The sequence below is a fragment of the Cynocephalus volans genome, chromosome 3, assembly GCF_027409185.1.
Source record: "Cynocephalus volans isolate mCynVol1 chromosome 3, mCynVol1.pri, whole genome shotgun sequence".
NCBI lineage: Eukaryota > Metazoa > Chordata > Mammalia > Dermoptera > Cynocephalidae > Cynocephalus > Cynocephalus volans.
In genome coordinates this window covers 90402535-90474623 of record NC_084462.1, presented here as the reverse complement: position 1 = coordinate 90474623, position 72089 = coordinate 90402535, and the positions used below count along the sequence as shown (strand labels likewise).

Sequence of the window (72089 nt, the reverse complement as noted above, 5' to 3'; positions counted from 1 at the left end):
TGCTAAACCCTCTTATTCATTAAAAAATATTTACGATGCTTGTCTTCTTCTTTCTAACATTTATGACTATATTTCAGTTTCTTGTCTGATTGCATTGGCTAGTACCTTCAAAATCATGCTAAATAGTAGTAGCAATTGACAACTGATATCCATGGCTTTTTTTAAATGAATTTTTATATTTCACCATTGCTGTGGATTGAATGTCCCCCCAAAGCTCACTGAGACTTAATCCCCCTGTGACAGTGTTAACAGGGTGGGAAATCCTATTATGGTCATTGAAAGGTGGGGCCTTGAAGAGGTGATTAGATTGTGAGGACCATGCCCTAGTGAGTAAATTAATCTATTGATGATTTAATGGTGGTCATTGCCATGGTTCTGATGACTTTAAAAGGAGAGCACATGTGAAGCTCTCTCTCTGCTCAGCCATCAACCATGTGACACTATCCATTGCTGTCACCACCCACAAACAAGGCCCTCACCAGATGTGTTCCCTGGACTTTGGACTTCCCAGCCTCCAAAACTGTAAGAAATGAATTTTATTTCTTTGTAAAATACCTAGTTTTAGGTATTTTGTTACAGTCAACAGAAACGGACCAGTAAAACCATTAAGAACTTTGTTGAATTTTGATATGAAAGGTTTATATTTTGATCATGGTAAGAATGATCATATTCTAATTCTGTTTCAAATCTGTAATCAAAATGTATTTAAAGTTTTTTTTTTAAATCTACTGTAGTAATAGGAATACCTTCACTTTCCTAGTAAGCATCTCTGTGTTATCACTCAGACCACCCATTCAATAAATATGTACTTAGCTAGGCATTATCTTAAGCACTAGGGATATAACTAAGGCCCATGTGTTCTAGTGCTCACTGCTGAAGGCAGTTATTTTTACCCATTTTTATTACTCTGAAAAACCTGTGGGACAGGAGACAACAGGGGATCACTAGAGCAATGGTATTGATGGAAGAGAAGAACAGAAAGTACTAAAGGGTCTTGTCATAGTGGGGAAGGAGAAGAGGCAGGTGTGGCACACATAGTTTAATAAAACACCCCCAGCTGATTCTGAAATGGCCACCAAGTTGGATACTGGAGTTTGGTAATATCTAACCTTACTATAGGGTTTTGCAGTTTTATTTTATAAAGCTAACATAATGTTTTGCAAATTTTGTTTACTCCTAACAATAACCTTCATGTATCTAAACATTACAGAAGAGGAAACTGAAAGTCACAATTGATAGGATCCCAAAGCTAAGCAAAAAATCAAAACCCATGCTCTTTGCACATACCATAATAATAATTGAATAACATAATATATGAGAATAGTTTTTATAATTTTTGGCAGAGGGAATCTAGAATTCATGCTTCCCTGATTTTTTTACCCCATTCCTCCTATTTCCTACTTCAGCTAGAGCATTACCTGTTAATCACAGCAGCCCTTTCCATTCAGGGCTTTTCACAGTCCCTCTGAAGTTCAGGGATACCTAACACCAGTACTCCAAGAAGGCCCCATGTTCCTGTTCCCTCAGTGACTTGTACTGATCAAGGGATAAGGGGCAAAGTGCTCAAATCAGGGCCAAAGTCTGTACTACAGTGTGAGGAATGTTGGCTTTCTATGGAGCCCTCAGCCTTACAGCCATTACCAGGGAATCAAAACCTCTGCTGGATAGCCCCACTGCTGTGGCCTTGAACCAGGGGCAACCTGCTCCTTCTCCAGAATGGGACTGACTAATCAACCCCAGTTACAGAGCACATGTAGGAGACTGTTTAGGCAAGGTATGTTGTATTTTTCTGCCTCTCTGTAACTCGAGGAATATGGGAGTGGTAGAGGAAATTCAGGAGGCCAGATTGGCAATTTAATCTCTGCTGAAAACTGTCCCAGATCTCACAGCTAAAGTGGAATCTAAAGAGCTCTCTGACATATTAAATATTCATCAAAAGCCAAATACTACTTTTTAAACATTTGACTGAATAGTAAAAGTGTAAATTTGTCCCATCTCTACTTTTGGATTGCTCAGTTATACATAGTACTAAATTACAGTTCTAATGAAATCAGTTTAAAAGATGAGAAAAGAATCCTTTGTTGTTTATCCCTGCCTTTCATTTCCTCTTAATTTAACCATAAACTAAACGGATTCATAAAATGTTTATAGAGGGTAATAAAGTGATGTTTTTAATACAAAGGTTGCTTATGTAATTAAGCATGCATTCTATGACATTCTGTGTAATTTGAAATGATTTGCATGAAATTAACAAATACTTATATCTATTTTATTTCTCCCTCCTTCCATTAATGACAAATCATAAAACACACAAAAAAAATTTCCTGCCAATGTAAGTACCTACAATTCGGAAATTGAAACTGCAGATGTTGCTAAAGACTTTATCTTTTTCTTGGAAATGTGCCATTATATTTAATTAGATTTCTCATTTGCCTTCTTTTTTCACTCTGTCTCTCTACTTCTCTCTCTTTCTTCTCCCTCCCTCTTTCTCTCTCTCTCTCTCCCCCCTAGATATTAGGAGAACACTATATAAGTTGTTTTTAAATGACCTACGTCATATAAAGGAAGAAACTAATCGCACTAAGAAAAAAGAAAGTGGCTGTTCTTGTAATCCTTTAACTATTATATCATAAATTATCTTGAAAGTACTGCTATTTCAAAGCACCCTGACCATTAAATAATATCATGATGCTCATAATACCCATACTCACTTTTCATAACCTTGGGATAATGACTCATCGGAGGACAAGGACATTATCATTGAGGAAGATGAGGAGGACTCACTACAGGCACATTCCCTAATCCAAACTAAGACCCAGACTGCTAGGGAGCTGGGAGACAATAGAAATGAAATCTCTGCTAGTCAAAAAAAACCCAGCAGTAAGGGAATATTCCTTTTCTGAATTGGTGGAGCTTATCAACAGTTTTAAACAGAAGAACAGAGAAGGGGTAGAGTGTGAGACTGTGAGCCTAACTTACTCCATCTTGAAGCCCTTCACTTGCTAGGTCCTTTATGCGAGCCCTGCCCACAGAACTTATACAATACCTTATGGGTAAGGCAGTTAGAACAATAGGTAGAAACAGCTTCCTGTCTACGAAGAAGGAACTTAATGGTTAAGCACTGTTATAGCATCAGCTTGTCTAGCTACTTGCGTCACGAGACCACCAGAGGTAGCAATCATTGTCATAGCACATTTGGAGTTAGCGATGTTAGCTTGTTCATTAGCTAGCAATTGCTTGTTGGGTTTTTCCACAGCTTTGTGTGAACTGCCTATATGAACTTGGGCTTGACCAAGAGTTGGTGCAAAGAAACTTTGCATATGCTTCTGGGTCACTGCCTGCCAATCCATCACCCTGTAAGTAAATTATCCTTTTAATAAAATTCTTTGTCTTACTGAATGGAAGTGCCTACTTCATTTTTCAGTCTTAAGATACCTTCTCAGTTTGGTGGCATTTTACTTTTGGCCCACTTTCAGACATCAATAAAAAGGAAAACTCTTCTTGAAGAATTGAAATCATGTGCTATTTTTTTCAGAATTTTTTGTAAAGAGAATTGGAAGTGATCTAATGTTTATTGTTATAGCATTTTATCATCTGGCTGTCAAGATGTGATTTCTTACTCCAAAATGATCCACTCTCTGTTATATTTCATGTTAACATTTCAAATCAAGTAAGATGGCAATGTTCATGTTTTCTGAGATAACTGAGAGAAGTCACTGAACTGTATTTACCCAAGTTCATTTAGATTTTCTCAGCAAGTATTGTTGATCAGAGCCAAAGGATGCCTAATTTTACATGGGGTGATAATGGCTAAGTAAATTAATTCGGGGATATTTTTTCCTCATCTCCACCACACTAAGAAGTACCAAAGTTCCCTTAACATTTCTAAAATAATGAATTTCAATAGCTTCATTGAACGTTATGAAATTATCCATCGGCATTTTCTGTAAAAGCGTCAGGCTGAAAAGATGTCACTGAGCAGTCAGCTCAAAAACACAGTAGATAAAATACAATGAATTGCCAGATCTGCTTTTCCTATGTTTATAAGCCATGAAGAAGAAATGAGAGGAACTCCTTAATTCTCCACTGTATGGTTTCCATGCTGGGGGACAGAGTCTAGGAGTGTGAAGGATGAGAGGTTTCTTGCCCAAGCACTTCTGAGCACATGCAACTTCAGAAGGCAGATAAGCTAACCTGTGTAACTAGATGACAGCTGGATTTCCTCTTGCTTTCTCATAGGTGTTTGGCTTATTTAGATTTTGGTATTTCTCTGGAAGATATGTTTCCCCTGTCTACCAACAGTAATTACAATAATAATCTCCAATCTCCTTCTGGGCATCCCCTCATGAACACCAGGCCAACACTTTAGACTCCACTTACGCCAAACCAAACTCAATTATCCCCCCTATGAATTTATTCCACCTCTAGTGCCTCTATCTTTTATAATAATTTAACTTTCTTAAATTTAGCCAAACTAAGAAACTTGGAAAAAATCTCTCACATCCCCCTTCCTGACACTCAGACATTTGTCAACTCTGCTATGTCTTTAGTGTGTATTCCTACTTTTCCATTGATTCCACCTCCACTAAAGTCATCTTTTGTCCTGAGCCCTACCCTAGCGTCCTTACTCTAAAACCTCTTGCTTCTCCAAGTTGTTCCGTCCTCTAGATTGAGTGCTGTCTCCCTCTCTCAAAAGAATTATGATAATATTTTCCTCCAAAATCTGTCTTGTAAACACTTGAGAAAAACATTCAAACTTCAGCACATGTCAATTAAGAAACTCCACATGATCCCATCCTATTTTTTCAGTCACCTCTTCTACTACTTGCTTCCAAGAACACCAATCATGGCCCAGATACACCATGCCCTTTCACCCTCCCCTGTCCCTGCTATCCCCTCAACTACAATATCTCTGTTAGAGTCTCTGTCTTTGGACACTTCAGTGTACTAGACTAGCTCATCGGACCCTATGTCATGAAGCCTTTCACAACACACACTATTATTCATTGTCACTTGTGCTGTGTAGACACAGCACTTGTCCTCTACCTCTCTGGATTTAGTATTTGTAGCATTCTGCCATGTGTGATGTTAGCTCCTTGCACATCTGTCTCTCCGGTTAGGTTGCACACACTTTCACTCATTATTCCATCCATCAAAAGCCCCCAGGGTTCCTGTCCCAGCCACTCTTCTAGACAGTAATGTTACAAAAACCTAGTTCCCTTTCCCAAGGAGCTCAGTCCAGTAAGTGATACAAAACATGTTAATAAAGTTATGTTGCCAGATAAGTGTAATAAGGAAGTCCAAAGGACAGGGAGACAGTGTGATGAGCACCAGACTTAGATTCAGAAGACCCAGGTTCAAGGTCTGGCTGTGCTATGAAACTGGGTTACAATAAGCAAATTTTCTAGTTGCAGTTTTCTCACTTGCAGAAGGAGGATCCCTACTACACAGTGCTCTGTAAGGACCAAAGTAAAATTAAATAGTGAGTTTCCATTTGTTCCACCAGATCCACCCTCAGTTCTTTTTCCTCCCAACTCCATTAGTGGTTGACCTCTAAAGGCTGCATTAATGGGCCCCCTTGCCCTTTGGGCTTCCAGTGAGGTTGAACCAATGAGGAGCACCAGGAGGGGATCAGAGAGAGGGAAAAGAGTGGGTCATGATATTTATTTCCATAATCTCCTCCCCAGAGGTCACCCCAGGCTGACGGAGTCCCTTAGATGAAGGTCACAGCTCCTGCAAGGGGGTCCTCTCCACATGGTCTCCAGGTTCTACTGGAGCAATTAGCTCCCTCCTGTGACTTCTTAGGACCTAGGGGTAGTAAGGCCCCAGGGTAGTTGGCCCTTGTGGTCTCCCTGCACCCTACCCACACCTTATAAACAGCTCCCTATATAGCCTTCTCAAATTACCCAAGTCAAGTGTGCCATCTGTTCCCTGCCAGGATTCTGAATGATAAAGCTGCTTTTGAAATTTTAGGTTGCTGTCTAAATGCAAGGTATTTCTCATTTATCTCTGCACAGTGCTTTACACAAAGCAGGTTGCTGCTATTAATAACAAATAGTGAAATGAGTGGATGCAAGAATGAATGAGTGGATGATCCTTCCCCCAACCACTTTAGTTACAGTCTCATCCTGGGGACATATCCTTGTCACGTTGATTGGATTTTGTAAGGACTTGATTCAATTTGGGAGGTCCCCTGTTCCCTCGGAACTCACTCTCTTTTAGACAATCTGCAGAAATCTGAGCCCTTGTATGTTTCTAGTGGTTTAACTTGAAAGAGTTAATTTTGTATTCAATTTCTAGAAATATCCCCTTCTATAGACTACACACTTTCCTGATATAAAAAAATGGATTGCTTATTTGTTTATTTATGTTTTTTGTTCCTCAACATAAAAGCTGTACTGATTGTTCCCTTCCACGTGGGAACCAAAAGCATAATTAAGGAATCAGTACCCCAGACTGGAGTAGTTTTTTCAAAGCACAATAAATAAATGGGGGCAAATAAGTTCCTCTACTGCCCCCCTTTTGTAGGCAAAAGGCTAGCCAATGAGCAGGCAATCAGATAGCCTAGCCATATGACCTAAACAAAAATAAATCACAGCATTCAGTAGCTTGATGTTTATGAAGGGCTGAAACCATGGCTGATTAGCTTTTATTATTAAATTCATTTGCTTCCAGCAATTATAAACTATGCTTGTTTTTTGAATTCCCACCTATCTCAATGATATGAGATAAGAATTTTACTTTTATTTTAATATGACAGTTACTGAGGTTGATGGTTTACGAATGAGAAACTGACCCATGGGAACTATCTTTAGAAAACATACTTTCGAGTAAACATATTTAGTAATATGCCTTGGTACCGAGTAGGTATTATTCATTAGCAAATAATTGCATAACTGAAATTCTTAATTAAAATTTGTGATGAGAAATGAATCTGTTTATTTTGCAATTATGACCCAGAAATTCAGAACATATTGGGGTAGTTTATGAGTACAATGCCAAAGATTTTAATATAGCAAAAGAACTCATAAAGCCTTTAAAGAGAAACTCTTGGAGGAAAAATTCACACACACACACACACACACGCACGCACGCACAATGTGCACATGGAACCAAGTGCAGTAAGATTTGAAAGTCAACCATTGAATACAACTATAACATGAAAATATTCAAATTTAATAGGTGTTGAGAACTGCTAAACAGTCCTTCTGGGCCTTTCTGGATTGTCCAGCAAAGCTCCCCATTGAAGTATTTTCTTTTAGATTGGTAATTGAAACACAAAGTCAGACAATGGCAGGTTCTGTGAGGCTCCTTTTTTAGGCTTCCCCTAAAAGTATAAGTGTAAAGTGATCTTTCCAGCGTACATCATAATTCAAGCTTCTAGAAGACAGCCACCAAGGAATTCATCCTGGACAACAGTAAAATGAATAGGATAATGCATAAATCGAACTTGGTTGCAGGAGCCAATGTGATAAGAGAGTTTGTTGTAAAAATTGATAGGTCTGAGTTGTTTTTATTTGCTGACTGGCAACTCATGACAGGTTCAAAGGCCAGAAGGATGCGGGGACAAGAACTTGGGCTGAACACTTACTGGAACCAAAGAAGAACTGTAAGTTTCTACTGAGCCTCCTTCTAGGACATAAAGGAAACCCCTATAGCTGGGACTGGCAGAGACAGCATTACTGCTGCCACCTCGTTTGTGTACTTGCTAAATCTGTGACACTGTATATGAGATCCAGATTTAAACACTTGTGAGCCAAACGTATCCCCCCATGCTGCTGTGCCTTGCTACTACATCACAGTTTAATAGGGCATTTGAGATTTTAGACAACCCCTATTATTTCAGCTGAAGGCTAATAGTATTTGCTGTTGATTTTTAGCCCAGAATGTTTACTTCTTCCTGTTCCCCCTACACACAACACCCTTCACTCCTTTACATATTAATAACTCCAATATATTTGATGTTAATAAAATGTTCGTAATAGTAAAACATCCTATCTGAGAAGGCAAACAAGAAAGAAAAATATGTATCCATTGAGATCCTTTATTTGGAAAAATGAAAATTACCCAGCATCCTATTCTCTCTCTTTTTTTAACCAGTAGGTGGCAGTAGTGGCTTCTGGCATTTGTGGTTTCCTCTCTGTACCTCTAGTACACAGAAGTTTTTGTATGTAGAGCATTCAATGATTAAAATTTGGGGGAGAGTGAGAAGGGGTGTGACCATATGGCTCTAACCATTCATTGAAACTTTTGTAGCTTTACCAATGAGGTTTACTTTAACATAAATTTTCATGGTGTTAAATAGGTCTTTTTTCTTATTATTTGCAAGTGAGCAGAGCTGTTATATGGGTAATAGAATGCATATGACGTACAGAGGTTTAAACTGTGCTATGAATCCCATCGCCGAGTTCCTGACACTAGATGTTACGTGACAAGCAAAAACCATCAAAGAATTAGAAGCACACATTGACAGCCTAGCTTTGAGTACCCAATTGTGGATTTTTAAATGTGTTTATTTCCTGTGTTATCCAAGGCATATTTTTAAAAAACTTATGTTCTTTTCTTTTCTCATTGGATGTTATACTAGAAAGAAAATTAGGCTTGAGAGCCAAACAGACCTGAATTAGTATCAAGGCTCTACCATCTACTAGGGCTGAAAACACTGACAAAGACAGTTCACTTACCCAAGCCTGGTTTCTTTGCTCATAAATGATGTCTGCCTCAAAGAGCTGTGGTGGGAATTAAGTGATACCATTGAGTCTGGCCAATATCTGGCATATAATAGCTATCCAGTTAGTTCCTTCTCCCTTTGTTGGTTTGAATTTTAATGGTGGCTGAAACAAAAAATTAGATTAGATAGGGAAGTTTGTTTTTAAAAACAAATTTTAAAGTATATTTTAAAAAACAGATAAAATGTTTTAATTCCCTACCACTTTTGATTATTTTCCTTATCTTTTTCCTTTGTTAAGCCATTCTAACATTTAATAGATATTATTCAGCCTCACTTCTTCAAGGTCAGAGGCTTGGTTACTGTCAATTTGTAGAGAGGAGTCTGTCAGGAATTTGGAGTCTTTTTTTGCTGAGAGATAAAACAGAATTCCTGTATCCTAAGTATTCCTTTCCAAAGTACAGATAAACACAATTAAGCAACTAAACTAAATTAAGTTTATGAAATAAACTTTTTGGAGGAAGGGTCAAATACTGGCTTTTTATATGACCCTTCCTCCAAAAAGTTTGTTTCGTTTCTGTCTGTTCAAAAGATAGTTGATAAAATGGTGATAATATTCCTATCTACTGTCTGTTTTCTGTTTTCAAAAGAGCTTATATTATTAAATACTGTTTGCTGTTCATCTTTCTGTTGGAAAGAACCATATTTTTGTTAAAGAGTCTGATTATTTTTATTTGGCATGAGCACTCAGTGTCCTTCCACACGATGGCACCTGCAGAGTCATTAGCAAAATTAGATAAGTAACTGATTTATTATTTCCATAAATGCACAGAGCATTCTTTTTACTCAGAGTGTACAGCAAAATTTATTCATGCTAAGGTTGAGTAATCAAAATGACTAAAAAAGCACATTTTTACCATTCCAAACATAAGCATAACTATGGTGGCATACTGCCACCATACATAAAAACAGAAATGAATTATGTCAGTAAAATCTTGAGGTTTAAGATTTACCATGATAAATATTTTTCATTAAAGTGAGATATCTTGGCAGAGTCACTTTCATAAACTGTTGACACAAGGAGGCCAGCTGTGCCTATGCAGATGCTGAGATTTGAGTCTATGTTATTAATGATTTATCATATTGTGTAGAGCTTAGATTAGCTTTGAAAGCAATCCCTTGCCACAAAAGCACTTTCTATAATGTGCTAACACAAGGAATATTATATATGCTTCCAAATTAAAGTAATCACAGAAGTTATAGATACCTTTGAAATTTCAATACCTCTATCTTTTTATTTTGAAACATGAAATTCTGCCTCTAAACTATATTATTCATTAAAATTCGTACAAAATATTATTTCATATTAACTGGATAGTGAGTAGGATGTGTATCTGAATTAATAGACATATGCATATAGATAAGGGAATGAAGGAGATGAAAAAATTTATTGTGAAAACTTACTGTGTACAATGTACTTTTGCCCTAAGTCTCACATTTACTGTGTGGTTGGGTTAATCCAGTTTCTAATCCAGTTCTGCAGATTCCAAGATTGCGCTGCCTTTATGAAAGGCATCTATAAAACATTGTGTAGTATCTATTCAGTGCTTGCTGTGTTGCAGGTAGGATGCTAACACTTTACATGCATTATCATATTCAGTCTTCATAAAATCCATTGGACGTATTCTTATCATCACCCCTGTTTTACAGATGAGAAGACTGAAGCTCGGTGTGGTTACATAAACTATCCCAAGTCACAAGTCTATCGAGAGGGGGAGCCTGGATTTGAATCCAAGCTGTGTAATATTCCAAAGACTTTTCTATTAACTACTGCTATTAACTATGACCTCACTATTAACTATAGGTTGAGTATCCCTAATCCAAAAATTGGAAATCCAAAATACTCCAATCAATACATGGGGCATCCAGCTCCTAGCTGAGGCTTCCCAGAATCTGTTACTAAACCCAGGCCCAGCGGTTTGCCCCCAGACAAAAATAAACCCAAAAGTCAAATTGTTGGTGAAAATGAAAGTCACATTTTGTTCAGGAATACCAGTGATTTGAGGAGTGATGTGAGGCTCACCCATCTCTTGGTAAACCTGAAGGAGAATGACCAGACTAAAGCCATCTCATAGACTCAGATTTACAGAGGGGATTTTAAAGAGGGAGGCAAGGGAATGGAAAGTAGAAAATGAAAAGCAGGAGGGAGGAGTCATGCAAGGAGCCAGGTGGAAATTCTTGCCAGGGCTCCATCTGGTTTCTGCTCCTGTCCTTGCTGTTATCTCAGGATCCTGCTGGAGGGTGGAACCAGCATAACATTATTGATGTCTTCTTGATTTCTCAGAGTCTGGATAGTATGTGCCTCCTGGCAAGTTTGCAGCTTCAGGCTGGCTGAAAACAACTTGAAATTTCTGTAAATAATGTCATCTTGCCCCATAACCAAAGTTCAAAATATCAAATAACCATGGGAAAAGAGGGAACTTAGAGAAATGCATACCAAAGAAAAAACTGTCTTTTAAAAATCTTTTAGAGCCCTTGAGGTTTTAGGTCCCAACATGGATTCAGTCCTGCTCACTCTAACACAATGGGCATTTCCTTTGAGCATCATATCAGCACTCAAAAAGTTTCAGATTTTGAAGCATTTGGGATTTTGGATTTTCAAATTGGGGTGCTCAACATGTACTGTTACAACTAAGTAAGAGGTAGAATTCAAATCCTACTTAGTTACTACCTGTGTAACATTAAGCAGGTCACTTAAACTCACTAAGCCTCAGTTTCCTCATCTATAAAATGATGACAATAATAGTACTTACCTCATAGAATTGATGCCTGTTAATATTTGTAAAATACTTAGAACAGAATTTGGCACATAGTAAGCACTAATTTTTTATTTAATAACTGTAATTGTTAGGGAGTTGTACTTTTCTGATGACTGATAAACTTTTATTGACAATTACACAGAGATTTTCTATAAATTCACATAGCTTTTATGCTTAAAACTACATTGTAAATTAAGTAACTACTTATTAATGGGAAATATGAGCATACTTCAAAAAGTTCATGGAAAAATAGAATTAAAAGGTAATATGAATTTTTCCATAAACTTTTTGAAGATCCCTTGTATACTTGTATGTAGATAACCAGGTGAAGAGTTGAGCCCTTTAAATGTTCTTTCTGGGTGTGAAAAGAGCCAAATGTCTTCATTCATTCATTTATTCCTTCATGTAACAAACATTCTCATGCCAGCACCATGCTGAGCCCTAGGGACACAGGGTGAACAAATCCCTGCTCTGGAGGAGCATCCAATCTAGAGATGTCTATACTGTCTGGTTTAGCACATAAGGAGAGTTGTAGGTCCCATTATCAAATCTGTTTAACAAGTATTTAGTTAAATGCCAGGCACTGTGCTAGGCACTGGGTATACCCAGGTAAATGAGACAAGATCCCTGCCATTAAAGAGTGTCCAACAGGGAAGACATCTTAAAACTGATAATTTCCCTTTAATCTGGCAAGTTACATGGGTGAACTTGTTTGGAAAGCAGAGAAGAAAGAGAGGAGGCAGTTAAACCCATCTCAGGGGCTAGTTGGATGAAGGAAATTTTGACACCTAAATTTTTTGTTAAAAGTTTAAAAATACAGAAAGTAAGCTACATGCCAGTATGGGAAAGAGTATCCAGAAAGCTGAGAAAGTACGAAATTGGGCCAGTGGGGAACTACAAGTATCAGGGCAATGCTGGCGCCTAATGCATAAGGTAGGCAGCAGGGACCTTGGGCTGGAGAAGTAAACAGAGCTAAAAGGTTAAAAGTGTGTAAAATCAACTGATAGGACCAAATGCTAATAAACCACAACAGTGGTAGCTGCATAAAGAGTGAGCAGTCTCCTTAGACTTCTTTCCACTAAAATCCGAATAAAGAGAGTTATTTTCCTGACGATCAAGATTCTCAGGAACTGGGAAATGATGAATCCTTAAGTGTAATGTTTTGATCTTGACCAAAGGGTAAGGGATATGATTCTTTTCATGCCAGTGGATTGCTGACTTACCTATCTCTCCTCCTCCAGCAGACCAAATACAGGGATGGACTCTGAGGTCTTCACTGATATTTAGACTGAAAATTTGTCTAATCCATGGCTCAAAATAACACATCAGCATATTTTTTGACAATGTAGAAGTTTTTTATTCCTGTATTTAAAAACTCAGTTTAGGGTACACTGCACTCTCTGGATGGCATTCTGTAAAGTTGGCCATTAAAGAATTTCAACAAAGAATTCAGGAGTCTAGAGAATTGCACTTTTTTTCCCTTTTTTTCCTTTGCTGCTACTGCAGACACAGGACAACTCACAAGCATTCTGTCTCCAGGTGGGTGGTGATTTGAGTACTAATCAAGCCAATGATTGCCCCCTTGCATCTCTGTGCTGTACATAGCGTCCTCTGCCCCCAGTGGGGCTTGCTGTCTTGATGGAGAAAATACAGAATGACTGGACACTGGGAAACAGGCACAGCTTTCTGGGTCAGAAGTTGGCTGGGGAAGGGCCTTGACTGCCAAGTAACTTGCAATGATGTCAGAGCCCAGCACAACCAGAAAACGCCAGCCAGCCAGCCAGCCAACAAAAGATTGAACAACAGAAAAATCACAGAGCTGTATTGGCAAAGCTGTGCTTTCCGCCCCCTACCCTCTTCTAATAGGAAGAACAGCAGGAAGAGAGTTTATATTTTGAAAGACTCCCCCTCGTCTTCTCTTCTTCCTTTTGGTCACAAAGTGTTAACTGGTGAGGAAACAGTTCTCCGGATGCATCCTGCAGCAGTTTCTTGGGGTGTCACTGGAAGTTTCAGAAACAACTCGGAACAGGGTACTTTTCCAAATGAAAACATGTAAGTTTGTGTTCAGAGAAAGCAGGAACCATTGAAGAGAGGAACATCCTTTCTGTGCCCCCCTCTTCTTTCTTTCACAGTAATTAACTATACTCAAATGAAAATTAAAAGTTTTGCAAAAAAGCTCTTTTCTTTCTTTTTCTTTAAACAGGGGCATCATGGTTCATTCCAGCCATTTAGAGTCCTCAGTGATTCATAATTCACTGGAAATTAATAAAACACAGCCCGTTCTTGGAAATGAAGTTTGGATTAAAACCCTCTTGTTCTGGAAATATATGAGTTTTTTTCTTTCATTTGTGACAGTCAATTTTAAATGATGTCACTTCAAGGACGTTTTCATGTCTCCCACAACATATTACACAAAACGCTTGCCTGTAAAACCGGCTCATTAGCCTGCAAAATTATACTGTACTGAATGGCTTTCATTCAAAGAAGAAATGGGATTTTTAGTAGGCAATTTCTGTATTTTACAAAGATAAAGCAATGTTTGATTGCTTCTTCCCAGCTGTTTTGCCAGTGGTTATAAAGAGAAATTGGGGGGAGGGGTAATGAAGGGGCGGGTTTATAAGGATGTGCTTAAAAAAACAAATCTTAGGCGAGAAAACTAAGGCAAGAACTTCGCGGAACAACTGCGCCCGCGCCCCCTCTGGGCGGCAATGATTTGTCCCCCGGATGTCTGGAGGAAAGCTCTGAAAGAAGTGTGGGAGCGACAAAAAGAGGCAGCAAGGGAAGGAAGCGAAAAGGCTTCTTCTTAGGCTGCAGCAGCCACAGCGAGCTGGATGACTGAGGCGCTGGGAGTCGCTGGAAGCTGCAGCTCCTCAGAGGCGGGCAGAGGGAGGGTGCGAAGCCCAGCGCCGGAGAGGAGGGACGCGGAGGCCACCGCGGGGTCAGCGGGGCCGCGGCGCCAGGGTGGGGGCCTCCAGGCGGCGCTGGCCGCCGCGCGCGGGCGAGGGCGAGCGCGCCGGGCTGTCCTCGCCTCCTGCCGTCCGCGCCCGGGGGTGGGACCCGCGTCGGGAGCTGCCGAGTGCTTGGAGGGAACCAGGCTCCCGCTCGCCTGATGGATTGACTCGGAGATGGATCGAATTACACCATTTGCCGTGCATCGGTTTGTTTTGCTCCTGCTCCGTCCCGCGGCTGCTGCTGCTGTTGCTTCTGCTGCTGCTGCTGCTGCTGCTGCTGCAAGCTCTGGTGGTGGCGAGTTTCAGGATTCTATCGAGGAAGCCAAGACCTAAGGAGACAACAGAGAGCTATCTTTTATTTTTTTGCAATTCTATTCTTTATTTTCTTTATTCCTTGCCTGTGATAAGCTTTTTCACCAGCCTCGCCTCATGAGGTAAGACTGTCTTTTAAAAATTTGCTAATGCTCTGGGCGCCCGTTGGGATCGGACCCAGACCCTGAGAGCCTGTATGCAGCCCCCGTGTGTGTGCGTGTGCGTACGCTTGTGTGTGTGCGTGTGTGTGTTGTCACCGGAGAGTTGCTCTCTTTTCCAAGCAGCTCTCTGCCTGCCGTGCAGGGGGCGCGCAGAGGGCTGGAGAGGTTTGGCGGACCCGTCAAAACTGGCAAAGGTGGAGGCTTGGGGGAGGGGCACGTGGACTTGGAGGTCCTTCTCCACCGTGCACCCCTCTAGGGAAAAAGAAAAAAAAAAGCGGAGGGGGAAGCGAGCAAAAGTTTCTTGCCAGGCAGGGTCGGCTCGGCGCTCCCCCGCACATTGTCAGGGGGTGCCGGGGCTGCTTCGGTGCCAGCGGGAGAGAGCCGAGCCAAGGCCGAAGGAGCCGGCTTCGGGCTCCGCCGCCCCCTCCTGCCCGCCGGGCCAGCCGAGTCGGGCAGCGCCGGGCCCGGCCAGGAGCGGGGCCGGGGGAAGGGGCTCAGCGCTGAGACCCGAGCAGCCCCCGCGGGCGCCGGCTCCCTGTCAGCGCGCCTCTGGGTTAGACGGCTCCGGGTCGCGCCTGCGGGCGAGGGGCGGGGGTTGGAGTGACTCGGCCACCTCCTCACCCCTTTCCCCCGCTCCAGCCTCAGCTCCTGCCCCCGAGGACGGCCACTTCCCACCCTCCGTCTCCCCTGGCCGGCCGAGCGCGCCGCGGGCGGTGTCCGGGCCCGGAGGTGCCCACCGCCCACTCCAGCGCCCCCTCCCGCCCCCACCCCGGCGCCCCGGTCTCTCCCCCGGCCACTCTCCCCGGCAACTTTCCGTGCTTTGTTCTCCGGCTGGAAATGCTGCACGGAAGCGTCTTGGACAGCGTCTCCGCCAGGCGGCAAGAGCTCAGCGCTGAGACGTGTTACGTTCTCTTCTGCCCATCAATTATGGATGGAAACAAATAGGGAAGAGTCAATTTTGCATGAGCCCCTTCTCCGGCGGCGGGAGGTGTCCTGCGGCCGGGAGGGAGCCGCCGCTCGCGCTGGCAGCCGCTGGCAGGGGCATGGTGAGGAGCAAGGTAGGGAAACTTTTTTTCCCCGTCTTGACAGCGGTGGTGGTGACCGCTGATCGGTGCAGAAACCGATCCAGCAGTCCGCCTCGGGTCATTTGGAAGGGCTTAAAGCTTCCTCTGGCATGTATAACTCTTAGATGGAAATGAAAGGTCGTAAAGGACTTGGAGGTGTGGACGAGAAGTGGGTTTGAAAAATTTTCCGCTCAATCGACTCTCGGGACTATTGCTGTCAGGTGATTGTTTAAATCCTGAACTTGTAAAAAGCTAAATGTCATGGAGCTGGGGGAAGTTGAAGTAGCAGGGTGAGTTACAGCGTTAGAGGGACTCAATACAGTGCTCCCCTTGCTGAGGTGACTAGTTAGCAACCGCTGTTCCAGCACCCCAACCCATCACCGCTCTTGGCTGGGTGATTTTCACACAGAAGGGGCAGCAGATCATTACTGTAGATATGTAGACTTCGTAAACAGTAATTGGACCTTATGTCTGCCACTTCGGTGGCGGCTGCTTTTCCTTGAAAATAACTGTAGTGTTTCTGATTACTTGGGGGAAAATGTCTAGGGCAATTCCCCCCCCCCCCCAAACTTCTGGCTACTAAGAATTTAAAGTCTGCAGTGAAAAGTAGGGGTGCTTTTTAAGGTTAACCTTCTCTCTACTTGATATTTGAAGCCATAAAAGTGGACTCCTTTGTTTATATCAAGGCTGAAGTTCTAGGGAAAGGTTTCACAATTTTCTAAACTGGTTTGGTCTCTGTTTCTCAGAATAGGAGAAATACTTGTTTGAAGAGATTTTTTAAAGCTTCTTCCTTGTAGTATTGAGAAATCTTATCTCAGACAGCTAGATCAGAGGACGGATTTTACCATCCTTTTGGTGGTTTAAAACAATAGGTTGATGCTGGCTTATTCATGCTGTTAAAAAATAAATTCCCTCACTCTCTTAGGTATCTCACTCAGGAAATTAACTTGTGTGTAGTCATGTTTAATGTAGTGAGTGACAGGCATATTCTGTCAAGCTAGCAGATATTACACAAACATTTACTCTGGTTTAGATAAATAGAAATTGCCAGATAAGCTCTGAAATTTGGGTCTATATTACCATGAACCTAAACATCTTAAGATAAACAAACTATAGCTCAGCCATAGCTGAGTTTTGTTTTTTATGGTTAGTGTCTCTAGAATGTACTCTCAGAAAGACAGTTAAAGAAATAACCCTAAAATTTCCAAAATGTGTTGTTCAGCAGGCCGTTTTCTTCCACTGGCACATTTAGATTAACAACCAGTTACTATATCTTATTGGAGCCTGCAGAATATTGCTACCTGGCCTCATTTCAAATAGGAATGCTACTCAGATAACCTTTTTTTTGAGGAACATTTCTGTGATGCAGGAGAGTGTGCCAGGAATATCGTGATTTACCCATCACCAGACAGCTGGTTAACTTGAGTTTGATTTAGATTTGTGGGCATTCTGCCCTTTTTTTTTTTTTTTTTTTTTTTTTTTGGTGCCCTCTAATAGCACCATCTGGTCATGTCTCCCCTGGTTTGTTGGATTTGAAAGATGGCTGTGACGTAAACCTGTTAGTCCTTACAGTGAGGGCAACCTAGAAATCCAGGGGACTTCAGTTCCCTTGCTTGCTGCCCAGGAAGTCTCTGTCCAGTATCTGTGATTGGGGTAAGTGGACCCCAGCTTCATATGTGGTGGTTTCTGAGCTTGAAAGGCCACAGACAAGTAAGCAGGAATCAGAGCTTTGATTCACAAAGATGACTATTAATTGTTAAGGACTTATTGAAACTGGAGAAGTTCTTCACTTCTTGCTGCTCCATCATAATGAACCTTGCTAATTAGCTTAGTCATTGTTCTTGCATGTGAGTTTCACTAAGATACAAAGAGTGAAAAATGCATCTGAAATAGGGTCATTTTTCACCCTTCTGATGCATTTTATGCAGAGTTAAGAGCCTGGCTGAATGCCTAACTGTCATTAGTGTAACCATAGGAGGTGAACTCCTTCCTTAGTATGTTTCAGGATAAAATATTATCTTTTATTTCAATTAATAGACTTGAAGCCTGCACATTCTAGATTCATTTCTAGAGGAAGTAAAAGGCAGTTGGGGTATGCCAACCAGTCAGTATTTATTGAGTACCCGTCATTTGCAAGGATCTATGCAAGCCACTGTTCCAACACCAGGTGAACCAGACATGTTTCTGTATGTTCAACCTGAGCAAGAATAAAAAGATAAAGAATGGAAAAATGGGTCATTTGGCAAGAAATTTAAATATGCACCTTTCTTTTGAATCATATTATCTTATTTTACAGATTTTAAAGCAAGATTATCCACACCAAATATTTATAGTGGTCCAGCCTTCCTGCCTTTAACACTAATGAATGATTCAGTGTACTACTAATATAATTGACATATTGAATCTGTCATTAGAGCAGGTCATCTCACTTTCCATGGCTCATGTGAATGGAGATACCATTAAAATCTACCAAAGCCAGTGTCTTCGGTTGCCACTTTTTTGGGAACAGCTGCCAACTTCCAGTTGGGAAAAAAGTGTTTTGATTTATTCCCATGGCACATGGAGAGAATAAAAATCTCATAACTTTGTTAAGTATACGGTAACACTTTTCAGTTAAGGTGACTGCTGTCAGACTGAGTTTTCCTGCTCAGACCCTAACAGTGGCAGTGCAGCTGATAACTGAAGCTGATTCCATTTCTCCCAACAAGAAAACTACTAAACCTTCTTATTTTGTAAAAACAATCATTTTTGTAACCAAGGGCGATCAACTCAGTGGTCCACACAGATACCACATGAGATGTACTTATTTCTCAAACTTTTCTTTTCTATTAAGCTTTTGTTAACTCACCCAGATTAGCATTTTAACAACCCCGAAGTGAACTTCTGCCATTCTCTCTACTTGGACACAGTATGTAGATCATCCATCATCCTGTCCTTGGCTACAACAGGCTTCTGGCTCCATCACCATTTGGAGCTACACAGAATCCATCCGACTGTGAACAGCACAGCTGGCTACAGCAATTTTTTCTTCCACACCACTGGCAGCATTGTCTGGCTGTGGTAACTAAAGTTAATGCCGAGGATGGGAAGTTTTCATTGTTTGGCAACCTGGGCTGGGCCCATCGTCCAGTTCTGGGGGCACACCTGCCAAAAGGCCCTGCCGGCTTGCAATGGTATGTTCCACTTAAGAGGGGGCTTGCTCCAACTTTACACGACCACAGGAAAGACTGGAGGCTTTAAACCTAGAATTACAGAATTAGAAGGAGCCGTTCCAACCCCACTCATCCTACACCTTCAGAATTTGATCTATTTGAAAAGGTGAAGAAAGGAATGAAGTAGCCTTTTGCCTGTGATCCTAAATGACTGAAGACAGAAAAAGACCTGTCTGGCTCTTTGGTGAAAGTGGGCATGGTACTGCTTGATCCCATCTCACAAAGAACACGTGATGTACCAAAATATGGGACCCAATGCTTCCTGTTACATTTTGTTTTGTTTTGTTTTCTTCTTTTTACTGAATAAGATGTCCTAAAGCAAAAATAATATGAATTAGGTAGATACGTTCGTTAGGTTATGTTTCCAAGCTTTTTTTGTTTGTTTAAACTTTCGTAATTAGAAATACTACTTTTGGAGTTTGATGTAAAAGGGGAAATTGCCTGTTTTGGTGTGAGTTAGCTAGTATTCTGCCTTTTTTCCCTAACGTTTACTGATGAAATCAGCCACAAAACAGCTGGGAGGTGGGGGAGGGGGATCGTGCTAGTGATGGAAGAAGAGCAGAAAACAGCAGCAAACACAATACTTAACACTTAGTGTAGTCTGCTTACTAAATTCTAGGCACCATACTAAGACCTTCATCTTGATTGTCATGTAACCCTCAAACAACTGCATGAGGTGGCTTCTATAAACATCATTGCTTTGTCAAAGAACAAACTGAGGAACTGAGAAGTTAAGTCAGTTTCCTCACTTCCCATGGTAGGGAGGTGGTAGGGTTGGGATTTGAACTCAGGTCTCCTGACATCTCAGACCACTTTTTCATCATGCACTGAATTGCTTTCAAGAAAACAGGCCACCCTACAATTTCGTGACGCCCCGATATTTCTGACATTTGTTTTTCAATAGGAGTCATGTTTGGAGTGGGGAATTTTATACTGAATGAAATTACATGTACAGTATGGGTATGCTCTTAAATCATAGCCTTTTTTCCTAAACTAAATCATATTGTTAGACTCTTCTTTCATCTTTATTACTGTTGGCCAAATAATTATGACATGCTCTTCTTTTCAAGTGTCCTAGAACAGTATTCTTCTCCCACCATTTTTCTCCAGGTTAGGATTCCCTGTCCAAGATTACAGAGGCATAGGACAAATGGCAATATTCATCACTGTCCACCAAAAAGTGCTTCTGTTTCCCGTGCAATTGACATCCATTTCCCTGATTTTGGCAGGTGAAGATCCATTATGCATCTTTGTCCCATTTCCCAGAAGTATTTATGGGCCCATCAGCAAAGACAGTGCGATGTAGCTGTTTGAGCATTAGTGGGACCAGGAGGGAAAGCATATTACCGAACTGGGTAATATAGTTTGACTGGGTATTATATTGTGCCGTACATTTTTATTACTTATGGTTGCAGCAGAGTCTTTTAACCCATGTAAGTAATCAGACACATTGTTCAGAAATTGTCACACATGCCTCAGCATTTTGTTGTTGTTGTTCCTTTTTATGCAGGATTTCTATGGGATGAAAAAGAAAAAAACATATACACACACATTACTATTACACACAATGTTGAAATTTAAGGTCTTCAACGTATATTTATGGAAAGGAAATATAGGTTTTAAAAGTCCAATATGTTGGTGCATGTATAATAAGGCCTCAGGAAGATCTGCAATTACTTAGCCTATTATTGGAGTCTGTACTTAAAAATAAAGTCAGGAGTTTCTACTCAGCCAAGACACTGGCACATAAGAACCAGAGCAGACGAAGCTCTGAGAAAATAGCACTTCCATTCCGCAGGAGCAGGCTGTCAGCAAACCAGGGACTTCGGCTTCCCCCTACATTGGCCCACGCCTCACTTGTTATTATAAGGGTCTTTGGATGCTTTTCTTGGTCTGCAGAGTTGTCTACATTTATCAGTAAGTCCCTAATCCTCCCCTGGGTAATGGGTGGATCAGACAAAGATATTTTTAAAAGCTACAGAAGAAGAAGGAGAGGCAAAAGAAGGAATAAAAAATGTTGCAGTTGTTTCTGTTTTTGCCATTGCTGTCCCAAACATTTGTTCATTCAGCTAACTTTTACCTAGGGTCTGCTCTATACAAGTAGGTGCCCCGGGGGAGAGGGTTCAAAGAGGAGCAGGAGACAGTTCCAGAGCTCAGAGATCTTACTGAGTACTATAGGAAAGATGAGGTAAACAAATAGCCAACATAAAATGGTGTGTGTTTTAAGTGCCAGAAAAGATATACTCAGACCTATGGAAATTGAGAAGAGTGAGCAGTTATTTCTGGCTATGGTGGACAGAGAAGGCTTTGTGGAGTCACTGATATTTGAGCTGGTCCTTGAACTAGGTAGAATTTAGACAGGTGGACAGTGAGGGGTGGTGGAGGGGATGTTGAGAGGGAGAGCATTCCAGGCATAGAGAACAGCTTAGACAAAGGTCCTGGGGTGGGGTGGGGGTGGAGGTCTAGATCAGTTGTCCACGTTTGGGTTTTTACCTGTGACAGACTTGCATTTCAGGTGTGAAGAGCCAGTTTGCCATGCAATGCACAAATATTTATTGAGTGTCTCTGGTCTACTGTACTTAGCCGTTTAGCAGATGGTCCCACAGCTTAAGCCATCAGAATCAACAGGCTCAATCTTGTAGCCATTCAGTAGATTGCTCTGTGATCAGAACTAAAACCCACACATCAGCTGCCAACTGGTTCAGTGGTACACAAGAGCATTGCACGGGATAATATGAGTTGCCTCAAATTACCCATCCTAGAGTGCCCCTCACAGAGTTGGTTGGCAGAACCATACTACAAGGTTGTTGCTTCATCGACTTTAGATGTAGAGGACTCTAGATGTAGACTCTACAATAAAGAATAAATTGCAGGCATATTTGGGAATTTTTAGTGGGGAGAGACAGAGATGTGAAGATAGAAAGTGGAATAGAGGATAACAGCATAATAAAGCCATGATAATAAGAGGAGTTGGGCTCCAGGTGCTGCTCAGACTGGAGGGTCTTTGAAGCTCTGTTGCCTGTTCACCACTGTAAATTAGCAGAGGCAGTGACACACGGTAGATGTGCAGCAGATATTTTATTAAATGTGTTAATTGAGTTTAGCTTTTTATTACCCTGTAGATACAGCCTATCATTGCTGGTAAACTGTGCAAAATAAGGGGGTTGGAGCTATGACAGTGTTTTCCTAATATAAAGAGAAAAAATGACTTGGAAAGTTATTAATACTTCCTTTTGGAAAACCCCATCTTTAAGGGCCCCTGGGGAATTAGCACCCCTTTCTGCATCTGAGCTTTCAGGATCAACTCATCTGTTATCAGCAGCTCCCCATGACCCCCCTTCCCAATCTCTTCAACTTCTTTCTCTCCCTCCTATACCCAGTCCCCACCCCCCTAAGCTATGCTGCTTGAGCATGGGGGTTTCCCATTAACTCCTTGGTTAACATAAATTATAATCAACCCATGGTTAAGTTTAAAAGTGGAGGTAATAAGCTTCATGGGAGGAAAGACCAGAAGTCCTGTGTAGTAAAAGCATACTTATTAGAACACATAATAAAGGAAAAATAAAATGAAAACAGTTACATTAGGGAATGATCAAGTCAATTGCTTTGCCAAGAATTGCTCCAGTGGTTCAATTTTCCATGGTATATTTAAGTATTTTACAAGTTAATAGTTACATGACAGACAGTCTTAGAGAAGAATTTTAAGTCTGGAGAATCACTGCCAATTGAAGATCAATCAGAAACTATAGAATTGGTCAATAGGGAAAAAGAATTAAGCATATACCAATTCAACATCGGGAACTTTTCAGGAATATTCTGGTGACATAAAGCAGAGAAACTGTTTCGTCTAGTGATTGGTCTGGCTCCCACCCAGTTGCTTGCTGAGGTGAAGGGCAAGTTGCCCCCCCTGCACAGGCGCACAGTTGTCTCCAGACAGGATCTAAAATAAATTGGCCTGGCTCAACTAGCCTAATAATAACAGCTAGCACTTACTCTGTGCTTACCATGCACCATGGCTCTGTGCCTAGCACTTTAAATATGTTATCTAATTTAATCCTCATGCTACCCCTGATCATGTAGGACTAATGGCCAACTCAGAGCCAACATATACTGAGTGCTTACTATATGCCTGATACTATTTTGAGTGCATGTATTAAACCATTTGATCAGCATTCCTTGAGATGGGTGCTATTACTAATAATATTCATCTTGCATAGGAGGAAACTGAGGCATGGGAGATTAAGTAATTTTCCCAGGGTCAAACAGCTAGTGAATAGTGGAACCAGGAGACTCAGATCTATGAGAGACAGTGTTAAGAACATTTAACATGGATTCTTGAGCCAGCCAGTCACGAGGCCTGAGTCCTGCTGTGTGTGACGGATAAGCTGTGTGATCTTAAGCAAATTACTGAACCTCTCTGATCTTCATTTTCACCTTTTAAGAGGTGGAGGGTGATGGTAAAACCTACCTCCTAGGGTTGTTGTGTGACATAAATGAATTAATATTTGAATCGCACTTATAATATTGCTTGGCATGTACCAAATGCTATAAATATAAGTCTGTTAAATAAAAATAAATGTAGTCTGGCTCCAGTGCCTGTCCTTTTAGACCTGTACTATGCTGTCTTTTCACATATGATTTTATCATATCTCTTTAACTGATATATACATACCTTGAAGCCAGTTTCACAACAGCTACCCTCCGCTTTCACCCACTACACTTGCCACAGATTCAGCCAGGCTGGAAAAGGGAAATTGGCAGAAGGGGTCCAATGGTCAGAGATTTACCCCAGACCTTGATGTCTAGTTGAAGATCCTTAACCCATATGTCAGGTATTTCAGAATCATGATGTCAACAATCTGGCTCCCACTGCTGGTTGTGTTGAAGGGAAAATGTGACTAATTGGCATGTGTTCTATGCTGGTGGTTCCTGGGCTGCTAACCTGAATAATGCCATGAATATTCAGGCATACTCTGTTACTGAACCCAAGTCCAGCTGCCTGCTCTAAACAAAAACAAGCAACCCAAAAATCAAATGTTGGTAAAATGGAAGTCAGCTTTTATTCAGGAATACTGGTGGACTGAGGAGAGATGTTACACTAACCCATCTCTCCAGTAAACTGGAATGAGAATGGCCAGACTAAAACCATCTCAAAGACTGAGATAATGAGGGGGGTTTAATGAGGAGATTGAGGGAATGGAATGTGGGAAATGAAAAGCAGGAGGGAGATGGACGTGTAAGGGGCCAGGTGCAAATTCTTGCCAAGGGTTCATCTGGCTTCTGTTCTTGTCCTTGATGTTATCTTAGGGTCCTGCTCCAGGGTGGAGTCAGAATAGCTTTTTGATGTCTTCCTTGGTATCTCTGGGTCTGGATAGTACGTGTCTCATGGCAAGTTTGCAGCTCCAGGCTGACTAGTAAACAACTTTGCAGTTATGTAAGTCATGTCATCTTGCCCTGTGACCAAGGTTCAAAATATCAAATAACCATGGGAACAGAGGGAACTCAGAGAAATGCATGCTAAGAAAGAAAAACTGTGTCTTTTTTTTTTTTTCCTAAAGCCCATACAGTTTTAGTCCCAGCATGGCTTCAGTTCTGCTCACTCCAGCAACTCCAGGGACATCCCTGTCGTCTCCTACATCTTTGATCTCTACCAAGGGACTTCAAACTTTAAAATTTATCAGAATCACATAGAGTTAAAATTCACATTCCTAGAGATTTGACACCAATTGGTCTGTTTTTCTGAGTCTGGAATGGAGCCCAGGAGTCTGCATTTTTAAGAAACATCCTAGGTAACTCATGCCCGTTGTGCCTTTACTGCACTTTGAGAAACGGTGCTCTAGGGCACCCAGAGTTTCTTGAACATCAGTGTGCCTGTATGTTGCCAGGCACCTTGTTAAGATGCAGATTCCTATCCAAGCAAGGTGCTAGACTTCAAGGCCAATGTTTGCAGGCCACTAGGTAGTAGATCTGAGACCCCTTGCCTACAGCACAGGGAGAATGATTGTGAGCTGAAGACATCCCAGCTAGTTCATGAGAGAGTAAAGAAAATAATAAACTCTGCTCAAAGCTAAAGAGACTTTCCTCCCCCAGTTTGCAAAATAACTTCAAAGTGAGTACAAATTATGAGAGAAAAAGGGCACTCACTTATTTCTGCTGACTGGCCTGTATCATTTCATAAATGGAGTCCAGGGCCAGTATTCATAGCAACAGTTTTTGATTTAATGATAAACTGAGATAAGAGTAATCAAACTTCATGCTTCAGGGCATAAGGTGATTGCCTGCTGCGGTCAGGATGGGATTTTTTTCCCTTGTGCTTTGCACAATTGACTAGATGCATTAGAGAGAGTACTCAGGCTGTGCTTGCAAGAGTGGGGGCTGGAGGCCCTGGCAGAAAACTGCACTGGCTGAGATCTTATGGGAAATAGTCTGGTTCGCAATGAACAACCCCATCATCATTTGGCTTTATCATTTTTGTTTCATATTAAGATTCTATATACTGTATGTGTACATTTCTGTAAGCCACACAACGAGGCTGCAGGCATACTGCATTTGGAAGCAGATGCCTTGCACTCCAGTAGTGGCCATGACTGAGCCTCTGAATGAACTAGGGAAAGCACTATCCCCTTGGAGACTCGGTTTCTTCATCTGCAGATGCCCTACTGTCCCTGCACAATTTAACAAGAACCAAGTAAGACAATCTGGGCAAACGTGTTTTGTAAAATCTGGATAAGAGCTGCTCAAATGTAAGGTATTATTATGATACAACGGAATATATGTTATGAAATTACTACTTATTATAATCAGCAATGCATAAATCCATACTCTATATGACAATATTATATACATGACATAAAACTTTTATTGAATTCTTAATCTGTGCCAAGCGCTGAAGTGTTTTATTTACATTCTCTTATATAATGCTCATATTAGCCTTTTAGGGCACCTACTTTTTTATTCCTATTTTACAGATGAGAACACAGATGCTCAAGAAGCATCAGTTAGTTTTCGATCGCTGTTGTAACAAATTACTACAAACTCAGTGGCCTGAAAATGACACAGGTTTATTGCTTTATGGTTCTGGAGGTCAGAAGTCTGAAGAGGGTTTCACTGGGCTAAAATGAAGATGTTGGCTCTAGGGACAATCTGTGTCCTTGCGTTTTCCAGCTTCTCAAGGCAGTCTTCATTTCTTCTTTTGTGGCTCCTTCCTTCATCTTCAAAAACAGCAGTTCCATGAATCTAACTTCTGATTCCATAACCACTTCTTCTTAGACTCTTCAACCTACCTCCTCCATCTTCTTTTAAGGACCCTTGTGATTACGTTGGGCCCACCCTGATAATCTAGGATAATCGCCCTATTTTAAGATCCTTTACTCAATCACATTGCGAAGTCCCTCTTGCCCTGTCAGGTAGAATATTCACAGGTTCCAGAGATTAGGGCATGGGCATATTTAAGGAGTGTGGATGTCATTCTGTCCACCGCAGTTAGGAGCATGCAGTGGCAGAGTCAGAATTCATGCCCATGCTTATGATCTCAACCACTCACTCTAAACCTCCTCAATTTAATCAGTGGAGGAAACAATAAAATCGTAGAACATAAGTGGTGAGAAGAGCCCTGTTGCTTTTAGAATAATCAATTGGGGGCTTTTAAATATAATCATCTCAGTAGTAACAACACAAACATTGACTGTACTACTCTTTATATTCTACTTTGTACTAAGCATACTACGTATAGTCATTCATTCATTTCTTATGAGGGTGAATATTACTTACCTTATAAATTGAATTTACAGGGATCTCTGAATCTATTTGTCTTTCACTGAGTGACTGAATGGACTAGAAGCATTTTGGGGACCAGGGGACCATTCTGGAGGTATATAGGAAAGTGTTTTATTAAGAGCTACCATTTCAGCAAAGGATGGTTGAAAAAAGATGACAGAGGTAACCGGACCATCATTTGCTGGCTCTGGCACTGTGTCTTGGCCAGTTGGATGGGGTTCCTCGGGAATGACTATCCTACCCCATCCACTGATGGCCAAGACCATCTCCAGTTTGCTTGTGAGGCTCGATGTCCTCAGAGTTCAATCAGAAAATCAGGAGCCTGTGTTCTATTTGGTCTCCAAAGAAAAAAGTTATCAAAGATCTCTTCCTCGCTCTCTTATTCATCTCTCTCTCTCCCTCTCTTCTCTGTGCCACGCACTTAGCTAATCTCTGAGGTTTGATATAATTTTAAAGTTTAAATGAATAAATTTTAAATACTAAAGCTCAAAATGTGCACCCATCGCTGAAAGGCTGTCAGAGCAATTTGAAAAAGGAATAAGAGCACAGAACTGGGAGTTTGGAAACCTATCATAGCTCAGCCATCAGCCAACCAGGTATCTATGGAGAAGGCTCTGGCCTGCTAGCCTTAGATTTCTTCTTAGAGCAAAGTGAGATGGGGATGGATGGCAGAGAGACTCCGTGACCTCCAAGGTTCTTTCCGTAATGCTATATTTATTTTCATATTTTAATTACCTAGGTAGTAGGATTAACTATACTGGTGATTTCAGAAGATATGAATCCACTTCATGAATGTGCATATAGCTATCTGTAAAAAGAAACAGACACACAGTACAACTTTTTAAATTTATTATTGCCATTTATATTTTACAACACTTTGCCCTTTTCTTTTGGGATCACTTAAATTTCATTGCTGCTAATATAGTTTTTAGATTCAATTTTCAGAAATACATAGATAATATTTTCAGTTAGCAGTAATTGCACCTCACTCAGCTCTCAGGGGGCACATACGTTACCATTCCACAATTTCCCTGTAATTTTCAGTTATGTCCCTGAAGAGCCATCCCCTATTGAACACGTAGAACTGAGAGGGCAAATGAGTTTCAAAGAAGAAAGCCAAACCTGACTTATTGGTAGTGGCTGTTGCAGCTTGTTGTGGGAATTTGCAGGCCTGCATCAAGGCCAGGAGGAAAAGAATGCTTTTATCGATTAGAAAAGTCTTATATGAATAAGAGAGGGTGTATGGTAGTCCCTGTAGAACAAATTTGCCATCTTTGATTCAGTATTTTCTTTAGAGACGTTTATCTCCCTTAGAACACTCATCCTCACTAAGCATGATCTCTGTACATTTGAGATGCCATTTGAAGTGATGTCTCAACTAACTGCAAGAACAGAGTTTGAATTATATGACCCATGAGAAGGAAAATAAGTAACTCCAAGTCCATAAGGAAATTTTGTAATAATTACTTTACCCAGTTCTTGCCATTTGGTATATTTTGTTATATATTCCCTCAATTGTTCTCAGTATCTTTAACATTTTATCAAAGACTCAAAAAATGTGGTAAATGATTATGCCACTATAGAAACCAACTTTGGCATGCATAGGTATAGATAAGTGTAGGCACAAATAAAAATATAACACTACAACACATATACACATATCCATACAGAGATTTTAAGTAATAGCCTTTGAAGTCATATAGACTTAGGTTGGAATCTTGTCCTATCCGCTTAATATATGTGAGAAATTAGGTATATCACTAGTTTCTCTCAGTCTTTGTTTCTTTTTCTGTAAAATGTAAAAAATATTTTTAAAGAGATGTGAAATCAATTAGAGATAATGCATAGAAATTTGTCATCACAGTTCTTAGAACACAGTAAGGTACTTCGTCAGGTTGGGCTTCCCACAGTTAAAATGTTTTGGGCTGCAAGTAACAGAAAACCTAATTCAAAATTGCTTTAACAGTTAGGATGTTATTGAATCACATAATAAGTCCTGAGATGTGGTGACTTCAAGGCTGATTAATTATTTGGCTAGACAAAGTCTTCACAGACTCAGGTGCTTTCCATGCTCCGCTTTGCCATTCTCAGCCCATTGACCTCCTTAGCAAACTCTTTTTATATTCCTAATAAGACATTAGGAATATGAATGTACCTAATGGTGCATTCCAGGTGAGAATCCAACAGATCAAGAGACCAGCTCTTCTCAGGAAACCTTTCCTGGTAACAGACTTCCTCTCAGTCTCTGGTTAGAATCATATCACCTACTCATGACTGAAGCCTAAAGCAGTCTCGGGCAGGGGAACAGGACCACCACAGTTGACCTTGAGGGGGGCAGATTGGCTTACCAGCCGAAACATCGGCAAAATCAGCATTTTGTTAGAAAGTATTTGTATTTATGCATTGTTATAAATGCATGTTATGCAGACGGGATAATGTACATTACATTAACACATTCATGAGTGCACTCAAACTGTAAAAATTTCGTGCCTGGCCGGAAATATTTTCCTGCAGTATTTGAAAATTTTGCATACCTGGAACAGAATTCGCATTTAATTAGGTAATTAAAAATATAAAAGATATGACACTGGAAGAAAATGCTACAAGAAAATGGACAGAATATATAAAGTGAGTTTGCTTTCACTATGGTTCCATATGTTTTTATTTTCTGTAGCTTGTTTTAATGAGAAATAGATACCCCTGCCAGATTAATACCATGAAGCATCATAGTAAATACAAGCCATAATTATGAAGGTACTTTTATCTCTTGAGAGGTAGAGATAAAACACTAACTTGATTCTCTTCAGCTCTGTGAGACATTTCATGATTATAAATTCAGATTTTCTCATGGTTCCTACTTCAAAAAAACTATTAACCCTTGAAGGTCTAAAGTTAAAGTTCCATGTGTTTCTATTACGTATAATAAATTCTGTGTCTACTGAGGAAAGTTATCCACTTTTCTCATCTTTCTTGTCACTTAATGAAATATATTGCAGGCTACCTGAATGGAAATCTTAGCCTGGCTCTGTGTCCTCCTTCACTCTGTACTGTTTAACCTCTTTTCTTGGAACAGTAATACAATAAATCAATTACAAGGTGTCATAAAATGTGGGTGAGGAGGCTCCTCCTTTACCTCTCTTTGCACAGCTGATCTGCCTTTGCATGAAGCTATAAAAATTAACTACCTAGATTTTCAATATCTGAAATTTCTACTTTCAGTGTTTTATAGTTGCATTTTTGTTCATCAAGGTGAAACTTTGCTCAGGCTTTATTTTAAAAAGTCTTGTTCTTTAAAGGAAAACAGCCCTTGCTCCACCGTTCTCGGGATATTCAGCCTGCACTATTTTCCTTCCCAGCTGTTAATCCCCATGTTCCAAATAGTCCTGAGTTCAGATTCTGATTCTGTCACTTAACCTCTCAGAGCCTTGTTTTCCTTATTGGAAAGTTAGGATAATATTTCTACTTCATAAGGATGTTATGTGATCTTTGGGAGGAAATATATGCAGAATTCTCAGCATGGTGTCTGACATAATAAAAACCCGATACATTGTAGCAGTTTTGTTATTATTACAGTACTACTATTGTTTTCAAATTAAGGATGTCTGACAATATATGAAATATTTATATGTGAAAGGCTTGTATATTTTGGACACGGATTGCTTCCCAAAAAAACCATATTTGGATGACTACTTCTAAATGCATAAAGAGAGAAAAAATACAAGAACTGTTCTGGTAAGAACTTGGCATTTCTTGAGCACCTCAAAGCACAGTAGCACTACCACATGTACACACTGTCACTTGTCAGGCCTGGTTCTAGCAACTTATAGTAATAATTTCCTAGATGCTTCTACATCCTTCACTCATTCATATATCTATGCAACAGATAACTTTTTAGAATTTTCCTTGTTTCAAAAGCTTTTCTTCCCCTTTGCCTTCACAGAATCAAAGTCTGGTAAATAGATCAATAACTGTACACACGGTCTGTTTCGTGGACGTGTGACCAACCCAAGCAGTCACACTTGGCCCCACGCTTAGACTTCTCTGCTGTGGCCATCTTGAAATTCTTAATACTTTTTTGTCAAGGAGGCCCAACTTTGCATTTTGCACCAGGCCTGCAAATCACTTGGCTGGTGCTGATTGCTGCTTTTTACCAGTGGCATTTGTTATGTTTTGATCTGAGTGGACAGACATGAGTTGCAAAGTGTCCAAGAGCCTGGGCCCGAGTTCCAATGGTGTCACAAACTTGGGCAGCCACGTGATTTACCTGGGCCTTGGTTTTCTTACTTGTAAACTAAGGCAGAATAGTTATGGTCTCCAGGGTTGTGGCTGGTCATCTTCATACCTGAGGAGAGTAAGACATTGAGTAGAATGATCTCAGGACTCGGTTTGGATCATAACTGCGGGGACTTTACTTTCACAACTAGAAATTAGGACGTGGGGATTATGGGACCAACAGAAAAAAAAAATGAAATTAAGATTCTTCTTGAGCTGTGTCGCTGAAACCTTTGACTTCTAGCCTAGGCCTATATGCTCTTTGGTGGTTTTACTACATGAATCAAATTGATTGAGCACTGGCATTGTTCCGTTCACTTCATTTGGATCTGTCCTGTCTTCTCTATAGATTTTAGGCTAATTTCCCAGAGGAGACTTAACTCACTCCTGAACTTTTGCCATACTTAAAAAAAAAAAAAAAAAAAATCTATATCCAAGACCTTAAAACTCTAATATGCAATTATTGGCATCCCTGAGAATTTTCTAATTTTTAGCCCAAGAAGTTTTGTGTATTCCAAGTTGATAATATTTAGCCAGCTCTCTGGCATGGGCACTAACCAGTCAAAACAGACCCCTGATGTGGTGCCAAGAGAGTGGCAGCCCTGGGTGTATTCCCTGTAGTCTTACCATTCATCATTAACTTTTAGAAAGTATTAGTCATCATGGCCCAAATATCAATTCTGCGAGACCCAGTTTCTCCAAGGTGCAAGAAAGAATTCTCAAGAAAGAATTGAGTCTGCATTTACTCAGTGTGGGAACCAAGATCTCTTCTGGTTCAGACATTCTGGCACCTCTGCGAACACTGTTACAAATTCTGTGTTAAATCTTATAGCTGTTTAGTGGCAGACACAGATGTCAGATAGCTTCATTTTCCATCAAGTTGAGGTCTCCGGCAAATTGCAATGATAAAAGACATTTCAAAGAAAACAAACAACTCTAAATTAACTGAGATTCAGCAATCATCCTTTTTAGATACACCTTCAGTTCTGCCTGAAGCCACCTTTTACTTGAGCAAATTTGAGATCACAAGAGAACTTGATGCTCAAAGTGTCTCTAATCGCCCACCTAAACATTTACATCATTAAGTTGGCCTCTCTCCTTTACGAGCATTCTGTCAGCCTGTTTTAGCAGGCAGAGAAGAGATGGGGAGCTTTTCTATAATGTTAAAAGCCCACAAACAACTCCAGTGTAAGTCACAGTATCAGAAGACAATTAAGATCAAAGCTATGACGCTAGTGCTACAAATTTTATCGCTTAAATATTAAGCAATTTTTACTTTGACAGTGATCAGGAGGTGTTAATGCAGATTCTTTTAAACAACTAAAATAATTTAGGGTGTATGCGTGAGAGAGAAATAGAGATTGAGAGAGGAAAAGAGGGAATGATAATCTTTTCAACTAGAGCTATAAGAATTATGTCTTTAGGCCTCCTAAAAGTTATCCAGTTTGTTGGGTTTATTTATTTACATATTTTAATTTAATTTAACCTTATTTAGTTTAATTTTATTTTATTTGGGTGGAGAACATCTTGACTTCTGGGTGTTTTATTTATTGTGTAACAGAAGGATGCTTAGCTTAGAAGTCTTGGAACCAAATGGGAGTTTACATTTTAGCTCCCAAGATATTTCTTCAACCCCTAGTGGTTGGCTGACTGATGTGTTTACATTGTATTAGCATTGAGTGGGCTGATTTGAAAAGGGCCATAGAGACAGTTGAAGTGTGACTTCTTGTTGCTCGAACAACTAAAGGCAGAATTACAGAATCACCCTTATCTGCTATAGTTTATGACTAAGAAAAATGGCTCAGTGTGACCAAATTCTGAAATAGATTCAGTGTTCTGACCATTACTTTATCTTCAAAGTAACATATAAACAATTCAGCTGTAGAAATTAGTTTATGAAAATATGCATTTAATGTTTTGCTTACACATTCAAATAAGAGTTTCCTTAACACAGATTGTCGCTGATTTAGTCGTGGTGCTCTAGGGTAATGAGCTCAGCATAGAGCAAGAAGGCTGGCAGAGAGAATGTCCCCACTTCCTGCCACCACACTCCCAGGACTTTAAGAGGAAGTTTGGGATTTAAATGAGCTAAGTCTTCATTCTCTGTTTTCCTGTGCATATTTTCAGAGTAGAGAAAGATCTTAATGCCAATATTTGAACAACTGGGGTACAAATGTTTTTGGCTTTAAGTATCTACATACACAATTGCAATCAGTTTTCCATCTCCTTTTTTTTTTTTTTTGGTGTAGATTTAACCCCTGAGAAGTCTAAGCCAGATTTTTTTCTCCTGTGTAAGTGTTATTCTCAATCTCTAATGCAAAGGACAACCCCTATATTACTAGCACCAAGAGAACAGCAGTGATTTTGAATTGGCATGGATCCTTGTGGAAGTCAGATTAAAGTTCACTCTAAAAATAGAAACTGTTGTTGCTGGTTTTATTTTAGCACTTTATATTTTGGAAGCTTAGGAAGGAAAGAGTAGGGGTAGAAGAGAGAGGAGCCAAGCCAAAATTATAATGTGTTAATTTAACTGAAATTTCTGAATGACCATATTCTCTTACTGCACACCTACAGTATAAATAGGACATATAAAATGATAGAGGACTTGTTCTCTAGGAAGTTATTGTCTAAAATAACTTGTATATTTCAAGAAACATATTTGATAATCCAAGTATTAATTATTTGTTCTATTCAACAGACAGACAATAACTGTCTTCACCAAGAAAATGCTCAGCTTATTTGGGTGGAAGGTGACTATTTTATTTTATTTTTTTTTAGTGGAACATCTTCCCTTTTCCCCTTTTTTAAATATTAAAAAAAATTACAACGTATTATTTTTAAATGGGGAAAAATTAAAATAACTTATTTTCTTAATTGAAACATATTGATTCTACATATTTTAGGGCACAGAGTTATATTTCAATACACGTATGCAGTGTGTGATGATCAAATCAGGGTAATTAGCATATTCATTGTAAAACTTAATCATTTCTTTGTGATGTGGACATTTGATCTCCTCTCTTCTAGCTATTTGATAACATGCAGTAAATTATTGTTAATTACAGATGCCTAGCTCGACGGTACACTAATAGAGCTAACTTTTCCTATCTAGCTGTAATTTGTGTCCATTAACCAGCCTCTCACTATCTACTCCCTCTTCTCCCCGTCCCACCTCTAGTAACCACAGTTCTTCTCTCTCCCTTCTAGTACTTGTCTATATGCACATCTGTTTTTATAAAGTTGTGATCAGTGGATATACAATTTTATACTCTGATTTTTTCCCATATAGTATTAACATCATAAGCTTGATTCACTATTATTATTCTCTTAATGGTTGTATAATATCCCATGAGGCTGGTGTATTAGTCCATTTCTGTTGCTTATAACAAAATACTTGAAACTGCGTGATTTATAAAGAAAGTGAAATTTATTCTCTTACAGCTTCTGAGGCTGGGAAATCCACAGTCTAAGGAGTACATCTGGTGGTGGTGGCAGTGACTCCTCACATTGCAAGATGGTAGAAGCAGAGAGAACAGAGAAAGAGAGACAGACTCTCCTCTCTTTTCTCTTAAAGCCCTCAGAACCATGCCCCTGACCACCATTTTTAATCAATTCACTAACATGGTCCTATAATCTAATCACCTCTTCAAGCTTGCACCTGTTGATACCATAATAGGATTTCCTAGCTTCTTAACAGTCACAGTGGGGGCCAAGTTTCTAATACATAAAACTTGGAGGATTCAACACAATTCAAGCTTCAGTGAGTTTTGGAGGGACATAATACCAATCCACTACAGCTGGCGTAATATATGTTTATTTTAACTGCTTCCCCGCATTTAGAAATTTAAGCTGTTTTCATTTTTTTCACCATTATATATATACATATATAAAAAAAATCTTTTCTAATAAGTTTCTTTTTTCTTTCTACTTTAGATTATTTGCTTATGATAAGTTAATAGAAGTAAACTTACTGAGTCAGAGGTTGGTGATGTTAGTGTGCACGTGTGTGGACAAGAGAGTGTGTAGTTACACGTTGCTGAATTGTTTCCTAAAATGGTTGTACTAATTTACCCTGTCATATGCAATATGTTCTTATCCTAACTCCATCAGTATTAAATATTATCCTTTAAGGAAAAAAAAGAAACTAATTTCCACTGTAAAATTGTACCTCCTTTACATAACTTGCATTTCTGTGATTGTTTACAAGAAGTCTGATTTTTTAAGAGACTGGGACAAGACATTTTAGGGGCAAGTTTCATACTGCTTGACATTCAGAAAGACAATCTAAAGATGGTTACTGGGGAATCATCATAACATCTGTGTTCTGACCAAAGGCTCCCTGTGTCTTCGCAATATATCCAGCTCTGACAGCTCACCTCAGTCTTCAGTGGGACTAAGGAGAGAGGAAAGGAAGCAATGTTTCAGGGTAGAGAGAGTACTGAGAGGATCCATGAAGGGATTCTCCCATAAAACATGGAGTATATCACCTAATTAGCTGCATAAGAAACCATCCCAAAACCTAGTGTTTAAGACTACCACAGTCATTTATTTAGCTCATGAATCTACAGTTTGGGCAGAGCTTAGCAGAGAGACTCATTCTCTGCTCCATATAGTCTCAACTGGGGTGGCTCAACTAATAGCCAGAGCATCTACTTCTAAGGTGACTCATTCACATAGGTGGCTATTGGATGCTGCCTGTCAGCCAGGAGCTCAGTCGGGGCTGAGAGACATGGCCTTAGTTCCTCTCCTTGTGGGCCTCTTCTTGAAGGCTTCTCCACAAGCAGCTTGGGCTTCCTTACACATGGTGGCTGGACTCCAACAGTAAGTGTTTGAATAAAGAGGAAGTGAAGCTGCCTATTTATTAAGTCCTGGGCCCAGAAACTGCCATAGCATCATTCCACCATATTCTGTTATTCAGACAGTCATAGCCCAGGTTCACAGGGAAGATATGTATACCCACTTCTAAATGGAAACAGTATAAAAACAACTTGGGGACCATGTTGATAAACTGTCATACAGTATTTCCATCACTTTGAGAAGCTAAAAATCTAGGTATTTGAAACACCATGGACTGAGAGGTATTACAGCACTAACCTCCACCCCTGCTTTCCAGAGCACTCCAGGGGTGTGTTCTCCATTTGCCTAATCCACCTTTCCACAGCAAGGAATTCAGCCCTTTGTCTCCTGGGCTGACTTTTGCATGATGGAGAATCCAGCTTTGTTCCACCCACCCCAGGAAGCCAGGTCTCAGTGCTTTCAATCATTTGTGTCAGTGCTCTGTTCTATTAAGGTAATAGATTTCAGAGGTGGGCCTGAGTTTGTGATGCATCTCAAGAAGAATAATGACATAAAGTATATTTAGTGCATTTTTGCTGGCAAAAAGCTTAACTTCTAATGTGCTGACGGTCATATTTATGAGAATCCTGCCTGATTGCCAAGCAGTTGATTTAGGTGTTTCTATTACTAGCATCAGGAAAAGGGAAATTATTTTAACTGTAATTTCTTTGCCTTATCTTCCAAAGAATATTCCAGGAGAGAATTTGGAACATAGAAGAAGACACTGAAATTATCAGAGGGAGCCTTCAGAAAAGGTTAGAATATCACAGGGCAGGGGACACAGCAGAGAAGAAGCATAATGATGCTAATAGTGATATCAACACCAATAACCATAATAGTAGCTAACACTTAGTGCACTTATTTGCACAATTTTAAAGGTTTTCTGCATATTAATTCTGCTGCCCTCAAAATAACCATTTAGGATAGGTCCAATTATTTTCTACTTTTAACAGCTGCAAGGTGAAGTAGCTTTTCCAAGGTCACACAGCTGAAGGTTGGAGGAGCCAAAATATTCTTAAAGTCCATTTCCCCATGAGGTTACCATCTGTTCTCAGGTGTCATGAGAAGATGGGCCACCATCCAGTGACTCTTTCTGAGGGTTTCATGCATTGACACTCCTTTTTCAGCCATTGCGTGTTGCATGCGGTTGGGGTAGAGTGGGGATGAGAACTCTACCCTTTCCTGTGCTTTTATGGGTTGTTGAAAATAGAACGTAAAGATAGTAGACAAGCCTTCCAGAGGTGGAGATGTGGCTTCTCGATGCTTCCTCGGCACATCTGCTGTGCCTGGCCAGCCAGACATTTAAAGGAAGAGGTTGAAAAGGAGGAAGAGGTAGAAGCTAATTCCCAAAACTTAGGGAGGCAGGATTTTACCTCATTTCCTGCATGAATTTTCTCTCTCATTATTTTATTTTTTTCATAGAAACTTTTATTTATTTTTCTGATACAGTTGTGTGCTAGATCATTAGGCTAGAAGAAGCGCTGTGGGGGAAATAGTGCTGTTCTTAGTTTAAAATAAGAATAATAAAATCAAGCTAAAAATATGATGGTATTCTTACCTTAATACATTACAAATGCCTCCTTCTCCTCTCTTTTCCTTTTCTTCTGCATTACTTTTTTCTGGTGCGGTGATTAAGACCACAGACATTGGACTCAAATTGGCTTAAGATCCCCTATTTAGTTTTGTGACCCAAGACAGATTACCTCCTCGTTATTTCCTCTTCTGCAAAATAGTACCATCCTCCTAAAAGGTGCTTTGTTAGCATTCAGCCCCAGCTTGTTGTGTCATTATCCTCTCTCCTTTTCCAGTCTCCAGAATGTGCATGTGACACATAATTCCAGGTGTGTCACATGAAAACACAATGAGAGTGTTATCAGGCACTCTACTCTCTTAGTGGAGTGAGCACAGGAAATAGTTCATGTATTGCCTCATGAGCTTATTTCCACTAAAACGCCATAGATCCTGCCTTCTGAGAACTCACAGCCTAAACAGAAAGACAAAGAATAGGTGGATGGTGCCGCCCTCCATGGCAGATCCCCTGTAGAAATGGACGGAGTGTTGTGCGAGGAGACTGGAGAGAGGGATGGAGAAGGCCTCGAACTGGCGATGGCCCGTAACAGATGACTAGGACTCGGCCAGTTCGAGGAGTTGCGGAAAGCATTCCAGGTCCAGAGAACAACAGGAGCACGGGGCAGGAGGTCCCAGAAGGACTTGCTGAGTAGGTGCATCTATGGAAATAGGAATGTTACTATTTATTCGAGCGAAAGCATACACGATGTCAGTATACTGAGCTGATGCAAACTGTGACTAAATAAAGCACTGATAATAATACTACTTCTTCACACTTGTATAACACCTTTAGAATTTATGAAGTATTTTTACTCACATTTTCTCACTTGTCCCTTTAAAAAAACATGGTGAGGTAGTCAGCAGAGGTGCTCCCTATGTCGCCTGGGAAGAGGTGAGACCAGGAAGGAGCTGGAGGGCTGCAGAAGCCCACAGGTGCAGGTGTGCCATGCTGTACAGGTTCCTCCATTGCTGCTTCTCCCTTGGGCAGCTTGGACACTGTGCAAAGACACGTGAGCAGAGAAGGGGTAACCCACTCGCCCAAGCTAGAGCTTAGGGCCTGAGCACTTGTGATTCAAGCATGCTTTAAGGCAGCACCCCTGCTGGGCTGGGGCTGTGTTTGTGTCAGTGGCTGCCTCTACTTGTTGAGCGCCCACTAGTCTGAAGGCTCTCTGGACCTTCAGCATGGAAAACATGAAAGAGGCTCCTCTGCCTCTCTCCCAGCTTGGTATAGATAGAACCCCTGGGGAAGAAAGCCACAGGTCCCTCCTGTCTTTTTTCCTCTAGTCCTGCAAGAGTTCCTTGCTCACTCTGGTTGTAACTCCACCTGTCCCTGTATCCTTCATGCAGAAGACCCTACACCCTCAACCTTCCCTGGTTTTATAACCCTTTCTTTTTAGCAAAGAGCTGCAAGTCTGTAATAAGGTTGTGGAGGGAAGGAAAGCCAGTCATATTTTTCTCTCCAAAGGTAATTAGGCTAATTTCTCTCAATCTTTTCACTTACGTTTAGCCTATTTGCGTGTCTAAAGCAACACTCTTTTTCCTCTAAACCTTCCCAGGATGCTTGAGATTAGAATAGAATTTGTTAGAATAGAATGTTGGTCCCTAGGTTTAAGGCATTGGTTCTTATAGGAAAAGGGCCAGAGAATATCACTCGGGCATTGTTAAGTCCCTCATGTGGTTCCCAGCAATTGCAGAATCAATGGAAGCCCAAATCTCACTATGGTCAGATCTGTAGCTGTGAGGGCTGATGCCTACCACACATACTGCAGCATCATTTAATATGTTGGTGTGTGTCTGTGTTCATTAGTGATGATCATGGGTGACTTGTCATTAGCAGTTCACCATCAGTGAGAAAAGTGCTCTCTGGAGATTTGTCAACTTTTTTTTTCTTGCTAAGGTATAGGGTTGCACACAACAATTCATTCAACAAACAACTGTTAAAAACCTGTGTACCAACCACTTTTTTAGGAATTTATGTATAAACAATAAAGACACAGTCCTTTCACTCAAGGAACTCACAGTGGGGTGGGGAGGAAATGGGGAAAATAAGGAAATATTGTATGGTATGTGCTCTGATAAAGATGAGCCCAGGTTTTGCTGGCAGAAGAAGGAAACAAGGGAGAATCCTGGTGGGAAGTGATTTCTCACTAGGAATTCTCCATAAAAAGGAAGAGGAAGGAAGAGAAGAGCATTCCCAGTGGTGGGAACAGCACATGCAAATGCAGAAAGGTAGGAGAAGCCAGGTTTGATATTGGGATTAGGTGAATTCTTATATACCCAGAATATAGGGTGCTCAGAGAAATGCCATCCAGATGCCATTCTCTGGTCCTTCTTGGGCCCGATAGTTGTAAGACCACTGCTGAATGTCACTGTGGAACCTAGTTTTTATTTTTGTCTATGCAAATCCATCTTGAGCCTCTCTGGGATTAGCCATTGAGGTGATAGAAAGAGCAGTGGACCTGGAGACAGATGATCCAGGAGCCTCTTATTAGCAGAATGACCTCGAGCAGTTCTTTAACTCTTTGACTGTAAAGTGGAGATGCATTCACTAATTCAGCAAACATTTACCAAGTAGATACCGGGCACCAGACACTATGGCGGGTTATAAAGATAAAGAGGAGAACAGAAGAGACATGATTTCTGTCCTCATGAAGCTTAACAAGAAGTTCAGTGGAGATAATAATTTCTGCCCTAAACCTTTAAGAGCAGCTTTAAGAACCAGAATAGATAAGCTATGTTTGCTTTGAAAAGCATAAGATGCTATAAAAGTGAAAAGCTCCTTCCTCACCCTTTGCCTAGGCTGAATATTGCTGAGAGCTGGGGGCCCCTGATCTCCGCCGTCACACACACACAAGTTTATGAAATACCTTCGTAAACTACAAAGTACATTTGGGGATACAGAGAGGGGCTAAGAAACCTAGATACAGTTCCTGAGTGTATGTGAGCTAAGCCACTCACAGCACATCATACAATTTAAAGAAGAAATTGGTTGTGATCTATCTGCCTGTGGGAGGGCCTGCAGCACCTCACCCCTGGGTCCAGGAAAGCCAGAGGTGGCACTTAAGGCCGCATTTCTCGAGGCCATGAGGTTGCGCACCATGAGAATGCCAAGTCCACATTCATACGTGCCAGCAGAGACTCATTCCGTGTTCAACACATCAGTCAGTTAGTACTACAAAGCCCATTTGTGGTTTGGCGTCACAGATCAGAGGCAGCGATCGCAGCATCTCCTGTCTCGGGGTTCAGAGGGAGCTCATGCACTTTGTATCCTAGGCAACGCCAATGCTATATGAAAAATGTAGAAATGGGAAGTGGGAACTATTTTACTTTGGGTAAAGAGCCTTTTTCAACTCAGACAGCAATCCAGGATCATGAAATGCATGACTTGGAAGGGCCCTTAGAGATCACCTACATTCCAGCCCAGCCTGTGTTTATATGGATGAGGAAACTGAGGCTGGAGGAGGTGAATTGGGCTTTCTCATGGTCTCTGGGCTTCTCAGAGGCTGAGTGAAGAGAATAATCCAGATTTCTTAACTCCCCATTATCTCCAGGTATGTTTGATCTGGGGTGATATTAACATCCCCTGGGGCTCTTCATAAGGGAAGGCCAGAGGAAGTATAGATAAGGGCAGTATAATGTTGGAGCATTGTTTTCTCCAGCTTTGGCACTCCACGCCCTTTCTCAAGGTTGTGCCTCTAGCCTTGAACAGGCTTCCTGGTACTCACCCCACCTAATAACAATTACTAGGGTACTCACCATGTGCCAGGAACTCAGATAAGCTCTTTAAAAAACTCATTTAACGCTCACAGTAATTTTATGAGATGGCTGTTAGTATTATTCCCAATTTACAGGGTCATAGAGGTACAAAGCAGTTAACTAACTTGTCCAAGGTCAGAGAGCTGCTTGCGTGGCAAAGTTGGGAGTCCTACCTGGGCCATGTGGCTCCAGAGCCCATGCTCTCTGCCCCTGTGTCTCGCTCAACTCTTGAGTCAGGTTGCGATCTTGAGAGTAGAAAGCTCCCAGCTCAGCTCACACCCTCCTGGTCTTATGCCAACTTAGTGAAAATGAGTAACTGAGGTTCTAAGGACTTGTGCAGATTTACCTGCACTCCCATTCTGCTTCTGTGGACCCAGAGGTTTCAAATGCTCAAAGCAGATACAGATCCCAGATAAATGTCTGCAGCTGAGTCACAGGCATACTGTGCCTGAGCCCCAGTCTGGGCTTGGGCCCTCCCAGAGCTTTGCTGGCCATAAAGTTGCCCTGGGGCCTTTATTATCCTTAGTCTTGGTTACAGCTTCATTTTTAGTCTAGAAATACTGAGCGGAACCTAACTCACAGGGACCCATTTTGTCCCATTGGTAGGACAAAATGCATTTTTTTTTAAAAAAAATTATTGTGAAATAATTAAAACTTACAGGAATTTGCAACAACAGTACAGAGAGTCCCATGTCCCCTTCACCCAGAAAGTAAATTTTTAAAAACAAGTCAGAACTGACGTATGAAATGCTGATAATGGTAATGCTTTAGATCCTTTTGAACATGAACAAGCAACTGTTATTGTGTTCTCAAATACAGAAGATAAATGGTGACCAAAAACCAAAGAACTTGGACCAAGAATTCTTGGCTTTTAAAATTTACAAAAAGACCCACTCTGTCTGGGTTATTTAGAGTATTACATCTTCCGTAAACCCTTCAACAACTGTTTTAACGCATGACATCACCTGGGAACCTCTGGTGAGGTGGTTTTCAGAATATCTAGCACAAGACATGAACTCCTTAAAATAGAGTGAATTTCCATTGTTGTTGGCAGTGATGATAAACATAGATCACTGGACTCTGGTGACATCTGGGTTCTGTGCTGGCTTCACCACTCTTGGATTGTAAATCCCTTATCTGCTGTTCTCTTCCTTTGTCAGACAGGAATAGTGGCAGCAGCCCATCCTCAGTCCTTCCTTGCCTGCGTATTGTTCATTTTCTTTGAAAACCTGAAAAAGGCACCATGGAGGATATTGAAAGCTCTGACTACACAGAGGTTGCATCAGATAAGTCAGTGCAATCAGAATAAACATACTCTACTTCTGTCATCCCAGCCCAGAGGGCAGAACCAGGCATAGACCCAGGCCCTATTATCCTGAACAGAATGTCACAGGCAGGCCAGATGGTAGCCCCAGCAGGTCATCTGGTAGAAGAAGCCAGTGTTCCAAAGACAGGCTGAGTCCTTTGGCATCTCAGCCATCCCTTGGAACCTTGAGTCCTTCCTTTGTCTAGAATGGCTCCTCTTCCTGGAGACCAAAGGGGAGCAGCCCAGCCTGCCTGGGACTATGTGTATGAAGGAGATAAAGGAAAGGCTTTTAATTTCGCTTGGCATTAGTAAGCCTTGAAAACCCTTTGGTCCTCCCTGAAAAAGACAAGACACCATTGTTCATTTCTGGCACACCAATCTCCTGCTACGTATTTTCTTTTTCTTTTTCATTTGTAGAAGTTTCCTACGCTTTATATTTTCATTAAGCTAGTCCTCATCTTGATCTTTTAAGAAATTGATATATTTTGTCATCTTCCTGGATAGCATATTCCCCCTGTGCTTAGATATGTGGCTCGTCCTCTCATTAGTTCCTTGTGTTATTTTCACTTTAAAGGAGAATTGTTTCTAGGACAATTTAGCTTTAAAAGTATTATCTGATTTGAGTTACGGCATACAGGCAAAAACTTGTAGGCAAGTTGTCACTCGAATTATGCTCCCCAGAGCAGTGGTTCTGATCAAAGGTCAAATTCTGGGATCCCTGTTCAGGTTTGCTTAGAATTTGGCAAAGACAGGTTAGATCTTGTTTTATGTCCCTTCCTGCCTAACTCCTTTTAAGTTCAATTCCTTTTTGAATTATTAATATGTGACCAGAAGCATTACTGATTCAGATGTCGGTATGCTTTGCTTTAAGAAAATTCAGATTTAAAGTGAAAATCTTATAGGAGAGCTGCTTTAATTTTCAGAAGAATTCTTTAGGTTGCCAGCTTTCTCATGCATATAAAATATAATTAAACAAAGTTGACCTAACTTTTAGGAAGATGTTGTTTTTAAAAGCAAGGCATTAATAAGGAATACAACAGACTTCCGTACCCTGCAGTCTCCCCCTTTCTCCCTTCCGTGGTGTCTACTGCCACCTGTCTTTCTTTTCTCTTCTATCATGATCTAGCCCTAAGAAAAAAAATCTTATAAATATATTCATACTGATTTCTGGCTTATGTTGTTCTCTTGCACTACGTACTTTATAACTGGAAAAAAGGCCATCAGCCAAAGAGAAGAATTTCCCACTGCAGAATTCCAGGCATAAGCCAGCCATTAGGCAGGCTGATTTTTATTTTATATTTGTTTTTTGGGGAATGGAGAGTTGATTAGGCTTCTTCTCTGCCAATCCCATATACCGTGCTTTCTAATCTCAGGAACAGCACTGCTTTCCTTCCCTTTGTTCTGAGAAAGCTGCAAAATGAGCAGGAATCTCAATGGGGGGGAAGCGGGTGTGTGAGACAGAAATCAGTTCTTTTGCCTGGGTTGCCTATTTCATGGTGATCAAAGAGCAGTTTGTTAATGGTGGGTAAGTGTGAAAGAGACATCTGTAGCCCTTTGTAGAGAATCCTGGGTTCTGCAGCACCTGAAATTCATGGACTGGGGCCTGAAGAGGGTGTGTGGCAAAGCTGTGGGTGTGTGAGGGCAGACTCGGGGCCACGTGGTTGGGGCAGTGGTGGAGGGCTGCTTATTTGGACGGGGCACATGTGCCACGGCTGGGGCCTGCCACAGTCCTACCTCCTTCATATATTTATTTCTTCCTCTGTTCATTAAATATTTACTGAGGACCTCCTGGGTGCCAGGCTGTGTGCCTGATGCTGGGGCTAAAGAGGATGATATTCCCTCAAGCAGCCCAGTTTAACAGAGAAGATGTGAAAATAAATGACATTACAATGAAGTGATAAGTTCTGTAATAGAACTATTTACGTGGTATAGTAGGAGGATTAGCCATCCTGAGCGGAGGAGTGGGGCTGGGGGCCAGGGGTTTGGGAGAAGGGCAGGACTGAGCAAGAGGAGAGGCCAAGGGAGTTTTGAGCTGGTGAGTCGACAATTTCCAGGAAGGGCATTTTGGAGAGAACAGTGTGGACAGAAGACACTGCTTTGGGCTCCATGTGGGGAAGTATCAGGAGGTGAAAGGGAGAAGCTGGCAAGAATCAGATTGTGGAGGGCCTTGTAAATCTTGGAAATGAATTTGGACTTTACATATAGGCCTTCAGGAACCATTAAAGTGCTTTTAGACAGAGAAGTAACATGACACTATTTGTGTTCTGGAAAGATCATTCTGGTGGCTTTGTGGAGAATGAACTAAAAGTCCAGGAGATAAGAAACCATTTAAGAGTGGATTCTAGAACAATAAAGATATGGGATCAATAGGGTGTACTGACGGGTTGAAAAGAGAGGATGATGGAGAGGGAGCAATCCAGGATGGCTCCCAGGTTGAATACTCAGATGACTGAGCAGGATATGAAAATATCAATAACAACAATAATAAAAATAATTGTCATTATTGGATTCTTACCAGGTACAAGGCATTTGACTACATGCTTTACATAGCTTATCTCATTGAATCATCGTAATAATGTTAGTGCTGCTGTTATCATTTTTTTAGGCAGGGAATCTTGAGATTTCGAGAGGCTAAGTAACATGTCCAAGGTCACATGGCTAGTAAGTGATGGTGTTTGGATTTGAGCCAGGCACTCTGAGCTCTGAGCCTATGCTCTGTGGGGAATTTAGCAGGAAGAGAAGTCGAAGCAAAGTATCTTAAGTTCTGTTTTTGATTTACCCAGTTGTTACCTATATTTTACTGAGGTCAAAATATCTAGCACAGGGTTGGATAGCTGGATCTGGAGCTGAGGAGTGTGGTCTGTGCTGGACGTGTGGATCTGAGATTTGGTTAATCAGTGGTAGAAGGGAGGCGGGGTGTGAGTGAATCTCCGGAGAGCCTGGAGGGCACCGTGAAGAACCACATCTAAGGGGTGGGAGTGTTAGGACGATTTTGTGAAGGTTGCTGAAAAGGACAGCTAGAAAGTGGAGAGCTATGAAAGCCAGAGGTGGAGTTTCAGGATCTGTTGGAGTGGCCAACATGATTAAATGCCTCAGGAGATGAAGGAAGATTTACGAGGATTGCTTCGGATTTGGCAATTAGATGGTTGATGCTGGAGTTCGAGTTAGGCTGAAGTGGGCAGAAAACATAAAGAGAAGTGAGAAAATGGAGAAAATGAGCTCAGACTTCTATTCGAAGAAGCCTGTCTGGGGAAGGAGGTGGGAGAGAGAGAGAGGAAGAGGCGGCTGCAGGGCCTGGTGAAGCTGCTTGTTTATGGAGGGAGCCACTTGAGATGCTTGCGTGAGGTGGGGAAGGAGCCCGTGGAGCAATAGGGATTTCACCACGATATTTATTCGAGTAGGTGAGGGAAACAGGAACCTTCTCTCCAGCCCTCGGAAGGAGATTTTAGAGGAAAAACCATTCCTACACTTTTAATTTAACACTTCCTCCCTTTGTTACATGAAGAAACTCAGCCTAGAGAGGTGAAGTGACTTGTCTGCAGTCACACAGCAAGCCTCTGACCCCCAGATCTCCTGGTGCCTGGGCTCTTTCCTTTCCTGCTGCCAGTGTCAGTGGGAGAAAAGGAATCCCTGATTTGTTCTTCATGGTGGTACATCTCTAGTCCTCCAGAGTGGCTCTACCCTGCTCCTTCAGAATTTATTAGGGAAGTTATTGGGGAATTATGAGATGACATGATCAGGTTTATATTCTGAACAGATCATTTTTGTTGCATCTAGAAGATGAATGGTAGACAAACAAGGGCCTGACAGAGAGGTGGTAAATGATCAGAAGAATGTGGTTAGATAAAGGAAAGCAAGGAAAGGCAGTGTTTCAAAAAAGTTATGAATGATCAACTGCCTAAAGCTTATATCCTAGATTCTGCATATCCTGGATTCTGATGTGTCAGCAGGGCTTCAGCTGTGTGGAGGGTGAGTCAGAGAACTGCCTTGTCATTTCCTCAATGGCAAAGTTTTAGGTGGTTAATCATAAAGTGTCAGTAACATAACAGTGCCAGAATCAAGGACCTTTTAGTGACCCCTTCCTGGCCCAGAGTTAAAGGAGATGTATTTGTTCAAATATGGCACTGGTCCCCAAGCCTGTATGCAGGAGAGGATTGGGTGGGGACAGGGTGGGGTAGCAGCAGAGACTCCTTAAATGAAAGACATGATGCTCCTCCGAGACATCCCATCGGCCAAGAGTCACTTGGTGGGACTGGATGCAGGTAGCTACCCACACTGTTCAGAAGGGCCATTAGGACCGTTCCCCAACGCCACTTAGGGGTCTTCTGGAATCTGCCTATATCTCCTGATGGTTCATAGTCCCCTCATCACACTGCCTAGAATCTAGACATGTGAATGCTCAGTAAACCTAAACCTTTCTTTTGTAATGACCTTCAGTTACTCTGTGTCTTGGTAGAGTCTGAGGAATAGCAATTACCTTGTTTCTCTCCACTCTCTTTCAATCTACCTAAACCCATTGCGCCTTTTCGTTTTGTCGTGTGGGGCTGTCAGGTGATAGACTTGTAATTCCTGTAACTCCAGGGGCCATCATTCTCAATGGCTGCAGTGTGACTGTGCCTCCTGGAATGTCATAGACTACGGAGTGAATGGTGCCTCTCAGCCTGCAGCTCTACTTTCACCTCCTCCTCTTCCTTCAGTTCACAGCAGTTTCAACTAAAAGTCTATGTTATTTGGGAGTGCACCCAGGGTGCCTATCCTCCCTGGGCCTGCTCCCCTCTATTGTTGTTGGTTGTTCAATAGTATTACATAAATCTAAATTAGACAGGAGTCCAAAATGCTAATTGTGCCCTGAGCGATTCAGCAGGGCTGGGGCGATTCGGGACACAAGGTTAATTCTTTTGTTCATACCTTCATTCACAGTTCATTCACAGTTGCCTCAAATATTGACGACTGTGAAACATTTTTAACCCAAGCGACTGAGAAGAAGCTTCCATACGCTCTGAAAAATCAGGAGGACTTAACTAGGCCAAAGATGGGAGGTGAGAAGGGCCATTTAGAGGGAGAGTAGGAGCAAGGCTTGGTGGTAGTAGGTGGCATGACACATTCCAGGACCAATAACGGAGCCAGGATGGTCAAAGCCCACGTAAAGAGAGACAGAGGCTCAAGATGAGACAGAGAGGGAGGCAGGAGTCAGAACATAAAAAAAGTTGAAAGGCCACATTACAAAGACTTGAGCTTTATCCTAAGAGTAATAGGAAGTTATTGGGGAATTACGAGATGACATGATCAGGCTTATATTCTGAAAGGATCATTTCTGTTGCATCTGGAAGATGAATGGGAGACAAACCAGGGCCTGACAGAGAGGTGGGTAACTGATCAGAAGAATGTGGTTAAAGGAAAGGCAGCATTTTGAAAAAGTTATGAATGATCAGCTGTCTAAAGCTCCTAAGTAATCAAATGAAACAGGAATGGGAACTGTTCATTGCATTTAGATATGTGGAAATCATCTCTGTCTTTACTTAGAGGTGTTATCAAGAGAGGCATTAGAACACAGGAAGTAGAAAAATGAGTGGGAGAGAAGGAAATGATGACAGTGAGAACAAAATATTTTTTCAATGTCTGTGAATGGAAGGAGAGAGACAGATGGTGGCTGGAGAAGAATCCAGGGTCACAGGATCTTTTTTCCTTTTTTTTTCTTTTTTGAAATAAGAGAGACATTTAAATTGAAATGCTCATGGACAGTACTTAATTGCTTAAAATTTACATAATATACCAGAGAGAGTGATACCTATAATAAGTATCTTTCTACTCAAGAAAAGACTGAAGGGGTTGGGTTTAAAACACATGAGGGGAGTTAATGTGTTTGGTAATGGGAAGAAGAGGAGATTGAGGTTCTTACTGTCATATGGCTTTTATTTTATATGTGATGTAGCTCTGAAGCAGGGGGGAAGATTGTAGCTCTGGAGCAGGGGGAAGATTGTAGCAGAGGATCAAGAGAAATAAGAGCAAAGCTTTAAGGAAAGTGGTAAAAGTCTAAACTTATTGATTTGGGGAGTTGGCAAATTCAGCAGAGAGGCATAGGATCTCCATGGAGTTTTATAGTGCTACTTGAAGTTGTGATCAAGAATTCAATAATTCAAGAATCAAGTTATATTACTACCCAATTGCCCCAAAATATGGCTGTCTTCTCTAGTGCTCAGCTCCTCTGGGGCAAGTGCAGAAGGTGAATGGCTGAGTTCATCCAAGGCAAGAACTTTGCAACAAAGTCTGACAAGGACACAGAAAATGAGGGAGTCTGGAATATAGTATTATGGAAATGATTTACCAAGCGCTTATATCTAAGATGGATAAAGAAGTATGTCAAGCTTGGGAAAGGCTAATGATTAGAAGAAAGAGAACAGTTCGTGGGCTGAGGGCCCTGATGAGAAGGAGGAGCCGTCAAGGTGAAAGTGACCAGACTAGCTGGAAGGACAAGAGATTAGGATCAGAGCATGCAATGCTTCACTTTATCATTTTTGAGGTGAAATCCAAGTATGGAACAATGGGCTGGGGCCACTAAAGTCTTCGAAAAGCTAGAGAAAGTGCCTGGGAAGTTATCAGGCAAAAGAGAGGAGGAAGGGTATAACCTCAAGTAAACAAAGACTTTTATTGAAACATCATGGAGGCCCACGGTCTGGAAGAGTCACTGGGAAAATAGAAGGAACCAACTCCACTTTTAGATCTTGAAAGCAGGTAGAGTATGAGTGTCTAAATAGCTCCTCTTTGAGAAGTGGCATCATCAGAGAAAGCTAGGGGAGAGCTTTAAAATCAACATGGTATCTCTCTGTGTTCTTTGGGCTAGGGGTAAAAGTAGGTCCACTCCATTTCTTCATTCTCATTTCCTTTAAACTAATATAGCTTTCAGAGAGACCAAGAGTATATATCAACTTCTCTATCTGGTATTAATTTCAAATTTGGCCACTATGCTGTAACCATGAAAAGAACTTGTGTTTATCTTCTCTACAAATTATCCTGCTTAAAGAACTCCCCTTTGGTATTTCTTTTAGATTGGATCTGCTAACAACAAATATCTGAGTTTTTATTTATCCAAAACATCTTTATTTTACCTTCATTTTAAGAGAATATTTTTTCCACTGATTATAGAATTCTAGACTGGAAATGCATTTTCTTTCAGCACTTTAAAAATGGTTCACTGACTTCCATTGTTTCTGTTGATAAGTCAGCTGTCAGTACTGTTCTAGCTCCTTTGAAGATAATACAGTACATACATTGCTTAACAAGAGGGATATATTCAGAGAGAAGCATCATTAGATGATTTCCTCATTGTGAGAACATCATAAAGTGTACTTACACAAACCTAGACTATATAGCCTACTACACACCTATATGGTATAGCCATTATAATCTTATGGGACCACCATCATATATGTGTTCTGTCGTTGACCAATACATCATTATGTGATGCATGACTGTGACTATGTATCTAACATTTTAAAAACTTGTCTTTGTTTTCAGCATTTTTACTATGATGTATTTAAGTATGATTTTCTTTGTACTTAGAAGTTCATAGAGTTTCTTGAATTTGTTTGATTTATGGTCTTTTGTCCATTTTGCAAATGAGTGCAGCTCTTATCTTCACAAATATTGCTTATGTCCATTTTTCTCTCTCTTCACTCTCAGGGACTCCAGTATGTTAGTTCTTTCCTCAAGATCCTATGTGCCTCTTACTCTTTTGTCTATTTTTTCCAATATTTTTGCTCTCCATATTTCTGTCTGATAATTTTTATTAACCTGTCTTCCAGTTCATTAGTCTTCTCTTTAGCTCTGACCAATATGTTGCTAAACAAATCTATTAAGAAATTTTAGTTATTGTGCTTTTTAGTTGTACAATTTCCATTTAATTATTTTTTATAGATTCTTGTTCTCTGATAAAATTCTCCATCTTGTCATCTTTTCTCCTGGACAAAATAAGCACAATTATTTTTAAAACATACGTCTGTTAACTCTGATGTCTACATTGCCCATAGGCCTAGTACTATTATTCTTTTTCCTCTCTCTTAGTCTTAGTCTTGGATGTCAAATAATTGCTGCTCAAATGTTGGGCATTGTGTGTAAAAAAATTATAGTCTCCGGATGATGTTATCTTTCTCAAGGGAGTTTTCACCTTATCTTTTCTGGGAAGCAGCTAGAGTGGAAGAAGATTACATCCTTTTAGTCTGGTACTTAGCTTATTGAAGACCAGATTGGAATTTTTGTGAGGCTTGGTCTACCTCATGTTTTTCTGTTCTCCTAAGATGTAGCTTTCTAGAGGTCTAAATGAGAGCCTTTGGATTTTACCAGTACTCCTCCTTCTTGGTGGGTCCTAAACCTGAGACTGCCAAAAACTTGACTTTTCTTTATAGATATGCTCTCATATTTATAGAGCTTAAAAATTAGCAAATCCTATAAGGTAAAATCAAGTGCCAAGTGTGGGGCTCAGTTCCTTGTACCTCCCTTGTCTCAAGGATCCTGCCACTCGAGCCTTGGCTTTCTTCATAGCTCTGAACTCCTTTGAAGAGCTTTCCTCATTATATTTAGGATTTAATACCAGAAATGTATGGAAGAAGCTCATATACAATACCAAAAAATGACAAAATGTATGTACCCTGGTACCTTTGCTCTCTGACTAGAAGAAATAACCTCATATAGATATGTCTGTTCTTTACTATAGGCTCACATGTGAGGAAGGAAATTTCCTCCTTCTCCTTGGAGGCACCTACACCTACAAAGCTCTGTCTTATCCTCTAGGTACGCCCCTATCACTGTTAAAATGGCATACATCAACAGTTTTGCAAATAGTTCTACAAAATGTAAGTGAACATTACTTTTTTATTTTTGCCTTCTTGCCCAATAAGATGTAATAATAATCATCATGATGATATTTACCAGAATTTACTAGAGATTTACTGTGACCCAAGTTCTATGTTAGATGCTTCATATAGATTATCTCATTAAGTCTTAAGTAAAATCGATGAGGTGGTAAAGGTAATTGTTCCCATTTTACACTTGATGAAACTGAGGCTTAAAGAAGTAAAGACACCTTAAACAAGGCCCCAGAGCCAGGAAGTAAATGGCACAATCAAGTGCAAACTGTGATTTTTCTAACCCCAAGGTTCATCTGTTTTCTCAACATTTTCTCCTGCCTCTTGGCCTGTCCTCAATTCAGTGTGACTACATGATTTCACTGAACCCTGGAATTCTGAGATACTTCTTTAAATAAAGTGAGAGCTAAGCAGTCTGAGAGGTTAGCATGCAAGTAAGATCCCTTCCTGGTACATTTCTCTCAGGTATTTCCAGATTCTGCCATCCTCCACCCAGCCTTACTTTGATAGATGTGTAACATCAAGTACTTCCATTTATAACTTCTATGGCAAGTCTGAAAGTAATTTTTTTAAAAAATAAAGCTTTATGCAGGGACAGGAAGCAGTTAGTGGTAGGGCTTTATTTTTGGAGGATTAGATTGAGGGTGCAGAGGGGGAGAAATTGCTTTCTGCAGTGTCAGATGAATGAGTTATAAGAAATGATAGCTCAGCCGGCAGCTTGGTGCTTGCCAGTGAGTCAGCAGCACTTCCATCCTCAGCCTCAGGGCTGGGATCACAGCTGAGACACTGTTCCTGGCAAGGGCCCTCGCTGCCCTGCTGTCTGGGACATGGACCCTCTGCCTACTTGATGTGAGCCATTCAGTTACCTGTCATGGAGGAGAAAGATTCACAGATCTATGTTTTGTTTTCATACAGATATTTCTACATTTATTTAGAATCAGTTGGTGTTTCTGAATCTTTTCCCTGATCCAGCAGAAAGATCCAGTGACTTTCCACCTAGAGGATGAAGTCTGGGATTGGTGTGATAGCAAAATCTAGTTCTTAGACCAACATTTTGTACTTTTATACTACTTCAGCTTTCTGGGGACTTTATAAATGGTGAAACACTGTGGAAAAACAAGATAGGAAGATATTGCTTCAGAAGAAGTAGCAGGTGGAAAGAGACCATCTTGTCATGACAATTGAAAACATATGCAGGTGGCAAAAGGACTATAACCAAATCATCGTTGTTGTTGGGTTAGCATGGTATGATTGTTGGTGATTGTTTCTTTATTTTTCAGGTTTGATAAATAGGCACAAATTGTAAAATTTGTTCTAACAGTAGTTTTTAGTAGTTTTAAATAACTATCCATTTGTTACCAAAAAAAAAAAAAAAAAAAACAACCGAATAGCCTTAATATTTTATAACATCTTTTTTCCAGACTCTGTTCAGACACTTAAAGTCAACCTGATCATACCCAGAGTTCTCCGGGAGCAAATGGGAAGGGAGGACTAACTTTGCTTAGAATCTGCTATGTACCAGGCATTTAGTTCCTTCTTGCTCAGAGGGGAGAGTGCTGTTATCCACATTTTATGAGTATAGATAAAGAAACTAATGCTCAGAGATTGAAGAACCTCTCTCAGGTCAATTAGCTAGTAAGTGGTGGAGTTCCATCCAAGCCCAAGCAAGACAGACTTCAAAGTCCACACTCTTTCAACCTGAGTACAGAATGATGCTGCTACAGGTCCCATTCCACCTCGCTCCTTGGAAGATATTTTAAATGTGTCAGCTTACTGCTGGATTAATCATCCAGTAAGAAAAATTTTATGGCAATATTATTCTGTCCTTGCAAAACGAGGATCCCAAAACTCACATATACTTACCTGTCTTCTACCTTAGTTAGAAAGGGAAATGTTTAGAGCACTGCAGAACATCACGTGTGCACAGCTGTGTGTCTGGTATTAAGTAGGTAAAAGAGACTCAGTAAGTACCCAGCTGAGAGGTTGGACTGCCCTGGAATTTGAAGCATTTCTTACGATCTCTCCTAAAGTTTTTAGGTAGATGAGACTGAGGATAAAGCTGAATGTTTTACTGTTGGGTACAGTAGCCACAAGTGACAGTTTTGGTTGAGGAAGGGGTGGTATTGTTGCAAAGTGGAGCACTTAGGGTTTCACAAAAATACCCATCCTTTTGGCCCAAAAGGGCCCTAATTGTTTGTTTTAATAAGTTAGTAACATTTAAATATCTTATTAAATATTTACTGTTGTTATTATACAATTAATGCTATGTTTTCATAGCTTTATGGAGGCATTGATATACATATATCAAACACTTTTGACGTACAGTTTGATAAAATTGAACACCTGTGAAATATCCACTTCAATAATGATGATAAATATATCCATTCTTCCAAAAAAGGTCTTTTTGTAATGCTATATTTTTGAAGGAAAAAACCCAGTCATTTATTTTCTCCATCTAATTTGGTGAAAAGCACCTGGACAGGGACACAGACCATGTGAGTCTGGACTCCAATCTTGTCCTAAGTAGCATAATGAAATTCAGCAAGTCCCTTAATTTTTCCAGCCCTTAGTTTTTCCATCTGAAAAGTGAGGGGGTTGGACGAGATGGTCCCTAAGGCTCCCTGTAGCTCTAAGATTTGATAAAGCTAAGAGGACAGGCATACTGAGGGCACTGGTTTGTGTCCAAGTGGTTTTATGTGAAAATGTGGGCTTCCCCTGTGGCCTGGTGTCAGCTGTGCTGCTTCAGCCCTGCCCTGCTTTGCTCAATTGGTTATGAGGAAACCACTGCATTTCTTTTAATTCCCTTTCACCCTGCTCAAGGTCACTCATGTCATTGTTCCTGTCCCGGTCTTACTAAGCTTAGCGAACTACTCTACTTAAATATTTAGCGCTAAAGCATGGATAATGCTGGGAATTTGGCAACATCTTAAGCAAAGAGCTGATGAGGGACGACAGGATGATCAGCTCTCTGGATATTTTCGAGGCAGCTTGGGCATTTTATGGGGGCAGGAACAAGCTGTATTGGATGTATTTCAGAACTGGGGGAAGGGAAGCAGATTGGAGTTTAATTAAAATTCTGATCCCAACTTTGCTCATCTTCTTGCCAAGTCAGCAGCCAGCATTTCTGTTCATAGTTCTGGTGATTTTGCTGTGATGACATACAGAGTTACCTCCAAAATTCTTGCAAATGTGCCGAAAACTTCAATATGCTCACCAGATGCTTTCATCAGGCCTGGCTCCCTGCCGTCTTTTGCCTGTGCTTTTGCAGATACCTGCTTCACCACTGCCAGCATTCCTGGAGGGAGGGGGGTTCTAGAGGGAGCTGGTGGTGAACATTGAGCTGGTTACAAATGAGAAACCAGTTTCATCACAGCATAGAGATCTTTCCAATCTGCTTCTGTTTTCCAGGTAGCTCGGTGGGATTTCTGAGGAGGGCTATTCCGACTTCATCTCGGCCCACCATGAGGTTCTTCCTGCCCTGTGCCTACACGCTGCTCCTGATGATTCCCCAGTTAAGGGCAGTCAGTTTTCCTGAAGATGATGAACCTCTCAATACTGTTGACTATCACTGTAAGTCATTTAAAGAACTGTCTTCCTTTCTAAGAAGGAAGCTTGTTTGTTTTTCATTTTCTAAGCATATTTATTTTCAGAAAGAGGGAGAGAATTTTTATACGTCTAAAAATGTGTTGCATGTTAATTTCTCCATAATCATTTTCTAGTGTTTGGAGAAAATGGGAAAGTTTTGTTGGGTGCTTTTCTACAGCAACCCATATACAAGTTATGTATTTTCAGTTAAAAGAAAAAGACCATTTGCTGACATTCACGTCTTTTATTCGTTTATATTCAAGACCTTAAGAGAGGAATTTAGTTAAAACCCTTCTACAACTAGTATATACAGCTAATCAATGCTGTATATTGATTCTTCAGCTCCATAATCCTGACTGATGGTTTAGCCCATTTTTACATGCAGATTCAAGGCAATATCCGGTTTTTAGAGGACGCCCTTCAGGCAATGAATCGCAGCACAGGCTGGACTTTCAGCTGATGTTGAAAATTCGAGACACACTTTATATTGCTGGCAGGTAATTTTCCTTTCATTGGTTTATTAGATTAAAATTCTTTCCTCTTGTGGTGCTTGCATTAATGTGTCTAGTTCATGAAAAACTAATATGCGATTGTGATCAAAAATTGCAAGTTGCCAAAAATATTCACTGAGAAGAGTCAGTGTTGTGTACCAGGAGCAAAATACAGAACTAAAGCCTTCAACAGTGCTATTTTATTACTGCCATCAAGAAATCATACACCATTCTTTTTTTTTCCTAAAGCAGCAGGGGAAAAATCTTTCTTTATTCTTTTTTAAGTTAGAATTATTCAAGCAAATATTAGAAGTATGTCTATGCTAATACCAAGTAGCAGTTTGACCCATGCCTAGAGAAAAGAGCTTTCTTTGCTCCCTGGCTGCAGTGATATATGAAAACATCGCAGTAATGAAAAAGTACTCTTTGTTGACTTTGTTTTAGACAGAGAAAATCCAGATGATCTCCAAAACACAATAAAGACAGATCTGTAAAAATAAAATAAGAAACAGCTTAACATTTTTATGCAATCACATGATATGACTTATTGCCTTCTTTCCAACAGGGATCAAGTTTATACAGTGAACTTAAATGAAATCCCCAAAACAGAAGTAATACCAAGCAAGGTGAGCAACTGCTGTTGGCAATTTTATCTGCATTCCCTCAAAATAATGTCTCCCTCCCCTCTGAAAATGTTCCAAGTTAAAAATTGAACTTTGGTTTTGCTTGATGAATACAGAAATTGACATGGCGGTCAAGACAACAGGACCGAGAAAACTGTGCTATGAAAGGCAAACATAAAGTGAGTTACACGTCTAGACAAGTACCTACTAGATTTACTCTTTTTGTGGACTTGACCCAACAGTGTCAGCATATGAAATGTCTAATATTAATGTCATTATTACTTTCTTTAGGATGAATGCCACAACTTTATCAAAGTATTTGTTCCAAGAAATGATGAGATGGTTTTTGTTTGTGGTACCAATGCGTTCAATCCCATGTGTAGATACTATAGGGTAAGTATATTTTATCTGATGAGCTTTTTTTAATCAACTTTTTTTCCTTCACTGGTGTACTGTTAGACTTGAATCCTTTCTGCTGTGACTTTTCTTCCTTCACTGGTATATTGTTATAACCCAGTAATTTGTTTTCTCTCTAATGCTGTGGAAGAATAAAGACAGAATTCTTCAAATAGAACTTCAATGCAAATGAAGCAGTAACACCTCCAACAGGTACATTGAACAGATGTGACACCAGCTATTTATTTTTCTTTTGTAGTTGAATACCTTAGAGTATGATGGGGAAGAAATTAGTGGCCTGGCAAGATGCCCATTTGATGCCAGACAAACCAATGTCGCCCTCTTTGCTGGTAAGATCTTTCAATGTAATGAATATAAGTGATTAATGACATTGAAGTTGCAAAAGGAATTTAAAGGAAGAAAAGAGCTCATATCTTGGATAGCTACCTTGATATAAGTGCTTCCAAAGCTAAAAATCTATGAATAAATTTTCAAAAAAGAGGAAATTAAAAGTGAGGAGATTTTTTTTTTTTTTTTTTTGACCAGTAAGGCGATCGCAACCCTCAGCACGGTGTGGTCTGCACATGCTCAGCCAGTGAGCGCACCGGCCATCCCTATATAGGATCCAAACCCATGGCCTCGGTGCTACCAGCACCACACTCTCCCGAGTGAGCCATGGGGCAGGCCCCAAAAGTGAGGACATTTTAGTGCATGTTGTAAGTATTCTGAAACTTGGCTTTGTGGTTAACTAGGCTGGTGACCCTGAATAAGTTGCTTAACTTTTTGATGCTTAGAATCTGTAAAATTAAGTAATACCATGGGCCAACCTGTCACGGGTTAATAGTGAGCACCAGGTGTAAGTTTACTTGATAGATAACACAGGTAGCCCAGGTGAAAGTACTCCAAAGGGTACAACATACTATATAGGCTAACACACTGCAGGATAATTATTTTATTTTACCGAAATTATAACTTTGGTTTCAGATGGGAAGCTGTATTCTGCCACAGTAGCTGACTTCTTGGCCAGTGATGCGGTTATTTATCGAAGCATGGGCGATGGGTCTGCCCTTCGCACAATAAAATACGATTCCAAATGGATAAAAGGTACCTTTGACCAGCAGTGTTGTGGGGTCATCAGGATAGCGGTGGGATGTTCCAAGCAGGAACAGCAGCCAAGCCACCAGGAGGATCAGTACTTGGAACAAGTCACATACTGCTTTGGATGTGATAGGGAACATTGACGGGAATGAGGAGACTAGTAGTCATGTCAGGAGAGTAAGTTCATCCAGGTGTCTATCCTGGGTGACCTCAAAAAAAGAGAGATCTTGTCTGTGTGCCAAATTGTCTAACTCCAAATGCACGCAATATGACTTGCCCACTCCCGTCTACCTATCTTGGAAAGTTAACAGTGAAACTCAAGTTAGTCCATACCTGCAGTGTCATTTCATATTTCAGAGTCTAGAAATCAAGATTTTTTTATTCTCAGTATAAGAGGTTTTCTTTCCTACTTAAATAGGTTAATGAATACATTTGTTGAAACAAAGACCTTTGCTGGAGTTCAGTTCCCTATAGGCCTTTTTACAGTCCATTAGCTGACTTTAAAGACACCAGTTCCCTGAAGCTTGAACACACCAATAATGGGTCTCCTCAGTATCACTGGTGTATTAGTTCTTGTTGGCTTGAATCTAACTATGCGACATCTGTCAGTCATGCCTGGCAGTCGGGGTCTTATGCTAGATTATCCTTTAGGAACCAGTTTGTTTTCAATTTTTCTTTCAGAGCCGCACTTTCTTCATGCCATAGAATATGGAAACTATGTCTATTTCTTCTTTCGAGAAATTGCTGTAGAACATAATAATTTAGGCAAGGCAAGTATATGTGCTTGACTTCTATGGTAAACTTGTACTGCATGGAATTGAGACCACTGTGGGAGAGTTACAGATGCTCTCTTGGCACATGTTCCAGCACTCACTGCAGCATAGGGAGGACCAGGTGCAGAGAGGTGGGTTGCTTATGAGAATAATTACTGGAAAACACCTGAGCAATGGCCAAGGTAGGAATGGCAGCCTTGGACCTTGAAAAGGTTTCATATTTTTCTGTCACCACAGAGTGTTGTACAGGTACCCTTGAGCTATGGATGCTTCTTTTACTCTTTAGAAACCTATTAATAGTCTATTCTTTCTCAGTGTCAAAAGACAGGATGGAAAGCAGGGGCCCCTGTTCAGTTTTTAGTGTTTCAGTCAAAGCCCTGTGATTTTAAAGTATTGCAACCCCTTCTATACCAAGTTGATAGATGGCACTTTTAATTAACACTACGAGAAGCAAAGCTTGAGACAAAGTGCAGGAATGGTTTTCTTTCAGCAAGGCAGACAGATAGCTTGCTTCTTGGGGAACATGTTTAGCAGAACAGGAAAGTGGCCTTTTTTTCTTACAGGTAAATCTAGTTTACATTCTTACTGTACAGACCCCTAGAGAGAAGGCTGCTAGGTTCTTCTGAGCCAGATATATCTTTAGCAATGTTTGTCCTTCCCTTAAATAGCAGCGTTTTGTCTTCATTCCTCTTCCATGCTCATAACCCCATCACTCTGCCTTTGTCCCATGGGCAGGCTGTATATTCCCGGGTGGCCCGCATATGTAAGAACGACATGGGTGGCTCCCAGCGGGTCCTGGAGAAACACTGGACTTCATTTCTGAAAGCTCGGCTTAACTGTTCTGTCCCTGGAGATTCGTTTTTCTACTTTGATGTTCTGCAGTCTATCACAGACATAATACAAATCAATGGCATCCCCACTGTGGTCGGGGTGTTCACTACACAGCTCAACAGGTGAGAACAGATCCCTGGCACTTCAAAAGATGTTCTGTGCTTGCTTGTTGGAACCGGGAGTGGGCCCATTGACACCAGCTCTGCCTGATGATTTTCTTCTTTTTTCAGCATTCCTGGTTCTGCAGTCTGTGCATTTAGCATGGATGACATTGAAAAAGTATTCAAAGGACGATTTAAAGAACAGAAAACTCCAGATTCTGTTTGGACAGCAGTCCCCGAAGACAAAGTACCAAAGCCAAGGTAAAGAAAAAAGTCGAAAAGGGTTTTGTCTTGAATGAGACCCTCCGGTCATTGGAAGCGTCCATCCTCAGAGAGCAGCTGGGCCAGCCTCCACCTCAGGAAGGGTCCCTCTGCAGAAGAGAGTCAGTAAACATAACCCTGTGGCCTGCAGCTCTGTGAGTGTGCATGTGGAGAACTCATGGAACTGAGGGGAAGAGCCTTGCTCCTCTGGTTTCACTCTCTCCTTCCTCTCTGACCTCTTCTTTCAGAATGTACACTTAACTTTCAGATATAATTTGAGTGTGGGGATGGGGAGAGGAGAATAAAGGAACACTGTTTACCTTTCAGGCCTGGGTGTTGTGCAAAACATGGCCTTGCCGAGGCTTTTAAAACCTCCATCGATTTCCCGGATGAAACCCTGTCGTTCATCAAATCCCACCCCCTGATGGACTCTGCTGTTCCTCCCATCGCCGATGAGCCCTGGTTCACAAAGACTCGGGTCAGGTGAGATGATGTGGAAGACAGTGGCCCGCTCCCACCAGCGTGACCTCTTCCTGTTGGCCTGCCCTCTGACTTGCCCGCCTCCCCTGGTAGGTACAGATTGACGGCCATCGCAGTGGACCGGACCGCCGGGCCCCACCAGAACTACACAATCATCTTTGTTGGCTCTGAAGCTGGTGTGGTACTTAAAGTTTTGGCAAAGACCAGTCCTTTCTCTTTGAATGACAGCATATTACTGGAAGAGATTGAAGCTTACAACCATGCAAAGTAGGTATATTTTACGAGAATGCTCTTCAGCACTGCTCAAAATTTTCCGGCATGTATTTTATTTAGTCATTTTCTCTCAGCCCTCTAAATTAGCAGTGGTTTGGCATATTAGTGGTTTTTTTTTTTTCTCACTGAAATAAATCCTGGGTTTGTTTTTGTTTTGTTTTGTTTTTTTCCTGAGCCCACTAGGCAAGGAGGTTGAACGGTTGATGAGTTTAAAAATAATTCAGCCCTTGTTTTTCATCTGTGGAAAATGAGACATTTTAGCACCACTCCTCTTACCTTGGAGATATATTTCAGGAATGCTACATGCAGCAGCCAGTAGTAAGCACACACACCACACATGGAATATAACTCTAGTTAAGCATTCTCTTCCAGCCATTGATATGTAAGGGATTATTTAAACCATTAAAACAAATAAGAAATAGGTGAGAGAAATGGAGCAAAGGAGACTAAGGAGAGATCCAGAAACATCCAGCATGGGAAAATGTAAATGCATTAAAACATTATCCTTTTCATTCCCTTTAGTCTAATACGGCCTTCACAAATGCAATTTCCTTCGATCATCATAACAGAAAAGCAATCCTAAAAAAAAACCCTTTGTCCAGCCTGAAATTTAACCAACCATGCAGAGAAGTAGATGATGAATCACATAATTATTATTTCCCAAACTATATACTTGCCTGGTTTGCTCCCAAGGATATTCCTTAAGAGTTCCCCCAGCTCCCCATAATTACAAAACCAAACCACACTTGCCTTGTTTAGTTTATGTAGCTTTCGACTGACTAAATGTGTGGCTTCAAAATGTATCCCATAAAATAGGTGCAGTGCTGAAAGTGAGGAGGACAAAAGGGTCATCTCATTACAGTTGGATAAAGATCACCACGTTCTGTACGTGGCGTTCTCTAGCTGTGTCGTCCGCATCCCCCTCAGTCGCTGTGAGCGTTATGGATCATGTAAAAAGTAAGCTCGGGTTTCTGTGCTTACCCTGGGGCTTGCAGCATCAAAACCTCTGCTGACGAGAAGATTCAAGTTAACATTCTGTTTGGTTTCACACAGGTCTTGTATTGCATCCCGTGACCCGTATTGTGGCTGGTTAAGCCAGGGATCCTGTGGTAGAGTCACCCCAGGGATACCGTAAGTGTACTTTGTCACATTAGCCAGGATGAACTCTCTCCTCCAGAGTCCCTAAAAGCTAGAAATTCTAGAAAACTCCCACACTACTTTTCCTTTTCTTTCTTTCTTTTTTTCTTTATTTATTAAGAAGAAAAAAGAAAACCTGAAGATGTGAGAAGGAAGGGCGATTATAGGCATAATAATAGGGAAATGGATGGAGAGGAAAAAACCAATTCTTTTCTATTCTCTTCAACATTCTAGTTAAATTTTTAACAGAAATAGTCATTTTAGCAAGTTGGGTGGAAGTGTCGATTTTTTTTCTCTCTGCCCATTCTTACTAATCAGTCTGTGTTCTTGGTTCTGCTCTGGGTGTCACTTGTGTTCCTATGAAGGCTGTTAACCGAAGACTTGTTTGCTTTCCATAACCACAGTGCTGGAGGATATGAACAAGACACAGAGTTCGGCATCACGGCCCACCTAGGGGACTGCAATGGTAAGACAGAACCTTCCACTCCCACCTGCACTTCTTTTTGACCACATTTGCACGTGAACATTATTTTACAATCAGCCTTTTTAATGACTCAGGACACATACCACCTAGCATTTAACTTAAACTTCGCAAAAGCTGAGCCGTTTGGTCATGGGGATACGTTAGATAAGAATCTTACTTTTTTCTTTTTCTTCACCATTTACAATTTTGTAGGAAATCTAGAGAAAGGTAGTCTAACCAGGAGGTGAATCTTTTAATTTATAGTCTTTTCTTTTGACTTTTTTAATTAATTGGAATTCATAAATTTTTACTTTCTTTTGGTTACTTTTCACTGATTACTTGTTCCTTTAATTCTTTTAGAAATTTTGCCTACTTCAACTACACCAGATTACAAAATATTTGGCGGTCCAACATCTGGTTAGTTTTTTTTAATTTTTTTGAATTAACAACCTTTTCTTTCCTTCAGTTCAGCATTTTCAGCCCCTTCTTCCCTCCTTTTGCGCAGTTTGGCAGCCCTTCATTTTTCTGCTTTGACTCATAATCCCACTGACGGTACCAAAAGACTTTTTCTTACTCAGCACTCCACCCCTGTGTAGCATGTTAACAGTTCATCATTGACCAAGGCACATCCTCTAAGGAAAATCAAACGGGTTAACCTAGATGCATCCCAGCTGCACGTACACCCACCACCTGAGCTTTCCCTTCTCACCCTCTGCGTTGTGAATGTTCCCTCCAGCCATCCGCAGTTCATGGATGGCAGAATTTCATTATTTTCCCCTTCTCTCCTCACCTTTCCTAAGACCTAGTAAACAAATACACATTTCCCAAAAATGTGTATTTATTAGTTTGAGAGATCTTTTTTGAATGGTTTGCAGTAATTCCGGGAATCTTTGAATGTTGTGGTCTCCGTGGTGTGAAAAAGGCTTCGGTTGAATGAAGCTGGTTTCTGATGTTGTAAGATGTTTAATGGACTGTCTACGCCCCTCTGCCTGTATCTGTTTTGGAGCCTTCATCTGTGTTGTATCAGTGTGAACTGGGGTCTCTGAGATTTTAGCCTAAAAGCATATGCGTACATTTTGAGGCAAAATCTACTTGGTGGAAATTGGTAATAGACATGCCTAAGAGGTTAAGTTACTGCCGGTCCTATTGCAGCTTCTAAAACTCACAGTTTCATCTGTCAGGAGCAGGGCAAGAAAAGGATAGCAGATCTTATATATCAGAATATCCTTATTCAGTTTGTGAATACCATTGTGTTTGCATGAATTGCTGCTAACTCTTTGGAAGAAACACCCTGTGCATTTTGGAAAGCACAGGCAAGGTTTGTCCGTGCTACAGGGTTTTACTGTGGACAGTAGGCCCTCAGTGCAGTGAAAAATCTACAGATGGACAGGAGGCCCATGGTAAAGCAGAACAACCTCTTAGGCCGAGCCAGTTCATCAAATCTAAAATCAAGTGTTTACATGGACTTAACCAGGTATTTTCTGATAAAGCTATATTGTAGTTTCCCCAGTAAAGGAAATAAACTTTCCAGCCATCTATGAAAGTACTTTTTAAAATATATACAAAAAGACATGAAAGGATGTTGTCTCACAAGAAGACGAGAAAACAGCAATTCATCTGCATTGGGATTTGTATTACCTTTTCCATGAGTATCATTTATAACTACAGGGTCTTTAATAGGAATGGTTGGAGTGTCTTTAGTTTTGAAATCTAGTTAATATGTCTTTACTGTTAATTTTTAGTTTTTATTTTTCTCTTGCAAGAAAAGGATTTAGTGTAGTCTCCTTAGGTATGATTTTACAAAATCCTAGAACGAGCTTTCTCATAAAATGTACTTAAACTTCACTTAAAAATGCAACAGACCAATCAGAAAAATCTTCTGACACTATGCATGTTAATAAAATCTGTTTGCCACCACAGACATGGAGGTATCTTCATCTTCTGTTACCACAATGGCAAGTATCCCAGAAATTACACCTAAAGTGGTTGATACCTGGAAACCTAAACTGACGAGCTCCCGGAAATTTGTAGTTCAAGATGACCCAAACACTTCTGATTTTACTGATTCTTTATCAGGTATCCCAAAGGGTAAGGCTTCACCAGGGAACTCATCTCTAACTGAGTGGAAACCTGATTCCTAATATCTCTGAGGAGCGTGCACCAAAATGGAGCTGCTGTTACTGCTACCTCCATCTGCACTGGCCACAGTCACTTTTCTGTGGTCATATTTGAGTGCATTCCTTAAAAGATGACAGAGGTGGAAAGCGATTAAACAAAGGGTTGGTGAAATAGCCACTCAGACAATCTAATCTGTGTTGATTTCTGTCTGAAGAAGCTGAGAGCCTACTGGATATCAGAGAATTTCAGGGTCACTCCGATAACATCAAAAAACAAAACTCATTAATTGCAAGTATTCTGATATCGCATGTTTTGTCTAGGAGCCTTTCCCAGCCTCTTGTTTCGCTTCAATTCAAAATGCAATATGAAAAGGACGTGTGAGGTGCTGAGTTGCTTGAATGTCACAAGCAATAAAACATTACAGAGTGCTTGTCCATAACTATCATTTTCAGCCCATAATAGAAGCAGTTATAAGATAGCTGCCTGTTGAGAGCTTATTAGATATATTACTCCAGAAAAAAAAAAAAATCTATTCTTTAGTGCTTACTAACCTATGGAATCAAGTTTCCAATCAGTTTTTATGGCAGTGCATTGTCATTTATGATTTATATCCGTTAATTTTGGTTTTATGTGTTTTCATTGTAAACAGTTTTGTAATCATTCTTCTTTTTACTTTGCTTTCTTTAGCAATACTACTACTTTCTACTTTTCTTTCTTGGTCTTTCACAGTGCCATTGCATTTCATAACCCTGAACATTGATTAAAAACAGCTAACGTTCAAAGACCTCAGTACTAACCTAAAGCAACAGAATCTTCAACATCACTCTGACTTACCTTACTCTGGGATAGCTGTGTTTATAGCATGTAACAGACTTGGATACCTCTTAAACTAACATTTCTTTGATTGACTGTTAGATGTCTGTGGTTGCATTAAAAATTTCAGTAATTACAAACTAATTCACTCTTCTCCTCCTAGGTTCAATTTAAATATTTCTAAAGTATTTCCAGACAATTTAATGATATCTCTTAACTAATACATAGTATATTTCCTTAGACTGTCTTGATTTCTTACATAGCAGGTAATGCAAGAGTGTTTCACCCCAAGATGGAATAAAAAAAAAAAACCAAAGCAAACGAGAAAGTCTGTATTTGTAACTAACAGTGACCATGCTGATGCTTTTAGTTTGTGAACAAATTATGTTTCATATTCTTGTTAATTTAGCCTAATTATACTAGTGTAATTATTTTAGCATAATATGTATTTATGTCAATTTGTACATTTCACTAACCCTAGCAGCTGCCCTTTAATCCTAATTTATGAATTAGAAGGAAATCATGAGACAAAACGTTTCCTGCATTTAATATAGGCTATTTAGAAAAACATACATTTTCTAACTCTATTTTTTAGGTAGAAACTCCTAAAATTTCTAATGGTATATAACAACTACTTAAGAAGGGTTGGGGGAAAAAGGATAGAAAAATACAGATCAGTAAGGAGTTAGAGTTATCCTGGCATTTGAAGCAATCACGTATGTCTGTAGGGACCCTATTGTAATTAAAGAAAAAAATATATGGAATTTTGGAGTCTACGAGACCCTTCAGGCTAAGCATATAGACCATATGAAGGTAGTGCTGGCTCAGTGGAAGCCATCTGCTGCTTAATATTGTTTTTAAAATGCACCTCACTCAAACCTTTCCTGTGTGTCTATTGCAGGTGTACGATGGGAAGTGCAGTCTGGAGAGTCCAACCAGATGGTCCACATGAATGTTCTCATCACCTGTGTCTTTGCCGCTTTTGTTTTGGGTGCATTCATTGCAGGTGTGGCAGTATACTGCTATCGAGACATGTTTGTTCGGAAAAACAGAAAGATCCATAAAGATGCAGAATCTGCCCAGTCGTGCACAGACTCCAGTGGAAGTTTTGCCAAACTCAATGGTCTCTTTGACAGCCCAGTCAAGGAATACCAACAGAACATTGATTCTCCTAAATTGTATAGTAACCTGCTGACCAGTCGAAAAGAGCTGCCACCCAATGCAGATACTAAATCCATGGTGATGGACCATCGAGGCCAACCTCCAGAGCTGGCTGCTCTCCCCACACCTGAGTCTACACCTGTGCTCCACCAGAAGACCCTGCAAGCCATGAAGAGCCATTCAGACAAGGCCCACAGCCATGGGGCTTCAAGAAAAGAAACCCCCCAGTTTTTTCCTTCTAGCCCTCCCCCCCATTCCCCATTAAGTCACGGTCACATCCCCAGTGCTATTGTTCTTCCTAATGCTACCCATGACTACAACACATCTTTCTCAAATTCCAATGCTCACAAAGCTGAAAAGAAGCTTCAAAATATTGATCACCCTCTTACAAAATCATCCAGTAAGAGAGATCACCGGCGTTCTGTGGATTCCAGAAATACCCTCAATGATCTCCTGAAGCATCTAAATGACCCAAATAGTAACCCCAAAGCCATCATGGGAGACATCCAAATGGCCCACCAGACCCTAATGCTGGATCCTGTGGGACCTATGTCCGAGGTCCCACCGAAGGTCCCTAACCGGGAGGCATCGCTTTACTCCCCTCCTTCAACTCTCCCCAGAAATAGCCCAACCAAGCGAGTGGATGTCCCCACCACTCCTGGAGTCCCAATGACTTCTCTGGAAAGACAAAGGGGTTATCACAAAAATTCCTCACAGAGGCACTCTATCTCTGCTATGCCTAAAAACTTAAACTCACCCAATGGTGTCTTGTTATCTAGACAGCCTAGTATGAACCGTGGAGGATATATGCCCACCCCCACAGGGGCGAAGGTGGACTATATTCAGGGGACACCAGTGAGTGTTCATCTGCAGCCTTCTCTCTCCAGACAGAGCAGCTATACCAGTAATGGCACCCTTCCTAGGACGGGACTAAAGAGGACACCGTCCTTAAAACCTGATGTGCCACCAAAGCCTTCCTTTGTTCCTCAAACCACATCTGTCAGACCACTGAACAAATACACTTACTAGGCCTCAGTGTGCTCTTCCCCGTGGCTCTATCCTGTCCGTGTTGTTGAGAAGATGACATGGTAAGTGTTCATTAAGATGAGAAACTCACTTGTATTTTAAGAGAACCAAGTGGCCAAAGAAACTGTTTCTAACTTTGGCAGCATCAGAACTTGCCCCACATGTAGCTACTGCAGCAAGGCTTCCGTGCACTTGCCTGAAAACAAAGGAAGGTGCTGGCCATGACATTTCTTTTGTTTGAAGCTAAAGAGATGAGTAGCTCCAAGGGGCTACCTTACCAGTGTAAAGAGCTGATTTGGTACTCAGAAGAATCTGTGAACAAATACTTGAAAATGGGTTCAATTTAGACTGCCGTTATGCGTGGTCTTCCCATTAAATGTGAACATTTTAATATGTATGCATTCACCTTGCCTCTTGCACAAATGTCAAAAAAAGATGGTAATATCTCAAAGAAACGAACTTGTAGATTACCAAGCAGTTTGCTAAAAATTCAGTCTTTGACCCAAACAGTAGCATTTTTTTTTTCCATGTGTGGCATTTTTTTCATGCCACCAAAAAACTGTGTTTGCGTTTGTGTTTGCGTGTGTGTGTGTGTGTGTGTGTGTGTGTGTGTGTGTGTGTGTGCTGTACCCACTATGATTTGTTTAGATGCCTGTTGCATCTTTTGTGCTATGGAGTTGTTTACATTGAGCATGACTGAACAAGAGACAATAACTTCTTCCCACAGCAGTCCATTGGGTTCAGCTTTGAGAAAGGAATAAAATTGAGGATCCTTTGACTGTCGAAATGATGAACTTGATGTATGTGAAACCAATGCCAGAATGTAAGAGTCCCAAGTAATTTTGTGCTGCTATTCATTAAAACTTCTATTCCAGTCTTTCCAGCTTAAGGAGATAGAGCTATTAAGAGGTATTCTTGATTTATCCACCAGTATTCACTAGTAAAATTACCTGTCCACTGTGAATCAAAGCCTGAGTCACTCTATTTAACCTTGGACACAATAATAAGTTTTAATTTGGATTGTTTGGCTTTTTTCCCATGTATTAAATTTATCCTTTAACTCCTCCTACCCCCAAGGTAAACAAAAACAAAACAAGATAAAAGAAAGATGTATGAAAGGAATTATAATTGGCTTGACAGAAACAGTCTGTGAAACTTAACAGTGGTGCAATCATGTTGTCTATGTTGTGTTATGTGAGAATTTTCTCCTAAGTCATGCAGGTAATGACAATATACTGTAAATACCACGTGTGAGTTTACCTGAATCTGTGCATTTTGTGCCTTATTCATGAGAATGATAGAAGTACTAAAATATGTCCAGTGTTTTCAATATAGCACATCATTTACTGAGTGCCCGTTGTAAATGTATTTCAACCAGCACCCGAAAAGACTTTTAAAAAATCATAAAACAACCTAGAACAATTAATTGTCGAACAATCCACCCAAATAGCAGCATTACATTCTTTGCCATGATAAACATTCCATTTCTGCTTTCCTAAGGATGAAACAGTGATAATGTGAAGTCAAATGAGGTTTCCTGGGTTATCTGACACCTGCGGAAATCGTATAGAGTTATTTATACGTAGTTTGGCGGAAACCGCTTACAGCTGATGATGTGCAACCCTGGTGACTGTTTCAGTTCATATGCTGCACACCACACAATTGTTTCTTGAACTTACTCTAGAATGCTCCTGTCTGAGACAAAAAAAAAAAATCAGCTGATTTCTTGTGATAACGCTGACGATATATATTGCTTGGGGGAGGACAGGTTGCAGAAAACCAGACCATTTTTTATACAGAATGTAGAATATTGATACAGTTATTCTTTTCCTTTGAGAATGTTGTTTTATCAAGAACATGATTTCCTGTGATCTCTGGAGACTCAAAAGCTAAAACTTGTTCTTGAAACACTTCAGCTTTGCAACTAAAATATTACAGATTAATAATAAATTAAACCAACCAATGATAAACACTACTCGGTCCACCAACAAGAAACGTGTGTTTGAAATCACTTTACCAATATTAATCCCAGCGTGTGTAAAACGGACCAGTAACTCTGTGTGCCCCAATAACATTTTGTAACATTGTGCTGCCTTGTAGTTCGTAACGTGACTTCTATCAGTATTTATGTTGAAATTTCTAACATTAAATCTAGTCTTTATCCTGTTAATTTAATTTTTTAAACGCTTTATCCATTTGTGCAAAGGTAAACACAGATTGTATCTTTTTTAATGGTACGGCATAAAAAGTAACCCTAAAGTGAAGTGGCTCTATACTGTTTTATAGAGTACTTTAACATGTGTAGATATCTTGTAAACTTGTATTGTGGATGTGTAAATAATACGTACTTTGGGTTTTTAACACCGCATGTAAAGTCAAAATAAAATATTCAAATCATTATATCTTGCTTCTTGATATTGAAGAGGTTTATAACATATCAAATTTTTAAAATATTTTCAAGTTAAATAAGAGTTTGTTTAAAAATCTACCAAAATATTTTTATCCGGAATATTTGCTACCCGGTCACAGTTACAGTACCATTCTCACCTTGGAAGACTGATACTGAAGGCCAGAGCCCCCGGAAAAAAATGAGGAGCTATTCAGAAAACCAGATGAACTGTCCTGCATCACCTGTCAAATGCCCCAGGCAAACACACCAGGGCCTCACATGGTCCACATATCTAATTCAACAGATATTTTTAAAATTCGTGATTTGTATTCCCATGTGAAATTTTTAATGTAGTTTTAGTCCAAAATTATAACTGGCAGTGGGGTTCTTGTGAACATTTCTTGCTATTTGGCACATGGAATTTCTCAATTCCATTGCTTTAAGTGAATGGACTAGATTAAGGAGATATCTTCCCTAAATATTGAAATGGAAGGTACAAATATGATTCCATGATTCTTCCTTCGCATGTAATTAGCTGGCAGCTGCAGTCATTGCCCCTTGTGGATCTTGAGGGTGGGAGGCGCCTTCCAAGAGGGCTGATAGCAGTGGTTGTAGCAATTCCTGCCCTCTTGGTTCTAGCTGCTGCTCCCACCAAAGGCCCATCTGTCTGGCCATGTTTTCTCAAGGGGCCTCAGCGGCATCTTTGCAGAATAGCAGAAGTTGCCGTATTCCTGTCTCGGGCCTTCTTCTCTCTCATGTTGTCATCTACTTAGGGGTGCTACATTTCAATGTCAGCCCCGTGATCTCAGAAATCCTTTTTTTAAAAAACTAAAGCACATAGAAGTCAAAGAATTTCTCTGAAGTCGTAAGTTAGTGGCAAAGCTGGGACTTAAACTGGGTTTTTTAACTCTTAGTCCAGGGTTTTCCTAGTATGACAGTCTGCCTATATATTATGGATCACTATTAGAAATTTTCAAATAGTAATATCAGTATTATTTTTTATCTCTACAGTGGAGCTAAATAAAAATCAGTTTCTTTTTTTAAAAAGTCCTTTTTTATTCCTATTCTGGCATGCTCTAGTCTGGAGATATGAAGAGTTTGCAGGAATCCTTTTGTGGGAGAAACAGATCGGTGGAAGGCCTATTTTCCTTTCATCATAGCTACCATAACTATAGCTGTGTAGGCAGCAAGGCAGTGCCACCAGTCTTGGGGCCTGGCCTTCGCATTCCAAACCCTACCCCACCATTGGAAGGAAGTCTGTGTCAGCCTGTACGCCATTGTAGTGCTAGAGAAGAGGGTGGAAGGTGTCTCCTGTCTCTCTCTGACTCACAGAAGTCAATTTGTAACTCTTCAAGTTTAGCAAATGGACAAAGGAAGAAGCAATTAACAGACAAGTAAGGGAAATGTATCTTCAAACTGTTTCTTCCTGGGCTTTTTAGGCATTATATTATCTTTCATTTACATTGCCTATTTCTATCAAATTGGTGTTTCTTGTACCTATGGCCAGTATACCAGTTTCTCTGGGTTCAGTGACTTTTTTTTTCTTCTTTCTAAAAAGAACAACAACTTTCTTTGCACACTTTATAGAAGTTTTTCACCTTTTTCCATCATGGACGTCTATGGTCATTTAATGAATGCTTTAGACTGAAAGGTGAATTTCACATTCCTATCAGGGGATTTACAGTCCCCTAAAACCTCATCTGAATCCTCAGGATCAATGCTCAGACCTCATTGAGAGCAGTCGGGTAAGGGGACTTGGAGCTTTTCATAGGAGACACATTATAAAACTGGAGAGTAAAGCCTCAAAGAAAATGAACTCGCTGGGACAAGACATTTGTGTTCTGGTTCCAGAAATCCTATTGACTAGACATTCTGGGGAGTGGTAACTTTAACCAGACGGAACACCTGGAATACTGATATATGCTAAGAAAAAAGGGCATCTTCCATGCCAGATAGTGACTTACTGGCCGAGGTGCTGGGCTGGCACCAGGGGGTTCACCTTCCTGCCGCCTGAGAGAAGCCAACTTTCTCTCCTCCCCTCCCAGCTTGTCTCCCTCAACCTCCCTGTCAGAGGAGGACAAAAACAAAGGGTCCAGAGCAGCCCTGGGTCCAGGTCTGGGGAGGTGGGTTCTAATCCTGACTCCATCGTTCATCAGGTGACTGTGGGGCACTATCTCTCTCAACTTCTGTTTTCTTATTTTTGAAAAGAAATGGTTTGATATCCATTTCTCTGACAGTTCTGTGGTCTCTGTCAACTCTGTAATTCTATTACTTATTTTATGGATGCTGTGCTTAAATATTACTGGTTCAATAGCTTGGTTTGTAAGCTGTTTATAGATGTGTGAGGCCTGTTTCTTGTTAGATGTGAGATATATGTGAGATTAGCAATAAAGGAAGGCATGATAAACAATGCACTTAAAGCCAGTTAGCTTTGATCTATATTTGATGTTTACCCTTTTTGCATATATAACATGTAAAACACTTAAATCTCTGCCAGTGTTGCATTC

General features: G+C 40.6%; 1 protein-coding gene across 1 annotated transcript; it reads left to right on the top strand.

The window, feature by feature from the left end:
* Positions 1–14843: 14843 nt before the first annotated feature.
* On the top strand, positions 14844–67271 carry SEMA6D (semaphorin 6D). Its single transcript, XM_063088957.1, has 19 exons — positions 14844–14872; positions 54972–55133; positions 55534–55645; positions 56205–56265; positions 56379–56441; positions 56554–56655; positions 56918–57008; positions 57643–57762; positions 58438–58526; positions 59265–59482; positions 59591–59722; positions 60050–60205; positions 60296–60469; positions 61292–61432; positions 61529–61606; positions 61978–62078; positions 62436–62492; positions 63996–64163; positions 65908–67271. The coding sequence occupies exons 2-19, from the start codon at positions 55025–55027 to the stop codon at positions 67194–67196; spliced, it is 3261 nt and encodes a 1086-aa protein (XP_062945027.1). The 5' UTR covers positions 14844–14872; positions 54972–55024; the 3' UTR covers positions 67197–67271.
* The last annotated feature ends 4818 nt before the right edge of the window (positions 67272–72089 follow it).

Bases quoted from the DNA above. Each gene is read 5' to 3' on its own strand.
- SEMA6D (XM_063088957.1), top strand. From the start codon at position 55,025: ATGAGGTTCTTCCTGCCCTGTGCCTACACGCTGCTCCTGATGATTCCC. The intron at 59,483-59,590 runs GTGAGAACAGAT...TTCTTTTTTCAG, and splicing joins TTCACTACACAGCTCAACAG to CATTCCTGGTTCTGCAGTCT. The intron at 61,433-61,528 runs GTAAGCTCGGGT...GGTTTCACACAG, and splicing joins CGTTATGGATCATGTAAAAA to GTCTTGTATTGCATCCCGTG.